The sequence below is a fragment of the Cornus florida genome, unplaced genomic scaffold (genome assembly GCF_030987335.1).
Source record: "Cornus florida cultivar Cherokee Brave unplaced genomic scaffold, ASM3098733v1 CherokeeBrave_3.0.0_Hap2_Chr07, whole genome shotgun sequence".
NCBI lineage: Eukaryota > Viridiplantae > Streptophyta > Magnoliopsida > Cornales > Cornaceae > Cornus > Cornus florida.
Window position 1 is genome coordinate 17025704 of NW_026775577.1, and position 72089 is coordinate 17097792.

The window sequence follows — 72089 nt, forward strand, 5'->3', positions numbered from 1 at the left end:
TGAAAGTCAAATTAAGCTAGTGATTGGTAGCATGAACTCTTAACACTCTTTGCACCTGCATAGTTTTCATTGTAGACTTATAGTATGTTATGGCATGTGAGATCTATCATGTATATGAGATCTGTGAGAAGGAATCTGTACATCAAGACGTGTTTTCTTTTTCATTTATCAATAGTATAATATACAGAACACTAAAATCAAACTTAGTGTCAAAATGTGATTGCATGGATATTTATTCAGGGCTACTTAAGATTTTAATGGACATAAAGCCACCACCCAACTTTTTGGAATCTGCAAGCAGCACTATTGTTAACAGCTGCAATATTCTTAAGAACTATATGTTTCATGATAAACTAATTGGTTACTTGGGTGGTCTTCAAAGTAATCTTTTTAATATATGTGTGTCTAAAATATATATATTGTATACATATAATTAGCCCAAAATGACCTTAATCTTGGTGCATAAATCAATTCAAACTTTTCACTGCATGTTGGTTTACTTCTTTGGCCATGGCATTTTAAGTTGATTTTGTGACCCCAAGTAGCAATTACTCATATGTCACAAATTCTTTTTCAAGGACACTTAGAGGAATTGATTTTGAGTAACCTTGAAATAAATATTTTTGTTTTCTTTTAACCCAAAGTTTTCTTTTATTTATAAAAAGAGATCGATTGATTATGTCATTGAGACTAACATCTATTTATTTTTATTTTTTTTAAATCGACGTTTTTCCACTTAAAAATAAAATAAAACAAATATTGATCCCTTTATTTACATAAAATAAATAATAGAAATAACTAGTTTGTGTTTTTCCATTTTTTCTTATTGAATTGAAGCATTTCCTGCAATTTTTATATATTACTTTTAAAATGTAAAGGTTTAAATCTTGTTGGGCCTGGTTCTATTTATTTTCATACAGTGACAGTTGCTATATATTACTCGTGGAAGGTAGTTTAATGCTTTTGACAATAGCAGGATATTGGAGGCAACAAACAACCTGTTCTACAGGAGGGGGATGGAGAACAATTGTAAATCTTGCTTTTGCTTCCACCAGCCGATTTATACTTTTTCCTTTTTAGAGTTCCACTTCCTATTTTGCTATTTATTACTAGCCAATATAATAATTTTATTTTGACTTTGTCTTCTTCCATTCACTTTCCTGTCACCTATGATGGTGATAACTCAAATCCTGGTGTGATATTTCTGAAATACATTAACGTTAAAAAGAAAGGGAGGAACCTGGGCATATAATTGAGGTTGAAGCAGAGGAAGGAAAGCTTGGAGACACTTTAGTGTGTCAAAGACAGGTTGATAGTGAGGCTGAACAGAAGCAGATTTCAATGAAAAATGAGAAGACTGGTGGAATTATACAGGCAGATGTGGCAGAGAGTAGGAACTTTGACATTGCCAATTGTTTACTCGAAGCATGGTGATGCTGGTGAGTTTGTAGATGTGATTTAATTTCTTTGATTTTTTTGATTTGCTTAGTTTATTTTCTTTTTCCCTTGTTGGCATTACAATTTTAAAATATTTTCTTACAGGATCCATAAACAACCACCAGTTCGTTAGGAACAGAACAACAGCTTGACTCAAAGGTACAATATTTAATATCCAACTCAATCGATCTCATGGATTTAATTTCCATAGGATTATTAATTCTGAACTAACTTATACACATACTTGGACACATGCATGTGCATATACAAGATTAGCCTCGTTGCCTATATTCAAATAGAAGTTATGAATATATTTCTAAGAACGGGGAACCTTCCACTCCTGTATTTGTTGTTGTTTAATTGGGTATTGTGAGTAAGATTCATCTTAACATGTTCATCCTTTTCAATTCAAGCAACTTGTATTTGGAGAATGGGAAGAAAGAGTTCACATTCAGAATTGCAAATTTATCATAATTAAGTGAAAAGCATAAGTTCTGAAAAGTAACCATCTATCCACACTAAATACATAAAGAGATCTGAAAGTGGGAAGTTTTATTATACAAATTTTCTTGTAGTGCTATTTTTGTGGCTCTATGCCCAGTTTGGTGCACATAGAGGAATTCATATGCATAATGACTTGGGAGAGAGTATCATGAGGATGGGTTTAATTCTGCAATCTAGTTTAGTCAAATATATATATATATATTTGATTATACGTTTTTGCATGGTATAACTGCATAACATATGTCAGCATAAGCTGGTTTGTTTCTTTATTGTGATCCCTTTATTTACATAAAATCAATAATAGAAATAATTAGTGTTTGTTTCATAACATACAATTTTTTTTGTTTTCTTCCAAATCTTGATCCCTTTATTTACATAAAATGAATAATAGAAATAATTAGTGTTTGTTCTTCCATTTTTTCTTATTTAATTGGATCATTTCGTGCAATTGCTATATATTACTTGTAAAAGGTAAAAGGTTTAAATCTTGTTGGGCCTGGTTCTATTTCTTTTCCTGCACTGACAGTTGCTATATATTACTTGTAGAAGGTAATTCAATGTTTTTGACAATACATTAGGATTGAGCTTTTGCAGTTTAGGATTTTGATATTCTTTTGATTATATACTACTAAATCGGTGTACAGGAATCCTGTAACAGGATGAATCATGTGAATCATTGAATTTTGCTCTGTTTATTATTTTTATTTACTGCAAAAAAAGAATTAAATATAAAACCGTATTTAAAGTCTTAACAATTTGTTATGCATGTATAGGGTTTGCAAAACAAGTGTTTGTTTGGTGTGTATATATTTATATATATGAAGTGAACTACGTTTAAGAGGACAATGCAGGTACAAGGCATATAATATTACGACTTGTATTTTTAATTTTCATTGGTCAAGCTGTATGATAGTTGAGTACACTCCACTAAGCTTTTGATAAAATTGACAGCGTGATTTCAATAAAAAAATTCTGAATAAAATAAGAGGACAATGTTGATGTTGGCTTATAATAATTAAGTTTGTTCGAGTAAGTTTGACACCATAATTATATGAATGACGACACACTTGCAGCAGTACCCTATTACTGAAAACTTTATACTATAAACTTTTGCTTTGAAATCCTGAATTATATGGTTTTCGTGGCTGGAGTGATGCCTTTGAAGCAGACTTCACTGGTGTATACTAATTAAAACTAATACAATATTTTGCATTTTATATTTCAGATCTCTAAATTATCTTGAGATTTTGTGCTCAAAGTAATATCACTAATCCACAGTTAAAACTAAGGGATGTTTTAATGAAACAGGAGATACATAGGCCTTATGTGATGAATTCTTTAACATGATTTCTTCTGCAGCTATAGTTTTTCATATTTTTTCATTTGAGGGTCCACATCAATATATGGATATTTACACGGCTGCACACTGCTCATGGAGGTAGTATTTTTGTAAGTTTTATTGCCCATGTTATTTTTTAGTTGCTTTTTCCTGCATCTTGTGTGTGAAGATTTTAGTTCACATGACTATAAGCAAAGCTTTATGTATCGTATCAGTTAAAAATAATAATCTAGTTGGTTAGCATAGCATGCATAGATTTTGGATTTGATATAGAATTGCAAAAGTTGGCCTATGAACACCCTTCTTAAGGAGGTGGAGCAGAGGAAATGAGTCGAATTTATTTTAACTCTCAGTATGGGATTTGAACTTTATCTCAGTTTCATGGTTCATGACCTACTAGAGGAACTCAAACTTATTAGAAGCCGGTGATCTGATAGCTCTGAAACATCAATTTTGAAGAAATGCGTGTTGACGCATTTATTAATTATATACTACTAGTCAAAAAAGAAAAATAAAATCAACTTCTGAAATTAAAGAGAGATTCTTGTGGTATGGTAACTGGCACCCAATCGGGCCACTGGTTAAGAAATATGTCCTAAGTTCCTAACCTAATCTTCCATTCAGCCGGTACTAGTAGTAAGGCCAAAGTCTCATCAATGATCGGAAAAAAAATTGAAATGGACTATATATATTGTTGAGCAAAGATTGTAGAGTTTTTTTCTTGTCACTATAAGGATGAATATTGAATGCTTCAAGTCGTCCAGATAGAGATGAATATAAGGGAAGAGAGAGTTTTTTATGCCTTTAACAAAGTAAATAATATTATATTTCACGCCATTACTTTATAATTATTATTTAATTTTTGAAATGTCAAAATTGCTATGCTATTAAGCATTCTCTTATCAGTTTTAAATCTTTTTTATTTTGCTCCACAACAAAATAGTTATCACAATTGCTATGCTTTTTTCTTAAGGTGTTCTATTCAATATTATGCTCTTGTTTTGGCTAAATTTTTCTTGTTTGCAGGATTATGTTTGGCTGGTTGGAGTCTTGCCTTGAATGCTTTGGGGTGGAGTTTTGAGCTCTGTTACGTGGATTCTTCAAAAGAAGTGAAGTATTCGTGTCGGACACGTATCCCTCGAGCATGGGTATGAGATATGTGTCCAATACTTTTAGTCAGACATGTACTTACAAAGCATATTCAATCATTCAATTACATTATATTGTTACTTTAAAATGAGTTAAATGCTTATATTGAATATTGTATAAGATAAAAACACTACTTTACTCTAGAAAATAAAATAATTAATAAAATGAATATTTAGTCGTGTCCATGTGTCCTTCTGTTTGGAGATTTGACACGTTCGACGCATATATACATACCCGTGTTCGACATCCGTACCTGAGTCCATGTAATATAGGTTTTGAGTATGAACTTGGTGGGAAATGCTTTGGTTGCCTGCTATGGGAGTACATTTTTATTTTTTTATTTCTGGGGGAGCTTCTTTTACCTGGTTTATAACCACAACTTTTGTTGCCTGCTATAGGAGAGGTGGTTTTAATTATTGTTGTATTTTATTATTATTGTTATTATTGTTACTGTGAGGATGATTTGTTTGAATTCTTTTTCTTATGATGAGTTGGTACTGTATCATGGTGATATTAAAATTTAATATTGAGTTTGGGTTTAATCTATCTCGTATTCTTCTGCTATTGTGTTGGTTAATTGGTCTTGATATATTGGGTGGGAGACATCAATAATATTCTACAGTTTTTATTTTATTTTTTTATTATTATTTGAGACAAATGAAAGAAGCATTTTCCTTTTTTTACAAAAAAAGAAAAAAAAAAAAAAAACATGAATACCTTTCTATGAGGGTCTGTGGTCATAAAATATTTCTTTTAATTTTTTTTTAAAAATAACTTGTCGAAAATTAATAAGTAAATTATTTTTATTAAATTTTAATATTTTTTTTCTTCATACCAAACACCAAAAAATAAAATAATATGTAAGATTTTTTAAAAATTATTGTTAGCACCGTGCATGTTGCATTTGCATTAAGAGTCATGTGACACAATGGTGTGATTTTTGTGGCTGACCTGGAATTCGGGTCACTACGCGGACCAGAATGTTGCCATTAGAGATATCGTTTTCATTCCGATGCCAGTTTTCTTAAGAGGTTGTTTGGCATCTGTTTTGTTTTGTTGCAGGCTTGTTACAGTAGCCCATTTTAAGTCCAAAATATGTTTGGCTGAGCTTGTTGTGTTTTAAACAGTTGTAAAAACAATTTCAAAAATGGGCCCAAAATATGAAACACCATTTTGGTGTTTTTCGTTGTTTCGGTTCTTGTTTGGGCTACATATTACTGTAGCAGAGGAAACAATTCGCTCATTAAACTGTAGCGGAGCAAACAAGTATAACACATATAAAAGGCAAAATTGGTCATTTTCTAGGGTTTTTTACGTTCAGCTTCTCTTTGGCGATTTTGGGCAACTCGCAAATCATTTTAGCCTCCCTAATCGCCTCCATCTCTATTCTCATTCTCAACTCTGAACTTGCCCTCCCTCTCTCTCTGTGCAACTGCGAACTACAAAATCTACAAGAATCAGAAGTTCAAAACCCATATACTTCGGTTTATTTATTTGTATGCAAGAATCAAAATTTCAGAACCTATTACCTATATCAAAACCCATATTGGCATATCATTTTAGATTGTTCAAAAAATCAAAACCCATATCTTTCAGTTTCCATCGCCCGCTGTTCCAGTTCAGGTTTGCCATTCACAAGCTTCAGTCGCTAGCCCGTAGTCTCTCAACTCTCAAAACCTATATCGGCATATCATTTCAGATTGTTTTTATTTTTTATTTATTATTATTATTTTTTTTCTAAATAAATTAATCAAGGTCTTTAATTCTTGTTTTGCAAACTCTCAAAATCAATTAATTTTTTCTTGTTTTTCTAAATCAATGGTGAAATTTTTTATGATCTTTTTTATATAATTTTTATTTCATTTTATTTTATGAATTTTAGTTATAAATATTTGTGAAGATAATGACTTAAATAGGATCTGCAAACAACTTGTAAATAGGATAATAAAATTGAATAGGTTATTGCAAATTTTGTTACGGCTTTTATAGCCACTTATTATATAGTTATATATGAAAAAATATTGATAATATTTGAATAAATAAATTATAAAATTTAATGATATAAACTCACCATTTCATAAAATGTGACATTGAGTTCAATTTTGAATTATTAATATATATATATATATATATATATATATATATATATATATATATATTTAATGATATAAACTCCATATATAAAATATATATATATATTTGTGTGTTCAAATATCTCCATATATAAAATATATATATATTTTTGACAAAAGTTGGAGTGACCAAACATGTTTTGTTTTCAAAATTTTAAAAAGCATAACCTACTAACCATGTTTTGTATGTTTTTGTTTCTGACATTTCTACAGCAAAACATCATTCCCAAACGTGCTTTCGAATTTTTTCCAAAACACTCCTACAACAAAAACACTATTTATGTTTTAGCCAAAAACAAAACGCATGCCAAATGGGTCCTAAGCGTCTCTCAGTTTGATCTTCAATGGAGTGCCTTTGGTTGGGTCTTCAATGGGAATCCGGCTCCTCTCGGTTAAAAGCTCTCTTATTGTCTTCAATTCCTCTTACGGGGATATGCTGGCCCTCGACCTGGATTTAGCTGGGCAGTGGATCAGTTTGAGATGGGTAACCTAGTGGTGGTGGTAGGAGGTTGAGTGGTGGCGGTATGCAGTGGCACTTGTTGGGGGTGGTTTGGTGGAATTAGTGGCGGTTGTGGTTTGGGGCGGTAAGAGGTGGAAGAGAGAGAACAAGAGAGGACAAGGAGAGAGAAAGAGGAATTAAAAAAAAAACTACAAATAACCCCCTCAAACTATGAAAATATTGCAATTTAGGACAGAGAAGACATATTAGGTCAGTTTCCATGGCCGGAATTTGGTAAAGTCATTTTTGCCCTTTAGTAAAACGTGGTTATTTAACTCTTTAACCATGCTTTTAAAGTTGATTAATTGATGTGGCCCCTTATATTCTGAAGAGCCACTAACAATTCGACACATCACCAACCATATCACCATTAACTGCTTATCTCTTCTATTCATTCTGTTTTTTTCATTTTCTTTTTCCAAATTTTATTTTTTACCGTCGTCTCTTCCATTCATTCATTCGCGTCGTATTGCACTCACGAAACTTTTGGGTCACTGAAGCTCTTCGAGACTTCGATGTATGTCGTTTGAAACTGTGGCTTGCCAGAGTTCATTGCTGAAGTTTCTGGGTCGAAACTCACGGTTGAGGTTCGCTGAAGCTTTTCCAATGGATTGAACATTCATGCTCTTCAGGTTTGGTCGCTTCTCAAGCCCTCTATATGGAGCTCTCAGTTGGGTCTTCAATGGAACTCTAGTTCAGTTCAAACACCTCTCCAGACCATTTTTCTTAATTATCTTGTCTTGGCAGCTTCGGTTCGGAGCTCACCGATCCAATTTCAATGGACACTGCTGCTCAGAGCTCGCCAGAATGGATGGGTCATTGTAGCTCTGCACTTGTTTCCATATTCGGTTGGGCCGGTGGTCATTGAGTTTGAAGCTTTCGGGTCGTCGGTTTGATTTATGCGGTTAATTTAGTCGTTAATGCTCAGAGCTTCTCGCCGGTTGAATTGTTGTACTTAACCTTTTCCGGTTGTCACTGTTCTTTATTCTGGAAAATAAAGAACTGTACAAAGGCAATGCTATATAGGTGTAGATAGCACCTGTCCGGCCATGATGAAGTTTAGAATCAAATAAGAGTAAGGGCAAGAAAAGTACACTAGCTTTCTTTCTTCATCCAGTTCAAGTTCAATGTTTGGTTGCCCCTCATACTTAGATCTTTTACGAGGGAGAGCCTGTGAGAAAGGAGTCACCTCACCAATTTTCTCTAATAATAACACCTTCGTTTTCATTAAGAACCTCTTTTGTGTTGAAAAAAAAAAAAAAAAAAAAAAAAAAAAAACTGATCTTTTGATATTATTTTAATACTCATTCATCCAAATATATGTTTCATCTTCCCAATTTTGTTCCTTCTTTTAGCATCTTGTACAATTTGTTGGTTTGATCTTTGAAGCTCACTAGTTTGGTCTCTGAAGTTTACTGTTCCGTTCAAGGCTAAGAATTTATGGGAGATACAAATAGGGCATGTTTGGCTGGGGGTCTAAAGATTTTAAGAAGGGCAATTAGGTCTTTTAATTTTCATAAGGGCTTTATGGTCATTTAATTTAAATTGGGTAGTCACGTGCCATTTTAACAATCAAAATTCAACCTCTGACTGCCGGAGTGGTAATTTGCAGTTCAGTGGGTTATTTGCAATTTTTATAGTTTAAGGGGGAATATTTACTAATTGGGTCATAGTTTAAGGGAGTTTGTTGTACTTTACCAAAAAAAAAAAAAAAAAAATCGTGAATCACCCCGTTTGAAGACGACGACCTTAAGGGTTTACAAGACAGAACAATAGCGTATTGGGTCTTGTTTAAAAATGAAGATGTGGCAACTCATTTAACCGTTGGATCTAATACTCATAGATGCTCCGGAAGAACTTTTAATTTAAGCCGGATCCATTAGGTCCTTATCTTTAAAATAAAAGTCAATATAATGAAGAAAAAAAAGAGTCATAAAAAATTATACAAAGAATCTCAACAACCATTGTGGACTCCATTAACATTCAATTTGATTTTATTAAAATTTTATAAGTAGAACATCATCATTAACAATTAATCAAATATCTCTACAATTACATAAAAGGATTCAGTTGTACGAATAAGATGGATGAGATGATTAGAAAAAAAACTGAAGAAAGAGAGAAAAGAAGAAGAAGAAGATAACAGAGAAATATTAGACTCTTGGAGTGAAGATAAGAAAGAATAGTAAAAAAACAAAAGAGAGAAACTTATGGTGCGTTTAGTAACGTTTTCGTTTTCTATTTTTGCAGTCTTAAGAAAGTAGAAACATGATTTTTTTTTTTCTTGAGTGAAAATAAAAAACAGAAATTATATTTATTAACACTTGTTGTTACCACAAATTTGAAAACATAAAACAATAATTATGTTTAATAATACAACATATTTGTTACAAAATGTACATAATATTCTTTAAATTTTTTATTTTAAATTTTATTTATCAAAAAAAAAAAAATTTTATATTTTATATTTTTCATTTCTATTTTATTTTTTTCATGGCAAGAATTTTAGAAGTTAGTGATTAGAGGGGAAGGTAGATGACTTGAACACGAACTCTCGGACATAGAAAGCAACCCAACTATTCATGCACGACACTTGCTTCCATTAATATCAGAAAACTATAAATCTTAAAATTTTAATTTAAAATTATAAATCTTAAAATACCCAATACATCATAAATACAAAATTAGATATACCAAGACAAAAACATTCCCACCAATTATGTATATAAATACATGTATATGCATGATGTATACATTTATTATGTGATATATAATATATTTAGCATATGATAATTTATTATGAATAAAAAATATTAAATAATATATCTTATATGTAATAAAATATATATTGTGTTATAATATTGTAAATTAATTATGATTTAATATTTACATATAATATAATATAGATATGATATATAATAATATAAAATATCCACTGCTCAATAATTTAATAACGTTATATTCTATATCAAAAATTATTTTGTCACAAAAAATCATATACATTATTATTTAATATATTATATATTAAAATATATTTTTATCAAATAAAAAATAATATACAATATTTAATTTATTATATATTAAAAATATATATATTTATTAACATTTAGTATGCAACTTAGTATATATTACAAATAATATAAATTTTATTTGAAATGAATAGTGTCTGTGCACTAACATTAGTGAAAACGTTTCTCTGCTACAGCGCCGAAAATATAAGAAACATCATTTTGATGTTTTCTCTTTTCTTTACAAAAATTGAAAACGTTTTCTGTTATAGAAAAACAAAAACATTTTATTGAACGCGATTTTTGTTTTCGTTTTGCCTTTTTAGATGTTGACAACAGAAAACAAGAAATGTTTCTTGTTACTAAACGCAGCCACATAGACATAACGCATCCACATGAATTAGGTCATAAAAATCAGTTTATCTCTTCGGTGCAAGTATCATTTTTCAAAAATAAATAAATAAATAAGAGTCAATGCCTAATTACCATACCAGAGAACAAGTACATATTAGATTTATCCATTTTTTAAGTTATAACCCTGACATTCAATGTGTTACATGATAATTTATTAAAGTTATAGTATCTGGTAAGCAAATTAACATCTCGAAAAAGAAAAAAAAAAAAAGAAAAAAAGAAAAAAACAAATTAGACATATAAATTTTTTGACATAATAAAAATTCACGTACTCACTTCATTAATTAACATATGCTAATTAATTGAAAATTTTATATCACATAAAATATTAGTTGTAAAACAAAAACCGTCATAATCTAATATTCTATCCAAAGGCGGATGTAGGGTGGGCTATAATGGGCTTTAGACCACCTCAAATAAAATAAAATAAAAAATTGTGCTAAATAAAAAAAAAAAAAAAAAATTGTGCTAACTAGCACAATTTATTTATTTATTATTAAAAGTATTAGCTCACCCCAAAATTAGTCTACCCAATCAAACCCAAGTTAACTCAGCCACCATACTAAAATAAAGGTCAAAATGAAATAAGCCCAGGTCAACTCTAACCCAAGGCGACAAAGAAGGTCGCCTACTGCCTCAAAATTTATGGGCCTCAGATGATATGGTGAAAACTCCAAACACGGAATATCATTATCACTCTATCAGAATCAAAATCAGCCAAATCCTGCAATTCCAGTACCAAACCTGCTTTTTGACAGATAGGTTTGACCATTTGATTGGTTGGTTCATTTCAACCTCCTCACTTGCTTCCATCTCTATTCTCGTTCTCAACTCTGAACTTGCCCTCTCTCTCTCACCCATATATTTTAGTTTATCTAGCCGTATGCGAGAATCAAAAGTTCAAAACCCATATCGGCATATCATTTAAGAATTTCTTAAAATGAGATAAATATATTCTTATTCAATTCTGATACATATATATATATATATATATATATATATATATATATATATTTGTTCATGTAAGTTTAAATGGCTAATGAATTATAATATTAAAAAAATAATAAAATAAAATAGAAGAAATATAACCTTTAATTCAATATTTTTTTTTAGTTGGTACTCACTTAAATTTGTCTCTTCTGAGACTAGGATTTTTTACTGCTTTGAGAAATAAATGGCTGATATTGCTAAACTACTGACCCATTGATACCTTTAATTTATTTTTTCATGGTCACAAATTTTTTATTATTTTTATTTTTTTACACAAGAATATTAAGGATAAATGGTTAGAGAGAAAATGATAAGGGACTCTCAAGAACCCTAATACGTCTATTGTAATTTATTGCTAAGTAAAGGCCATTTTAAACAAATAACAAATCCTACTCATGATTTTAACTTCACAAAAACACCATAATGGCATATAAATAGTAGTAACATTTTGGACCAATAAGAATTGAACATTCAAGCCTCACAATCCAACTCATAACCCCAGAGTCAATCCTAGCCGTCCACACTAGTTAAGAAAACACAACAAGACAGATCTTCAACCGTTCAATACTGTTCCTAAAAAGCACACGGATAACCATTTTCAACCGTCGGATTAACTTTCACTCCCCACACCCGCATGCTAAACATATTTTTAGGGTAAATCATTTCGGCCTCCCCAATTGCCTCCATCTCTATTCTCGTTCTCAGTCTGAACTTGCCCCCCCCCCCCTCCCCTCCCCTCTCTCTCTCTGCAACTGCAAACTACAAAATCTACAAGAATCAGAAGTTTAAAACCCATACATTTCAGTTCAGTTTATCTATCTGTCTGCAAGAGTCAAAAGTTCAAAACCCATTTCGGCATATCATTTCAGATTGTTCAAAAATCAAAACTCATATCTTTCAGTTTCCATCGCCCACTGTTCCAGTTTGGGTTCGCCGTTCCCAAGCTTTAGCCGCTGGCCCGCTGTCTCTTAACTCTCAAGCTTGCCCCCCTCTCTCTCTGCAACTGCTAATTAATCAAGGTCTGTAATTCTTGTTTTGCAAACTAAATCCTATTTGGTGAAATTGTTTATGATCTTTTTTAAATAAATTTTGTTTTTTTATAATATAAAGTAACATTGCATTTTGAGGTAATCACGGTAATCTACATTTTATTTCAGCAAAACAAATATATATATATATATATATATATATATATATATATATATATATATATTTATTTATTTCTATAACTTCTAATTTTTTTTTTTTTTTTTTTTTTTTTTTTTTTTTTTTTTTGTCAATTATGTCTACAAGAAAATTTGAATCTGGGCATGAAAAAAGGAAAAAAAAAAAAAGAATCTAAATTGGATTAGAAATTTGCAGAGATTGAATCTGAAACAATTTTTATCAACATGCCAAGCTTTTTGAAGATGGAAATCTTTTCAGAACTAAAAAAATAAAAAATCATAATAAGAACTTTGACAAGCAAAAGTACTTAATATAGGGTAAAGCTCTAAAGTTACTTCTTGAAAATTAAATAACTTACAAAAAGCATGCTTTTGAGTGAATTCCGTAGTGTTGGAAGGGGCTTGCCATGAACTACCTCACACTCTGCTTCCACTAGTAGATTCTCAAATAGGATTAGTAGATTGGTCAAAAGAAGAGATGGGGTGCTGAGTGGTGAATTGTTGAAAAATAAATTGGTAATTTTTTTTATTAATTACCCAAATAGGATTTTCTATGCCTTAATTGGTCAGAAACATTGTTAGTTAACTAAAATTGAATTAAACTATAGTTGATTTTAGTTGATATATTTTGATTTAGCCCACCCCATTGAGAAATCTTGGATGTTTTGTTTCACATAGAAATATAATCTCTGTAATGTATGAAGGAATCTTTTTGCCATATTTTTATTTTCAAATTTTGGTTTTTGATTTTTTTTTGTTATTTGAATGCAGAATATCAAGATATTGGTTTGTTAATTTTGAAGGTTATTCCTAAACTGATGCATTGTACTTTGTTATTGGATTAATTTAACATAAGAGCTGAGGATAATATGTGTTAATCACATCTCTTTCTATGGTTGAGTTGATACATGATACAAATAGTGCTTAGATGGTGGTTTTTCTAATTGTTATGAGCGAGATTGTGAAACTTCTTTCTCACAACTTGAGTGCTTTCTAATTTTTAGGGTAAGCACCATGTCTTAACATTTAGTAAGAACAAAGTTCAAGAAATATGTCTTCTCGGTCATCAGGTAACAAACTCTTACTTTTTAAAAAAAATTTAATTGACATTTTTAACTATTGGTTATGTTTATTTATTCATATTTTACATACTGATTTTTTATTTTTGTTTTTGTTTCTGTTTCTACATACTGATTTTTTGTTTTTGTTTTTGTTTTTGTTTTTGTTTCTACATACATATATATAATATTGTTATGATGTCGAACAATTTATTAATGGGAATTAAAGACTTGAAAGTTTAGTTTTCAATTTCAGAATACTTCGTATATGTTTTACAAGTTTATTAACAATTTTAAATTTTTTTCACATTTGTCCTAATAATATAGGTCTCTTTTCTGAAAAAAGAGAGTTGATTGGTATGGGTGGAATAGGAAAAAAGAAAATAGGTATGTTTTTTTACCTAGCTAATTGAATTATATAAATCCCATCTTAGTAAGTCTCTTTTCATTTTGTCTTAATCAATGACGGTGTATAATTCGTCTTGAAAAAATGGTGTCCATGTTTTTGTCCACAGCCTTGTATTGAACTAGTACGTAAGGGGCTGCATGCCATCACCCAGACCGACGAACTTGCTTTGGGGATGCTGTAACCCCGAGATCGAGATCGTTATCGAGGCTATAAGGGTGTAGTTGACAGACTACACATCAAATTACCCAGCAAGAAATTAACCATCTGAGACTGGCCCAAGTAGCCCAATTCTCCATTCTTTTGGGATCTAGTCCAAGCACATTGGGACTGGAATACACTCCGAACTGCAGGGGAAGTGCTTAGGACAAGCAAGCGGAGGATTGGAGACTGACTTTCATTCTTTGGGATCTATCCAAGTATGACTGGAAAATAGCCGAACTTGACTTGGAATAGTGAAAAAGAAAATAAGTAAATGATTCCATTGCATTTGATATTTTACTAATTTTGAGATGATTGTATTGTAATTAACATTTCCACCTACTTTGGACGAATTGAGTTTACCTTATTTATGAATTTTGGTTTTGAATTGGCACAATTGTCGTTTGGTCCTCGATGGTTTTTCTTCCACACTCTTTGAATTCTACAATGTTGTTGGATCTTGATGTGTTAATTAAGGCTAACATGTTTTAATATCTTGTACTGCCAAAACAAAATAACCATCGAGGACCTAAATTACACAAAATAAAATAGAAAGGAATTTGTTATATACGGAGTAGTATAGGTAACGAAATTTGTTGTCACAAATAAAAAACATTTATGATACAACGAATGGGGCATTTCAATTGTGAGAGAATAACTTGACACTAGTTGGTGTCGTGAATAACTATATGAAATTTACAAAAATTAAAAATAGAAAAAGAAAAGAAGTGCAATTTACAATATTGCAAGGGTCATTGTTTAAGAAAATATTTTTTATTTTCTAGTAATGATAATCTAGTTATTGATAGAAAATAGAGGTATGGTCTACCATCATTCAAGTATAAAGGCAAAACATTGAGAAGTTAACGTATTGATGGAAATCATGAAACTAACGGATTCAAAAAAAAAAAAAAAAAAAAAAATCTAAAACTCAATAACGCATTTATTAAAGAAAGTTGAGGGGGTGCTGCTGCAGAGGTTGAGGTTGAGGGATGAGCAACATGGCGGATTGGGTTTATGCCATTGATGGTCGTAATGAGGGACTCAGTTCGCTCAGTTTCCTCGGTAATTTCCTGCCTCGCTCCCGCCATATAGCTTGTGTACGTTTAGCAAGTTCTCATACTGCTCTGCCGGAAGATATGGCGCGAACACACAATTTTAGATGCATTCTTGCCCAAGATACTTGCACGCAGCACATGGAGCACACAACATCTTTTCTGTTGAAATATAAGAAACAAGGTCAAAGCGTTACACAATAAGGTAAAATAAAAAAAATATCGAGGGGTAGTTTCGTCCGAAAAGAAAGATAATTGGTTTAATGCGCACTCAGTGTAAAGTAATCTTGTCACATGACTCACGTGAGTCGGTTGTGGATTGCGGGACTAGGACGGTCTTCATTGTGCCTGTTGTTTCGAGACTGAAATCTCCAAAGGCAGGCAGAGAGAGGGAGAAGAGAAATACGATTTCGATCCCGCGAAAGCAACAGAAATTTGAAAACTAAAGAAAACAAAAACAGTTAAAGAAAAATCACTGAAAATTTTGATATTATGAAACAATCTTGAACCTCTACTTCACTGTAAAAAAACCCTAGGCTCACCTGCTTCAAACTCTCACCATGGAAATGTGCTTTCGGTGGTACAAATTGAGCACTACGAGATTATGGAGAGAGGGAAGCCGAAGCCCTCTTAATTGAGCACTGTGAGATTATGGAGGGAGGGAAGCCGAAGCCGAAGAGGGGTGGTCTGAGTGACCCTCGGGTCAGCACCATTGATCGGAACATGAAGTGCAAGACTTGTATGGCGACCATAGACGAGTGCCCGGGGCATTTCGGCCACCTAGAGCTTTCAAAGCCCATGTTTCATGTAGGGTTTATGAAGACTGCGCTCAGTATCATGCGTTGCGATTGCTTCAATTGTTCCAAAATACTAGTGGATGAGGTATTGCCTCAGCCTTCTTCATAATTTACTTATACAAAATCTTGATTTTCTCTAATTTTTTAGTCTTGAGGTTGTTAGTATAGTGGAATGCACAAATAGCATTGAAGTGGGTTAAATCCTAGTGTTAAGAAAAAACTAGAACCATTACATTTAACTCTAACAGTAACAATTATAAATTGGGGAAAATTTTTAGTGACACTATTAAAGTATTAAGCTTTATCCAATTCTTAATTGCTATAATTCTTGACTTCTTAATATGAAAAAATAATTGAAATAAATGGCTTTGCATGTATATATGACAATATTCTAGCATTTTCATGTCACTGCATATTTTTTACTATAATTATGGTGGTTCTTAGAAAAGATATGTTATATTAAGAAGTTTCCCTTTACGAAGAAAATTCAAAGTAAATAAAGCAAAATAAACGTCTACATACATACAACATAAACTAATCTATTATTTAGTTTTTGATAGGCAACTTACTGTGTGTACTTTTGTGGTTGAGAATTTCATTTATCAAAACATGTTATAGGTGAGAATGGTGTCGTATTGGGCAAAAGAGAGAGAGAGAGAATGGTGGAACATATATTTATATATATACTGTGTTTGTTTTTATTTTTATATGTATTTTTATTTTGATACTTAAAAATATAGCATTTTCTTAAACTTATTTGGAATCATGCTGTTCCTCCCAAAAAGTAGTCAATTATTAGAGTCATTAATTTTTTTTTAGTGTTAACCATTAGAGGGTTGGCTGTAGTGGCTCTGAGAGTTCACAAAATTGCATATATAAAGAAGTTGAAACATAGTATTTCTCTTTACTCTGATTCAAGCAATTTATTACAAGCCTGTGTTTGTTGAGAATGTTTTGCTGAATTTTGGCTAGTTGCACTCATAATACTTACTCTCTAGAAGTTATGGTATGTATAGCTATAATCAGGTTTCTGTTTATGTGTCTGTATTCTCATCTGACAAGTAATGAAAAATAGTTGAACTATTGCTTTCATATCCAAAATAGATTTGGTAATGATATATTGATTTTAGGGAGCTGTAATTAGACACTTTCATGTTTATGGATTTGGTTTGCTTTTGTTTTTTGATGTCCCCTGCCTCCCCCCTTACAATTTGTTTGATTTTCCAGAAAATTGGCTGCAAGAATTTTTAATTATAACTGATTATAAATCGACACGTGCTATCTGACTAATGTTTTGTAGGAAGTCTTGAAGTTCAAGCAAGCACTGAGAATAAGAAACCTCAAAAGTAAGCTTAAAAAGATTTTGGATGCATGCAGTACTAAAACCAAATGTGAAGGTGGTGATGAAATTGATATCAGACATCAAGATTCTGATGAACCATTGAAAAAGAGTCATGGTGGTTGCAGTGCTCAGCAACCTCACTATTGAGGGTATGAAAATGATTGCAGAATACAAGGTTCAGAAGAAAAATTATTATCAGGAACAATTTCCCGAACCTGTTGAAAGAAAACAACTACTTTCTGCTGAAAAGTTATCTTACAAACATAAACATAGTTCTCCTCATGCTGTCTCTTACCTAATATTTCCTTCTCTGCGCCTCACTTTAGGTTACTTCGTTCATGAAGCTGATTTTCGCTTGTGCTCAGGTTCTTAGCGTTCTGAAGAGAATAGAGATGAAGACTGCCAATTGTTAGGCTTGAACCCTGACTATGCTCGTCCAGATTGGATGATTCTACAAGTTCTTCCAATTCCTCCACCTCCTGTGAGACTCTCTGTGATGATGGACACCTCTTCCAGAAGTGAGGCAAGTCTTTTCTTGTGGCATCTTTATTCTTATTCAGGTCATCTGCCTTGATGTCTATGGTAGTTTGTAATATGTCCTTTCTTCTCATGTGTATATTGGCTTCAACTCTGCGAAATTCTAGTAAGTGGTAGTCTTTTTAACGTCAAGTTGGTTCTAATCACAGATTCTTCTGCTGGTGCAGGATGATCTAACTCATCAATTGGCGATGATCATTAGACACAATGAGAATCTGAAGACAGGAGAGAAATGGGGCACCAGCACACATCTTATTAGAGTTCTCTCAGTTATTGCAATTCTATATAGCTACATATTTTGATAATGAATTACCAGGCAGCCAAGGGTATGATTGCTTATATTTGCTTTTTCAACTTCTTGATGTTTAATCTGACATATCATTGAAGTACCTTTCCACTTTTCAGGCTACACAAAGATCAGGTAGACCTGTCAAATCAATATGCAGTAGGCTTAAGGCAAAGGAAGGTCGGATAAGGGGTAACTTGATGGGCAAACGAGTTGATTTTTCAGCATGGACAGTAATCACGCCAGATCCAAATATAAACATTGATGAACTGGGAGTACCACGGAGTATTGCGTTGAGTCTCACATATCCAGAAACTGTGACTCCGTATAACATTGGAAGGACTCATGTGTTTCTACATTTTCTTATCCTTTACTAGGAGTTTTTCGCTATTTGTCATAACTGGAAACTTTCTTAATAGGTTGAGGGAACTAGTTGTATATGGGGCCCATCCACCACCTGGTAAAACAGGTGCCAAATATATCATAAGGAATTATGGACAAAGGCTTGATCTTCCTTACCTGAAGAAAAGCAGTGATCACCATCTGGGACTCTAGATACAAGGCAACCTTCATAACTTTCGAATACTTAATGATGAGGTATTGAATCCCTGACTCCTGTTTCCTAACTATTTGTCATCATTGGTGCAGGTTGAGCGACACTTGAGTCACTTGACTGATGGAGACTGTATCCCCTTCATAAGATGTCTATTATGGGGCATAAGATCAAAATTATGCCATACTCAACTTTTCGCTTGAAATTGTCTGTTACCTCACCATACAATGCTGATTTTGATGGGGATGAAATGAACATGCATGTTTCCCAGTCATTTGAAACCAGAGCACAAGTATCGGAGCTAATGATTGTTCCTAAGTGCATTGTGTCACCTCAATCAAATAAGCCTGTAATGGGAATCGTCCAGGACTCACTTTTAGAATGCCGTAAAATGACCAAAAGAGATACATTTATTCAAAAGGTAATTGTGACAGTTTATATTTATTTCCTTTGCTTCCTTCTATGACTTCCTCATGAAGCCTGCCTATTTTGGAATGTTTGCAGAATGTTTTTATGAACATTTTGATGTGGTGGGAGGGTTTTGATGGGAAAATACTTGCTCCTGCAATTTTGAAGACACGGCCTATTTGGACTGGGAAACAAGTTTTTAATCTTATTATAACTAAACAGATAAATCTAACAGACTTTCGGCATGGCATTCAGAATCTGGAAAAGGGTCTATAACTCCGGGTATATTCAAGTTTGAATAGAAAAAGGAGAGCTACTTTCTGGCACCCTCTGCAAGAAGACACTTGGCCCATCCAGTGGTAGTCTTATACATGTCTTTTGGTATGCATTTTCTTGACAATATGTTTTCTAATTAGTGTCTAGTGAATGGCTTGTCTTGCTTGGAATTTTTTTGACATTGATTCTATCTTGTTTTTGCCAGCCAAAGTTTTTGAATTTTTGAATAATTTGTTTGTGTTTTTCAAAATCCCCCACTTTTGTCTGATTATCTGAATGAAAATATCAACTTCACACTTGGTTATGCCAAATTTAAAATCACTGTGAACATTAATGAAACTTTGGATGCCAGTGTTGTCAATCACTGATTTATCATACTTTTTGTTCTTAATTGTGTTGTTGTATACAGGGAAGAAGTTGGTCCAGATGCGGCTCGCAAACTTTTGGGACATGCTCAAGGCTTGTTAATTATTCGCTTTTGCATAATGGTTTTAACATTGGGATTGGGGATAGAATTTCTAATGCTGAAACTATGAAACAAATCAATGAAACCATATGTAAATCAAAGAACAAAGTGAAAGAACTTATCAAGGCTGCTCAAGAAAAGCAGTTGGAGTGAGAACCTCGACTAACAATGATGGATTCAGTTGAGAACAGAGTGAATCAGGTTCTTGAATCAAATGCCTTGTCTGGATTATTTTCTGTTTGATGCTCTGTGTTCAAGTCTGATAGGTTCTGCCATATTTTTTTAGGTGTTGAATAGGGCTCATGATGATGCTGGAAGTAGTGCTCAGAAGAGCTTATCAGAAGGCAAGAATCTTAAGATGATGGGTACTGCAGGGTCTAAAGGTCGTTTCATCAACATATCACAGATGACTGCTTGTGTGAGGCAGCAAAATGTTGAGGGTAAGCGAATTCCTTTCGGGTTCATAAGTCAGATTCTTCCCCATTTCACCAAAGATGATTATGGTCTGGAAAGTAGAGGGTTTGTGGAGAACTCGTATCTACGAAGATTGATCCGACAAGAGTTCTTCTTTCATGCTATGGGTGGTAGGGAAGGTCTAATAGATACTGCAGTGAAGAATTCTGAAACTGGGTATATAGTACAAACAGAGGCATCTCGTGAAGGCTATGGATGATATTATGGTCAAATATCATGGGACCGTGAGGAAATCCACAGGGGATGTGATACAGTTTCTCCATGGGGAATATGGTATGGATGCTGTTGGATAGAACCGCAAAAATTGGATTCTTTGACAATGAAGAGATCAGATTCTGATGAGAGCTATAGATATGAGATTGGTGATGAAAATTGGAAACCAAGTTACATGTTTCCAGATTCTGTTGAAGATTTGAAAACATCATGGAACTATGCTATGTGTTTGATGCTGAAGTTCAGAAACTTGAACCTGATAGGTACCAGCTTGGTATGGAGATCACGACCACCGGTGATAACTCTTGGCCATTGCCTGTTAATGTAGGGAGGATAATCTGGAATGTGCAGAAGACTTGCAAGGATGACACTCGGAGGCCCTCTGATTTACACCCATGGAAATCGTGGAAGCTGTTGATAAGCTTCCGGAGAGGCTTAAGATTGTTCCTGGCGATAACTTGATTAGCGTTGAAGCTCAAAAGACAGCAACCCTATTCTTCAACATCATGCTTCGTAGCACGTTGGCCAGTACAAAGGGCGTTGAAGGAGTACAGGCTTACTCAGGAATCATTTGAGTGTGTTGTTGGTGAGGCAGAGTCTCGCTTCTTACAGTCACTAGTAGCACTAGCACCAGGGGAAATGATTGGTTGTATTGCGGCACAGTCTATTAGCGAGCCCGCCTTGCAGATGACTCTTAATCCGTTCCACTATGCTGGTGTTAGTGCCAAGAATGTCACTCTAGGTGGTCAACGGTTGAGCGAGATCATTAATGTAGCTAAGAAAACGAAGATACCCTATCTCTCTCTGTATATCTGAAGCCTGAGGTAAATAAAACGAAGGAAAAGGCCGAGAATGCCCGGTGTGCTTTAGAATACCCTAGTCTTAGGAGTGTTACGCAAGCTACAGAAGTATGGTATGATCTAGACCCTATGAGCACCATAATTGAGGAAGATGTTGACTTTATCAAATCCTATTATGAAATGCCTGATGAAGAGAGTCTCTTAGAAGATCTCTCTGGTTGCTTCGTATAGTGTTGAATCGGGAGATGATGGTAGATAAGAAACTAATCATGGCTGACATTGCTGAGAAAATTAACCATGAATTTGGTGATGATTTAAACCGCATATTCAGTGATGATAGTGCTGAAGAGTTGCATGATGGATTTGCTGAGGATGATGACTTCCTTAAGAAGATTCTAATATGCTGACAGAAATGGCTCTTTGAGGTATCCCAGGTATCAATAAGGTGTTCATAAAAAATAGTAACGTAAACAAGTTTGATGAGAATGAAGGGTTCAAGGCGGAAAATGAGTGGATGCTGGACACAGAAGGCGTCAATCTGTTATCTGTTATGTGTCGTGAAGATGTTGATGCAAGGAGAACAACAAGTAATCACTTGATTGAAGTTACTGAAGCTCTTGGAATAGAGGCAGTGTGCGATGGATGGTGCGGTCACTTGGAAGATTTCTTTCATAATATTAATGATATGTCTAAAATTTACAAAAATTGGAAGTAAACATTAGGGGCTTAAGGGCCTCTTTGGTACGCATTTGTTTTTGTTATAGAGTGTTTTGAATGGTAATTAGAAGTGTGTCTGATAATTTCTATTTCTTGTTAAGATTTTTGAAATTAGAAATACGAAAAGATATTTGGTAAAAAAAGTATTGAAATATAATGGTCAGTTTAAATATGTCATATAAGAGTTTTTTAAACACAAAAAAATAAAAATGAATGTTCACTACTATCATACCAAACGTTACAGTGCAATAAAATGCACGAAATGTTTTGGTACTGCACAAAATAAAACACTTTCTACAAAACACTTTTTTTCTCCACTCCTGATAATTGATAAAAACAAAAATACCAAGATTGCAAGGGTGCTTCCATTGTTAAGAAAATATTTTGTATTTTCTAGTAATGGATATTGATATAAATATAGAGTTATGGTCTAACAAAATTCGATGATCGGTCTGAGGGACTGAGTTGGCTGAGGAATTTCCCGACCTCACTTACACCGTACACCTTGAATACGTTTAGGAAGTTCTCATATTGCTCCGCCGGAAAATATGGCGCCAATACACAATCGTACGGGCATTCTTGCCCCCAGAAACTTGCATGCAGCGCATGGAACACCACTTAATTAATTTTAAAACAATAAAAATCTGATCGCCGACTGAGGAGAAGAAGAGAACCCGTACCTCTCTCTCCTTAATTCGACTGAAACCCCAATTCTCCTTGCCTAGTTAGCTTGCTTTTGGGACTATTGATAGAGGACTATCCTTTCCATTTTTGTCTTTTACGCACCGTGTGTGTGTATTACTCCCTCGGTCACAATTTTTAGGACAATTATTACGAGGAGTAGTATATACCTATGATACCGTAGGGCGATGTTGTAGACAATGCTTAGCTACTAAGTTACCTATTCTCGTGTGATCTAATAATAAAATAATATATTATTTTTAATAATAAAATAATTCATACATTTTTTTACTTTCTCGAATTAACCATTGAATAAATGTATTTAGTATTTTTAGGTATGAATTATTTTATTATTAAATGTAATGTGTTATTTTATTATTGGGCCACATAAGAATGAGTAGCTTCACCCTACTCACCCACCGTGAGTAGATAAGTATTATCTATATATTGTGGGCCAGTTTACCTATTAAAGGGGGTATGGCGCTGACTAATGGTTTGGAGGCCCACACTTGACCCAATCCTCTATTTAAAAAGCTCACAAAGTCACAATAACTCTCTGTAAAAACTGTAGAAATCACAGCCACATTTTATTTACGTGTTTCAAAATGAAAATTCACAACCACTCCTTTTATTTTTTTATTTTTTATTTTTTATTTTTAATATGTAATTTATTTTTATTTTTATTTTTGAAAAAAAATCATGTATGATTTTGTTTTTAATAAACCCAAACCCAACAAGGAAAACATGACTTGATGGATGGTGCTAAACCAATTTATCTCATGCCTTAATTATAACTGCATTCCAAATACCATCTATATTCGACTAATTATTCAAATATGATTATTTGGACTACAAATTAGTTCAAAATTTCAGTTTAAGCCCAATCATTTCCATGTCCTCATATTGTGTCCAATTATAGATCGCTAACTTTCGAAAAATAATATAAAAAATTTATAGACCGCTTTAGAGTCCGCTATTATTAATAGAATTGTCAAAAAAAATTACCATTAATTACTAAAAAAACATGTTAAGACTTAGGTATTTAATGACACTTTATAATAAATACTTTTCTTAGCTAAGGAGAACTCTTGCCTCTCTCTCCTTCGACTCTTTGCAGATACACCCCCCATCAATAATACTATAATACCACCTTTGAATTAGCTACTTTAGATCTGATATGTTGCTTGTGTTGCACAGACAAGTTGGATACAATTTCATTTTTATTTTTTTTGTATTGATGAGCAAAATAGCAATATTATTTGTTTGTGTTGGTTTGTCAAAGGTATGATGATGTCTACTTCATTACCTTTTTCTTTTTTTCTTTTTATGTTACGAATGTAATGTAGCTTTCTTTGAAAATTTGGATTACACTGTCACATAAACTAAATTATTAAAATAATATTAGGGACGAGAAACGGTGATCATGAGATAACAACAGTCTAATATTAGATAATATTATTATAAAGGGGAGTTTTTGTAATTTTAAAAAAATAAATAGAGATTTTAATGTAATATTAAATAATAAGATTAAATTTTACTTTGTACAGTATAATCAAATTTCTTTTTTTAAGAATAAGATTATTAGATTAGAAGTTAGAGGTATGAAAGCTCGAAACCAAGCTCCCAAAAACAAGGGAAATAACCCAACCGACAGGTTGCCAACTCAATCTTTTAAGCAAAGTATTTATCAGCCAACTTCTCATGCTCTATTTTTAAACTTGCAACTAGTTACTTTTTATTGACGTCTATGTGGATTTCCTTTTCAAATCTCTCTGTCCCCATTTCCAAATGAACCGTGAGGCCATTTACTAAAGTTTTATGACATTAATTTTTCTCTACTTTTTCCTAAAAGTCCTGAACAAATTAACATAATCAATGAGAAACTATTGCAGTAAAAAAAAATGTTGACTTGTGTTATTTGGGAACCACAAGTTTTTATGCAGTCACCTATTAAATATACAATTATAAAAGTTAAAGTTGTGTCTGTGCCTTTTTATCACTGAAAATATTTTTTGAAGTCAATAGTACTTGATTTGTCTAATTAGTTATATCACTTCTTTTTTTTTTTTTTTTTTTTCATTAAATTTAAAATAAAATAAAATAAATAAATAACAAAAAGAGTGATGCATGCCAGACAAATGACCTGTCACCAAAATTATAGGCCCATTTTATGTTCTCTCTTGTGGAATCAATAAATTGAGATAGAAGCTTATAGATTAGAAACCCATCGTATTTCATCCTATCAAAGAAGTTGACGGATCATGACTCCTGATTTTCAACAACACATATATACATGTGTTTAGACGTGATCATATAAGTAGTGTACATGTAGCTGATCAATGATGCAAATGTACCTAATTATTTATAACTTATTTAACGTTTGACATTATATTGGCCCGTATAGACTCCTGAATATGAATTTATATTGATTCATTTATTTTCTATAGGCTGACTTTATCAAACTACCCCATTAACCCGTCCTTCTGCTTCTCAACGCCACAGTTGCCCTCATTTTTTCCTGTAAGCAAAATCCTAACCTGAGTGTACATCTCAATTCGATTCTTTCTGTTTGGTTTCCCAGAAAATGCTGGAAAACAAAAAGGGTATCAAATTTCTGAATTTTTTGAGGCTTACAAGGTGAATTGGTTGTTGTAGGTATGGAAGCTGCATATCGGACGGGGAAGAACGGTGTGGGTGTGGCGTGAATGGGGGTTATGAAGCCGGAGCTAGTGATGAAGTCGATTGTGCCGGTTGTTATGGCGAGTGTGTTGGGTATTTATGGTTTGATTATTGCTGTTATCATCCGGATTAACCCTAAGGCCAAATCTTATTTTACCTGTTCGATGTTTATGCTCGGACCATGATATGCCGTAATCTTTTTTCAAGGTCTGATGTAGTTACACGCTCAATCGGTCAATTTTGTCCGAGTCCGTTACACCAATACTGCGACTATAAATCATGATGGTTGGAATAACAATTGAATTGTTGGTGATACTGGTGTTAGGTTGTGTCTAGCTGCACATATTTTCCTTTTCTATCTATTTTCCTTTTTCTTTTTTAGTTATAATCTGTTTGAAATCAAAAGAATGTTGTTTTTTTTTTTTTTTTAAATGAAATTTGAGGGCGATATGGTGCGTACACACTTTTTCATGTTTAAGTAATCAGGTGGACTAATTTCAAATACTCCGAATTCGTTTCAATTTTTTTTTTTCCTTTCTTTGATTTAAGGGACTAATTAGTAAATTGACTACCAGGTGTTATGGTGCGTGCACACTTTTTCATGTTTTAAGTAATCAGGTGGACTAATTTAAAATAGTACGAATTCGTTTCATTTTTTTTTTTTTTTTCTTTCTTTGATTTAAGGGACTAATTAGTAAATTGACTACTAAATTCCCCTACTAAAACCTATTGCGGGAGAAAATACCAACATGATTTATATTAAGAGAAAAAATTTCACCATAGCTTAAAATTAAATTGTCGTTATCGGGTGCTTCAAGATCTGACCAAACCAAAAGTTATTCTTTTTAAAGTTGGGGCTACTTTGCTTACTTAAGATGGTACACTCGGATACTTTCGGACTAGGCACTTGGCATGACATTGAATTAAGGATTAGATTTAACTCTGATACCAACTGTAAAGAGCCAAGTATTTCGCGATTCAACAAAAAAATTTAAGTTATTAAATAGGAGATTAACATTCAACCCATACGTACCAAGTTTCACTTGTAACACGTAGACCTAAATATCATTTTCCATATCTAGTGGTAATTGTTTGACAAAGCTATTGGAGACAGGATGTTCTGCCACAAATCCTCAATCTTTAACTGAAACGAAAAATAACCAAAAACTGTGACAAGTTAGAAAATTAAATTTAAACTCGGCTCGGGTCGGATAATTTTATTACTTTATTTGTCGTATGAAATATTTCAGTATTACAAAAAACTTATTAAGAATGTGTTCACAGTCTACACAAGTAAATATTGGCCCATTTAAAACCTAAGCTCAATAGTCGACTCATTTTCTTGTTAAAAAAAAATAATAATAAAACAAAAAACAGATAGAATCACAAGTCGAAGTACTATGAATTGTTCCGTTCTCTATTATTTTTTCCAATCGCATTTTTTTATTGTTCTATGATGAAGATTTGATAACCTCCAAAATTCAAATTATTAGACATTGGTTCTATTGTGAGGACATTAAAAAAATCACATGATGGGTTGAAGTTATCATTTGGACTTACCTTCAATCTAGCCCACTTTGAAACATGGGCTGATTAGTTAAAGAACCTAATTCCACTACAAAATATGGTGGACCAACCCAAATTACTCAATTGACTAATCAGGCACACTTGAAAACTAGATTAGTAAGTAGTAATAATCATTTTAAATATATATATATACACATCTACGTATACAGGAGTTTAATCCACATTGGATTGGATGAGTGAAGAAATTTATTGAAATAAGGTTCCCAATGGCTGAGAATAATAGGTTTATTTGATAGGACCCATGGTCCTTCAGGTAGGATTTGATTGCATTGGCCAATTGAGGAGAAATGAAATTCATAGATCCCCTTTTCAGAGCTTGTGACCTTTAGGAGTCCCTTCTCTTTCCAAAGATCAGTGGCCAATTCTTTTACCATTCCAAAGGGGAGGTTTTTGTGAACAAAGTACCCAAGGAGGCTGGTTTTAAGGAGGTTCAGTCCAGCGAGTTCAATGTCATGTGGTGGTGAGATGGTGGTTTTGGAGGCTTCTGGGATATGGATAAATTGCAGTGGAGAGCGAGGAGGAGGTGGTTTAGTAACAATGGATGCCCAGGTTGTGTTATTCTTAGTGTTGGTGACTGGTATGGTTGAGGTTGAAATAGTTTTAGGTAATGGTATGGTTGAGTCTGGACTGTTATGGTTGAGAACTGGCAAGGTTAATATTGGGTTGTAATTAGGGACCTGCAGTGTATGGGATGGTAACTGAGTGGCTATGTCAGCAGTGTTTGGTCCACGGGGTAGAGTAGGGTTTGGGGGTGAGGCTAGAGGAGGGTCATGTGGTGTATGGAATGGTTCATGTAGAGTGCTATTTTTGTCATCAATGAACTTGGGTTGTGATCTGCACTTGGGTGTGGTTGAGAAAGCAACTTTTTTGAGGGGTTTAGCTGGATAGGGTGGTGGATGGGGAAATGCTAGTCTGCTAGAGTGTCCTAGATTATGTGGAGATGGTTTTTTGAGTATTGAGACAGGAGGACGAGAGAGAGAAGTGGCGAGATGATTATGGCCATGGTTGGTGGATGGTGGCAAGAATGGAGGTTTGAGGTGGTTGGGTTGGGGATTCCGGTAGGAGGGTCTACTTGTTTTGGAAGCTCTCATGGTGCTGCTGACTGTTCTTCTTGCATAATTTTGAGGTATTCCCAATTGAGTTGATTCTATTTGGTCATATGTTTTTTTCGATAATTATTTTTTAAAAAAAAAATTCGATAATTTATTTGGTCATATGTTTATTGTTTTCTTTTTTTTTTTTTTTAATTTTTAATTTTTTTTTTTTTCTACAAGTTCTTAACATACTGAAATTGCTGAAATTGAATTGTGTAATGCAGCTACTTGCGTACTGCTTATTGGTGGTGCTGACAAATGGATTTATTTATTTATTTTGAGCTTTATGTCATCTTGAATTACCATGATGGTGTTTGTGCAGCAGTTTTCTGTTTCCACCTTCTTATATTGAAAGTTGGCCCAAGAATTTATGCTTTATCCAATTTAGTTTGATTATTCAAATAAAAAAAGTAAATAATGACTGATTAGTCAATGGAAAGGATAAGAACCTGTATTTATCATATGATTAGCCACTGGACCTAGCATTTAAGCTTGTATAAGTAGAAAAAAGAGTTTAGGAGTTCGTAGCAACAATTTTCTTGTCATGTGTAAAAGCCATTGTGTTGTATGATATAAACTTGTTTTAGTTGTGCTATCTCACAATTATAAATTGTTTAAAGAGTTTGAAAATTTTGCAATGTATCTCATTTTGATGATCTAAAAAATTTAATAAATTTAGTATTATCTTTTTCAAATTAATCTAAAAGCAGAATCATGATCATGATGTGTCTACATGACCAGAAGAGCTTCCACTCCCATAAACCACTATCTATCTACCCTTTGACTATTGAGATGTGAAGAATTTAGATGCCGATGTTCTTTCTCATTTCAAATATTAACCATGCCCCAACCAAAATTTTATTTAAATAAAATGGAAACACCAAATATTAGTACTCATAACCAACGTCACCAACCCTATCCTTCTCGCTTCACTTTCTTGTGCTCTTGTGGTTGTTCAGCAGCAGCAGCAGCCGCCACCTGGTTGAACCCGAAAACCAACTGTTTCACTCCATTAAGTTCCTTCTTGAGATCGAGTATCAGAAACTCGTGTCTTGACCTGATATTGGAGATTGCTAACCTGATGTTGGAGATCCCTAATGATCAGGCTCGCACTACCAAAATTCTGATTCGGATTCGGATTTAGCTTTGTATCTCCAAAACGATTGGCTTCGTTAAATTCATTCCTATACAGTAGTAATCTATAGTAGAATTTGAGGAAATTTTCAGATTGGACTGCTGGAGAAAACGAATCATATTTACAACCCTCAATGCATTCATCTCGTTCAAGAAGGAGCTTGCACAAATCACATGGACCACGCTGCATGCTACCACCGTTACCTAGCTTTGTATCTTCGAACTGCATCTTTCTCTTTCTTTCTTTCTTTCTTTTTCCTTTTAAAAGAAAATAAATATCACATCCTATCATTAACCAATAGATACAAGATGGAATTGATGTAAACAATTAATAAGAGACTGATGGAACAAAAAGATTAAATCCATATTTTTGTTAACAAATTTAATTTACAAAAACACACTAAATTAAAAATAATAATAAATCAAATTAATCACACAAATCTTGCTAGAAAAATTCCAAACGTCAAAATCTTTTATATAACTGTTTGTATAATGCACATATATATATATATATATATATATTTGTATATCTATCTATATATATGTGCATATATACATGTTGATATTAGTTGTACACGTAGGCGCGCAAAAAGTTACACAATTGCGGAATTGGCCCGCGTGCATAGGAATGGAAAACCTAACCCATCCCGCCCCAATTGAAAAGCAAAAATAAAAAAAATAAAAAAAAAGGTCAGACAGAGATCTCTGAGAGAAGAAACTGATCTGTTTTTTTCTCAATAACCTCTTTCAGATCTCTTTTTCCCTCAAAAAAAATTGATCTGTTTGTTGCCGATCCACAAACAAAAACAGAAAGAAAATATATAGAGAGAGAGACATAAGAAAATATCTATATAGAGAGAGAGAATAGAGAAGCGCCAGGGAACTGTTAAGAAGAAGAAGAAGAGAGAGAGAGATTACCGGTGAAATCTGCCGCTGATTCAACAAGAAAGTTGGTTTCTTTCGGTATTTGGACTCCTTACAGAACCCCAATTTCGTATCCCTAACTTTGTGTTTGAGTTTTAGGTTTGGTGTGAGATGAGAGCTTCTTATAACCATAAAGATGTCATATCAGCGTTTTACCGCCTTAGCGTGCTACCTATATACCGTCAACCAGTTAAAACAATCAGTTCACATACACTCAAATAAGGAACTGTCCATCATCATCGATATTAACAGCCATATATAACTTAGTTCTTTTTTTGAACAAAGACACTATGAGAATTTCTGATCCAAACAAGCCCTTATAACATTTGAAAAGGCAAAATTGCCCTTCAATGTTTAATTATTTTTATGGTAAAATATCATAATTCATGAGAAGTCAAATTTGCCGTTATATATATATTCACTATTACATCAGTACCATCATATATATATATATATATATATATATATAACCAATCTCAAAGCCTCCTTCATCCAGATCCGCCACCGCCCATCCAGATTCGCCACCGTCACCATCTTGATCCGTCATCTCCTCTGCGTCTTGATCCGCTGTCATCGCTGCCGCCTCATGATTCGCCGCCATCTTGATCCGCCATCGTCGTCACCACTGCGTCTTGATCCACCGCCGTTGCCGCTTCATGATCAACAACAGCCGTCGTCGCTGCTTCATAATCAACAACAGCGATCGCCGCCCTTCTAAACCACAGCCGTCGCCGTCGCTGCCCTTCTCAATAGCCGCCGTCTCTCCGACGCCAACAACAGCCGCCGTCTTTCCGAAGCCAACAACAGCTGTTGCCTCTCCCCAACAACCACAGCCGCCGCCACCACCATCGCACCGACGCCAACAACAGCCATCGCCGCCTCTCCTTTACAACCACAGCCGCTGACATCGCATCGACCCTAACCCACCATCAAACAAAAGCTTGTGATCCAACCGTGATTCCCGACGACGGCGACGGCCAATGGAAGCTTCGACGAAGGCGACCATCATACTAGACAACGTTGACAGCTAGAGAAATTCCCGACAACGACCCGATGCCGAGGCTCCACTACTCCGGCGAACTGATGCTAACCCACCACCAAACAAAAGCTTGTGATCCAACAGTGATTCCCGACGATGACGACGACCAGTGGAAGCTTTGACGAAGGCGACCATCATACCAGACAACGTTGACTGCTAGAGAAATTCCCGACAACGACCCGATGCCGAGGCTCCACTGCTCCGGCGAGAAAAACGATGATGGCGGTGGTGGTTCAACTAATCACAATCTATATGCATATATATATATATGTGTGTGTATGTGTAGGAAGAAGATAGATTACAGTAATTTGGGGGAGTGGATTTGGGAAAGAAGATGGATTACGGGTTATAAATACACAATATATGTTCGTATATTATACAGAGAGATTAGGAGTTGATCTTTGCAACTTTATTTCGAGCACCATGGTGGTGGCGGCGGCGGCGGCTATGGTAGGGCTGTGAAATGGTGGTAGTGGGTGTGAACTGGTATGAGTATAGTTTCTAGGGTATTTTGGTCAATAAAAAATAGTTGTATTGGGTAAATTGGTAATTGAATGTGTCAAAGGACAATAATGTCAATTCACAACCATTGGGATGTCTTTGTTAATTTTATTAAATTTAAGGGGGTGTCTTTGTTCAAAAACGGCTAAGTTGTATATGGTTATCAATATGATAAATATCAGGGGGTGTCGTTGTAATTATCCCTTAAAATTAATATTCATTTCCTTTCTGAAATTTACTTACTCACTTCTTCAACAAACTATCGAATTATATATATACTCACTCTATCCATTTACCAAAATCCAAAATCGCTTTTTGATTGTTAAAATTATTTTATATATTTAAATTGTTTAGTTCTATGAATTTTTACTTTGTAAATTTAGATTTATGGAATATGGGGAATAAGTAATTTCTAATAAATATAAATTAAATTCAGTATAAATTTTTTTTTTTCAAATAATCTCTATAATAAATATAGATTCTATAAATCAAGAGACAAAGAAGAAAAATTACTCAAAATAATATGTCAAAAATTTAAAAAGGAAAGAAAAATGAGAAAATTTTGAAAGGGAAAAAGATTAGAGTTTGATTCAAAAAGGAAAATTTGACTTTTTTTAGAGGAAATTAAACGAATTTAAAGATTAAAAAAGAGAAGAAATACAAAAATTAAGATATAATTTTAGAAAATAAAAATTTTAAGGGGGACATTATATGAATTTTTTTATATATACATGTAAAAATTTATAAATTTAGTATATGTATTATAGCAAGCAAGACCATGCCAGCGTGCCCCTAGACACACTGGCTCCGCTCCTGAGAACAACCAAGTGAAGCAGGAAGCCGCACAACCACAATAGTACCAATAAGCACAACAATGAGTTAGGCATTTTACGTTTTAAGACCCAACTAGGTCATAGTTGTGTGCTTATTATGTTAAGAGTGCTAAATTAAAATACCTATCCTTTTATAATCATTATAATTCTTTTTTTTGAGGTACAGAAGTCTGCTTCTAATGGTATTCAAAAATTTTGCTTCAATTAGAGGCAAGGGGTTTCAATTTTCTTGGATCTGCCAAAGAAAGACTACCAACCATATACTGAAGTTCCTTTCCCTTCGTATTTGACAAACACCAGTCTAGGATTTACACTTTATTGATCTGGTTTTCCCTTATACCGTTTGTTTGTTTGCTTGTTATTATTATTATTATTATTTTTTACTCGTACTTGTAAGTTTATTCGCACATTTCTGTTCTTGTTTGATTCTTGAATAATAATTTTGTATGGCCAATGCAACTGAAGTGAGTGAAATAGACAAGGTATGGTTCGTTCAGATTATTATTATGCTGTCTTGTTCTTAGGCACAATAAGAGTGAATATATCTATTCATATTTGAATGATATTTTTTTCATTGTATTTGATATTTTACATATTTTGAGATGATTGTATTGTAATTAACGTTTTCCCCGACTTTGGACGAATTGAGTTTACATTGTTTATGAATTTTGGTTTAAAATCGACATACTCTTTGCAGTGACAAAATTCTACAATGTTGTATATCTTAAAGAGTTTTGATTTATATTTCTTCCACATACTCTTTGCAGTGACAAAATTCTACAATGTTGTTGGATCTAGATGTTTTAATTAAGGCCAACATGTTTTAATATCTTGTACTGCCAAAAGAAAATAACCATCGGAACTACCCTTACTAGGACCTAAATTACACAAAATAAAATAAAAAGGTATTTGTTAATTGTGACAGTAAATAAATATATAGTATAGATAACGAAAGTTTGTTGTCACAAATAAAAATATTTATAATAAATTACAAATTGATAAATGGGGCCATTTCAAGTGTGACAGATGGTGCCGTCACTTGGAAGATTATTTACAAAATAAAAACAAAAACACCAAGATTGCAAGGGTGCTTCCATTGTTAAGAAATATTTTTGTATTTTCTAGTAATGGATATTGATATAAAAATAGAGTTATGGTATAACAAAATTCAAATATAAAGGCCAAACATTGAGAAGTTAACGTATTGATGGAAATCAGGAAACTAACAAGTTCTTTTTCCTAATTGATGCAAAATAATAAAGCCAACCAAAGTTCAAATGGAAACACTAAAAAAAATGAAATTCAATTTGTGCTCTTGTTGCTGTCTCCATTGCTGAGGGGGTGCTGCTACAGAGTTTGAGGTTGAGGAATGAGCAACATGGTGGTTTCGGTGTTCCGGTGGTACAAATGATAGTATTGCTAGCCAATGCTGCCATTGCGGATCCTATATTTGAACTCGGTCTTGCCGTGCACCTTGTCTATAATAAGCTAGTTCTCATACTGCTCTGCCCGAAAATATGGCGTGAACACACAATCGTAGGTGCATTCTTGCCCAAGATACTTGCACGCAGCGCATGGACATCATGATGTCATTACTCATTCACATGAATCAATAGGATACACTTGCTTATGCATAGACTTGCCCATCAAAATTTTTTTTCGAAATTTCTACGAGTGTATCACACTCACTCACTGGCTTTCTTCATAGAAATAGGAAGCACTCAGTCTTCCTTTCTTGTAATTTATCCAATCTGCGGATTGAATCCGATCCGATCTGTTATTTCATGAATTTAATTCGTGGGCTAACGGATTGGTGGCGAATTTAAAATCTCTCAATCCGCGGATTGGATTAAGATTTATGCCTAATCCGATCCAATCCGTAGCCACCTCTAGTCCATCATGAACACCAAATCCGCAATGTTACACATCGGTCCTAGTTCCGACAACCAGTCAGACCTGCCTTTGCTCTTCATTCAACATATAGAGCAATTGCAGTTCAGCAACAGTAAGTAACTGAATAATAATAAGCATTCCGACACAGTCTAAGGATCACCGAAAATGGTGCAGATCCAGACGATGAAAGAGCCGTTGTTGCGACGTGGTGAAGGAGAGTCAAGAGACAGCACTCGGCAGAGCAGATCGGAAGAACTGAAGAAGAGAGGGGAGGCGGCTGCTTTTCTGATTTCTCATTTGCTATTATTTGAGTTCTTTCATCTTTGATTCTTTGGCTAGGTTAGGATGAAAAAGAAAAAAAAAATTGTCTGAGTAAAGTAACTAAAGTAGTAAAATTGGTCTGGAGGTGACTTTTTGGTGCAACTCCCAGAGTAAAGTAATTGTATTATATATATATATATATTCTACGGATTGTTCATGGATTTGGATTTGATTTTTGACGGGTTAATCTGTGAACTACGAATTCAAATTTTTTGAATCTGCCCTTGATTTGTTGGGTTAGCAATCCGATCCGTACGGATCAGATAGAATTCGCGGATTCGCGAATTTTTGTGCCCAGCCCTATGATGGACAATTCTAATTGTTTCTGGAATTCAGTAGCCATGGCCCGGTTCTCCTGGAGTGCTTTGTAATAGAAATTAGCCCGCCCATTGATGGGGATCCAAGATGGTAGCGTTTGCTAGAAATACAATGTCGTGTGTGATAGATGGTCGGTCTGAGGGACTGAGTTGGCTGAGGAATTTTCCGACCTCACTTACACCGTACACCTTGTGTACGTTTAGGAAGTTCTCATACTGCTCCGCCGGAAAATATGGAGCCAATACACAATACTACGTGCATTCTTGCCTCAGAAATTTACATGCAGCACATGGAGCACCCGCCACCCGACATCTTTTCTCCTTAATTAATTTTAATTCTGTGCAAAAATCTAAGAAAGAAAGTCAAAATGAGTACACAGAATCAAGCACTTATTTCTACCATAAATTAAGAAAGAGAAACGTAATAAAGCAATAAGTAAAATCAGATTAAAAGCAATAAAAGTACCTTTCTCTCCTTGGACTGAAACCCCCAAATTTCCTTGCCTAGTTAGCTTGCTTTTGGGACTATTTATAGAGAACTCCCCTTTCCTTTTTTGTCTTTTACGCATCATCGCGCGTGTGTCATAACGCCTATGGTACCCATATGGCTATATTGTGAACCAGTTACCTATAACCAGACGACACTTATTTTATTTTGACGCACAGGTCCTTAAGATTTTACCAGATATGGTCCTTTGACAAATAATACACTTCACCATTTTATCTTATAAGAACTTGTACTATCAAATCTTTATTTTGATTTGAATTGTTAAGAGAAAATTAAAATAAATAAACAAAAATAAGAAAATCCTACGAACAACCCTGTGGTGTCAAGCATCTTCCGAAACTATTAGAGCACACTTGACAAATAAAAGCAACTTAAAACAAACTTTTTTCCAAAAGAGTCTTCATTATCGTCTCTTTTGAATGCAGTCTTCATTATTGTCATAACTAATTTAAGTACGCAACAGCCTCAAAATGTGTTGGCATTGTTGATTTGATAGCATTATATTGTTATAAAGACGATGTAATATATGATAAGAGGGTGTTACATTTTTTAAACATATATGTTGCACTATTGTATACATGAATGTTCCATAGTTGTTGCATTTCCAATATAGTGTTCTGTATTTTCTATTTAAGTGACGCAAGATTCTATTTAAGTCAAATGTTCTCCTCCCTCCCTTTCTACTGCATTCGGGCCGTCATTTCGTTTGAAAAATGATGGGTTCGTGGACTGATGAGCCGTCACACGATCAATGTGGTGCAATGTTGGCTTTCCGTTAAATTTTGAACATTAGAGCAAAATGTGAGTCTGGTTGGTCATACCAGCTACTATGTAAATGGTGTCATCAATTAATTACATATCTTGTCACATGAGAAAAAAAATACATTTAATCCTATCATTACATGATTTAACCAGTCATATACTATATCATTAGTATTCTAGGAATATTAAAGTTTTTTTTTTTTTTTTTTTTTTAAATGAAAACTGAAATCAATACTATTTCAATTTAATTGCCGAGACCAAAGGTCTTGTAACCCAATGATATCTCCTGTACTTTTCAAAGTGAATAGTGAAGGTTCGGGTATTCAAATAAATAAAGTGGGTATGCGAGTAGTGTGTATGTGAATTTCTTGTCAATGACAAAAAAAAATAAAAAAATAAAAAAATAAAAATTGTTCGGTTGCCGAGGGAGATTTCTTCAATCTCAATTAATTCTAGACTCTAATAAGAATATATATATATTTTTTTTCAATCCAAAACCAAGAATACAACAACAAGAATCACTAGCAAACAACCAAAAAAAGAAAGAAAGCAAATAACAGAAGCAGCAGCCAAGCATCAACTAAGATAACAAGAAGCATCAACTGAAATAATAGTTCGGTTTATTTCGATGTACAATACTATTTTTGAAAAATATTTTTCTTTTTTAGGTAAAATATTCTTTTATTTTTATTTTATTGGTATTTGACAAATGTCTACGTTGAGATTGAGGTCGAGTCAATCGAACGGAGTATGTAAAATAACTTACTGAAAATTGATGAATAAGTTATTTTTGTTAAATTTTAATATTTTTTTTCTTTATAAATATTTTACAACAACCAAATACAAAAAAAAAAATATATATATATATATATATATATATATATATATATATATATATTTTACTTCCAAACAAATGAGCCTCAGGAAAAATAATAATAATAACATGTTGGTAAAACAGAGGAATCCCACACAGCCAGACCCAAAATAATGCATAAGAGCCTGACCAAGCAACCAAACTTGCATTTCCACATACTCATGAACATGCTGCAACTTGAAGGTTTAGACTCTAATAAGATTTAGCCCACACAATTCCGCCTCAATCTAGTGCGGTCAATTCAGTTATCCTATTTAAAATCAGGTTAATTTTGTAATTCAGGACTTTCAATAGCTAATTTTTATGAGTAGAAGCTGATGTAACATCAACGTTACTAATTAATACTGCCAACTACTACGTTTTCAGCCTCAACAAAGACAAGGCTCCAGGTCCAGATGGATTTAATGCCTTCTTCTTCTTCCAGAAAGCATGGAGTGTTATGGGTAGATCAGTCACTAATGCCATTTCTGAGTTTTTTTAGAAATGGGAAGCTAATCTCAGAAGCTAATAGCACCTATATTTCACTTGTTCCAAAGTGCCAGAATCCATCCTCTATGCATGATTACAGGCCAATATCTTGCTGTAATACAGTTTATAAGGGCATTGCTAAGATCCTAGCATCTAAGCTGCAAACCTCCCTCCCTCACATCATTGACCCCTCTCAAGGTGCATTCATTCAAGGGAGAAAAATCACTGACCCCATTCTATTAGCTCATGAGCTTCTTAGGGGGTACCACAAGGACTCTACTACAGCAAAGTGTGCAATCAAGATAGACTTGAGGAAGGCTTTTGATTCTGTGAAATGGGGATACATCACCTTATGCCTCACACTCCTCAACTACCCTACAAAATTCATCTTATTGATTCAGGCCTGTATCTCATCACCATCTTTCACAATATCACTGAATGGGGAGTTTCAGGGTTATTTCAAGGGCAAGAGAGGCCTGAGACAAGGTGACCCTATATCTCCATTTCTTTTTGTTATTGCAATGAACACTCTATCTTTAATCATCAACACATATGTTGGAAGAGCAAAAGCTTTCAAATACCATTGGAGGTGTGGAGAATTGAAGATTACACACCTTTCATATGCTGATGATTTATTGCTCTTATGTCATGGAGATATCACCTCAGTCTCTGTCCTAAAATGTGATTTGGATCACTTCTGCTCAATGTCTGGGCTTGAGGTGAATCTATCCAAAAGCAATGTCTTCCTCTCTGGAATTGGTCAACACACAGAATACAGCATCACCAACCTCCTTGGCATTAGTGTTGGTGCATTACCTGTTAAGTATCTTGGAGTTCCCTTAATCTCCACAAAACTTAAGGCCTCACACTGCAACATCCTGATTGAGAATATCACAAACAGAATTACTCACTGGTCCTCTAGATCATTGTCATATGCAGGAAGGCTCCAATTGATTAAAGCTGTCCTTATTTCTACCCAAATTTATTGGGCCAGCATATTTATCCTTCCAAAGGTTGTCCTCAATGAGCTGAACAAAATCATAAGATCATTTCTTTGGTCTGGACCAGAGATGAAGACCATAAAAGCTAAGGTGAATTGGGGTAAAGTGTGCAAGCCAAAGGAAATGGGTGGTTTGGATATTCCTAATCTAGAGATCTCAAATAAGGCTGGGATCCTAAGATCAATTTGGGACCTTCACAATGATGATAGCAACAGAATTTGGATTAGGTGGTGTAAAGCTTATCTCATTAAGTCAAAGAGTTTTTGGACTCTAAAGATTCCCCAGCCATGCTCATGGAGCTGGAGGAAGATCCTTCAACTGAGAGTTCCTGCAAGGCAAATTATGAAGCATAAGATTGGCAATGGTAGAGGCACATTTTTCTGGTGGGACAATTGGACTCCTGGAGGCCCTTTAAGCATTAGATTCCCAAGCCATATTCTTACGGATGGAGGGTTCAGCATTAATATCAAAGTGGAGAACTTTATTTCCAACTCAACTTGGTCATTCCCACAATGCATTGTATTAGTAATCCTAGAGCTCCTCTCTCTGCCATCACCAAATTCAGTAAGGAATGATAAAATGGTTTGGACAGCTTCATCTTCAGGAACTTACTCCCTCAAGTCCACTTCAGCCTTTTTAATGGGGCAACAGTCAAGAGTCCCTTGGCACAATCTTGTTTGGGAAAGTCCAGTGATCCCTCGTATGAAATTCAACCTATGGCTCGCAGTACAATCTAAGCTTCCCACATTGGATAGCAAATCCATGGCCCAGCATGAGAACACCTATGTCCTCTGTTGTGCTCAACCAAAAACACATGATCATTTGTTTTTTAACTGCTGTTTTGTCTCACCTCTATGGAGATTCATCAAGTAAAGAGCTCACTTCTACTCCTCAATTACAAACTGGATGACCTAATCCATTTTACTAGCAATAAATGGAAGAAGAACACTGCATCTAATTTGATTCACAAGATTTGTTTCTCCTTAATTGTCTACCATACATGGGAGGAACGCAATGAGAGAATTTTTAGAGGGAAGAAAGCTTCACAAAGATTGGTGCTCACCCGCATCTGCAACACCATCACTTCCATCCTGAAATTGGGCTGCTTGCAGAAACTTCATGCTTCAAATAGGATCCTTTGTGAATGGGATCTTTCACCCTCCTCAAGTCGCCCCCCTTCGAGACCTCCAGATTGATTCTCACTGGCAATGGCGCCGGACATTTTCTATCCTCACACCGGAGTGGATTGGGGTCGCTTTTAACGGTTAATTTTCTATTAATTGCAGTTACCAGTGCTAAATTGGATTATAGTTTTTAGTTTGGGCTGCCTTTTGGGCTTGTTTTGCTGCCTTTTGGGCTTGTTCTTGGCCTAAGGTCCTCCTTGTATCCTTAATTTCAATAAATAAATTCAGTTGCTTTATCTTCCAAAAAAAAAAAAAAAACTACTATGTTTTCTTCCGACTATTTCAAAAGATTCAATACTAAAGATGATAATCATAACTCCAACAATCTCCACCCCTCAAGGAGATGATTTCAACATATTTCTTGATTTCTCTCTCTATATATCTGAAATCATTCTGTATTCTATATTCATGTATTCATCTTTCTTGATTTCTCTCTCTTTTTGTCTCTTTAGAAGCCCTACTTTCATCCCTCGGAGCTAAAGACATTTTGTTCGAGGCATTTTGTTCGAGCCTTGTTATTGGCACTATTGTGGATGTGTGTGAGTATGTTTTAACTTTCAAAAACTAACAAAATCCCTTTTGAATTTAGTTTTTTTTTTTTTTTTCCCAGAAATTTTGATTAATTTTACTTTCAGCAAGAAGAACTATTAATTATTGGAGTAGCTCTTAAACAACACTGCCATTTACAATGCCTAACTTCTCTTCTCTTTTTTTCCGGTTTTTTTTTTTTTTTTTTTTTTTTAATTGAATTGTGTACCTTTACCGGAGAGAGAAAAAAAAAAAAAAAAAAAAAAATCCAACCATCCACCATCCATGTGTGATTCTCTAACATGGGACATGATTAAAAATATCAGAAAAATGAATTATTTGAGCAACCCATCCACCATCTTTCTGTGATGGTGTAACCGAGCAACTTAAGAAGGAATTGTGTGTAACGCGTGAAAAATATCATAAAAATGAATTATTTGAACAACTTAAGAAGGAATTGTGTGTCACGTGTGAAAAATATCGAAAAAATGAATTATTTGAGGAATTGTGTGTTATGTGTGAAAAAAAAAATGGGATGAAAAAATTGTAACTGGTTTAGAAAATGAATTAATCACATTTATACACGCATCTATCACCATAATGAATGGTGACGATTGAAATTAATGAACATTAGAGATTGACTCTAGAACTCTCTTATAAAATATCAAAAATATTTATACAATTTTATTAACCTAATAATATTCTACCACATTCTACCATGTTATTCTACCATATTTTACCCTTTATACTTTCCCATTATTGAATATGTGTTATAAGGATATCCTGACATATAAAATTTTAAGTTGACCTATTTCGTAATCAAAATTTGATAATCGAATTATAATTTTGATTATCTTGAATTTTGGTTTTTTGGAGTTGATGAGCAAGTGTCTCTTATTGTTGAATCTATTGAGAACATCATTTAGAACATGCAAGTAAGTGAATGAGCATAGACGGAGCAAGTCGGGGCATGGTGTAATATATATATATATAATATAAAAAAAGAAAAAAATTATTTAAATATGCACATTAAAAAGAAGAATTTTAAGAAGTATAAAAAGAAAAACGCGTGAACTTTGAAAGGAATTACTTATAGTTAAATTTGACTTTTTCTTTTAGGTTCGTTTGGTTAGATAGAAATAAGTAAGAAAAGAAAATAAATGGAAAATGAAAGCAAAGTCAAGTGAATGAAAAGAAAAGTTATTTTTTATTAAATATTTGGTTAGCATGAAAATTTATTCAGGAAAACTGTATGAAAATATTAATTTATTAGTTAGGATAGCATGAAAATAAAAAGAAAGTGATTCTGCATACCAAAATTACATTTATGATTTACAATACTAAAAAAAATAAATAAATTTGTGTTTGATGATGTCTATTTTTATCAAAGTTTTAATAAAATAATGAATTATTAAATTTTAATAATATAATTATTTATATTGTTTAAATTAAAACAATACTTCAAGACTTCTCAGGTAGAAGAACTGCAGAAGGAAAACTAACTATTCATTTAAGAGAAATAAGAAAGCTTTAAAATAAAAATAAATTTTTTTTAAAAATTTGGGCTCATAGACTCATGGGCTTTCAAGTACGCAAAAAGAGCAAAATATATATATTATTCTCTCTATATATAATAGAGGTGTATAATATATCTGATACAATGTATATATTTGGAATCCAAAAATTGCAAGAGAACATGTTTAGAGAGAAGTTGCCTTCTAGAAGTCCACTAAAATTGAAATTGTTAGAGAACTTCCCTCTTTGAAACTTAGTACAAAAAAAAACTCAGTCAGAAAAGGAAAAAAGTTAGTTTTTTACATGATTTAGTTGTTAGATAAAATAAGAACTTCAAATAAAAAGAAATAGTTTTCATGAGAAAATATTATTTTCTTGTGTTTTGTGTGGAAAATTTTTTGGAGAATGGAAACTTTATTTTTCTATTACAATTCTTCCGCGTATAAAAATTTTAAAAAAATTAAAAAAATTGCGATATATAATATTGTAGAGGGTAGGGCAGGGCAAGGGGCACGAGCCCCAAGCCTACACTGGCTTCGTACCCATGAGTGAGAAACACTGATGAGTATGTTTAAAGTCGGGCAAGAATGCAGAGGTTGGAATTAGCAGCCAACAAAGTCCAATCAATTGTATTTACAACTTGAACCGGTTGCATTTCCTGCTTGAAAACAGGACTCGGCCAAAACCCAACCAAATGCACTTTGAAATCCAACTATGAGTGAGAAACACTTGTGAGCATGTTTAATGTTGGGCAGGAATGCAGAGGTTGGAATTAGCACCCAACAAAGTCCAATCGGTTGTCTTTACAACTTAAACCGGTTGCATTTCCTGCTTGAAAACAGGACTCGGCCAAAACCCAACCGAATGCACTTTGAAATCCAAGATCTATTTTTTAGAATGTGCGAAAAATGTGTTTTTGATAACTCTTTAGTTTTCTATTTTTATCCAAACTCGTAAGGTCGTCCTTTTAAGATTTTAAATTTTATTTTTACCTCTATCTCTAACCTTAAAGGAGAGATTGATTGCTTCAATTGGGAAAACAAAAATTTTCATCAGTTACCAAAACATTGAAACTTTTTGAGAGATTTTTTAGAGAATTTGATAATGTAAATATTTTTGAGAGCACACTTAAACACCAGAGTGGTTAAGGTGTTGATCTTCTACTGATCAATTCGAAATCTTCGGAAAAATCTCTTAACGTAACGTAATTAACACTATTAGTGACTAACATACAAATCTAAAAAAAAAATATCAATCTCTAATGTTTTTTTAAAAAGTGACTAATATCAAAACCTATACAAAATGAAGAGATTTAAGTTTTTTTTTTTTTTTAAAAGAAAACTTATAATTAATTATATATAATTTTATTTTATCTGGATCCGATAATAATCGGATTGCATCAACATAATCCATATTCAATTTATTAGACTAACGGGTTATAGGATTTGAATCGTAATTAAATTATTGAATATTTGTTCAAGTCATATCTAATTAATCAGATTGGATTATGATCTATTGACAGCTCTAGTCTAAACTAAACTTTACCCTTACAAGGCAAGTATAGATTTTTTTATTTTTAAAATGTCTCTCTTTTATGGACAAATATTTGATTCTTTAAAAAGAATATACATATGATTCGTTGGTTGATTTGGCATAGCACAATCTATCAATGAAATTAAACCAAATAAATTTGAAATTTAAATGAAATGGTTACGAATCTGTAAATTCACTTTTAATTTTAATAGATACAAGACCTTAATTTATATTTAATTTCTTCTCATAATTTACATTTGGAATAAATATTTAGGCAAAGTACAGAAAACCCCCTTGACTTGTAGTCTTTTCTAATAAACCCTCCTTGTCTAATTTTTTTTTTTTATCAAAGAAACCCCCTCAACAATCCCTGCCCGGGGGGGGGGGGGGGGGGGGGGGGGACTACCCTTTTATTTAAATCCTAATTCTTTCAAATTTTAAAAATTCATATTTCATAAATCGTACATGCAAATATTATAAATAATATATGCACAGAAAGCTTATAAAATAAGAATTCCAGAAATATAAGATTTGTTCAATAAAACATAATAACAAGAGAGAAATAGGTAATCTAAAAATCTACTACAATAATCTTATTTTATTTTATTTTATTTTTTTTAAAAAAAACACTCTGGTTATTTGCAAGAAAATTTTCGGAATTATTCATTTGCATATGAAGCATAACATATAAAAAAAATTAGCCCCAACAGAGACCGAATATTCATTTTGAATTTTTTTTTTTTAAATAGCGAGTTTATAAAAAAATGAAAATACTTTGACGCAAAAATATAATATCTCATGAAACCAATCTCTGTTGGGGCTAAATATTTTATATGTTATGCTCCATATGTAAATGAATAAGTCGGGAAATTTTCTTGCAAATATCTCAAGAATTTTATTTTTAATAAATAAAATAAAATTGTTGGAACATATTTTTAGATTGCCTATTTCTCTCTAGTTATGGAGGTTTGTTACACAAATCTTATATTTCTAGAATCCTTATCTCATAAGATTTTCGTGTATATATTATTTATAATTTTTAAATGTACGATTTGTGAGATATGATTTTTTAAAGTTAGGGAGAATTATGATTTAAATAAAAGGTCATCTTGGTCCAAGTATCCACTCTTTTATCCCCTCAGATAGTTAAAAGGGTTTCTTTGTTAAAAATTTAGATAAGGGGGGTTTCTGTACCTTGCCCTAAATATTTAAATCTATGACTTAAAAAATTATATAATTTTTAATAAGCTTTAATATTTATACATACAGTTACAACTTACAAAGAAAATGAATAATGGATTATGGATTGATATGACTAATTTGAATAAATTACACTTTAATTTTCGGATTAGGATTTGAAAGGAAAAAGAAAAAGTGGAAGCCCACACCTCTAATGCACCACCACTCCAACAAATAACCACCTAGAAACACCACCATCCTCGATCATCCAAGCCTAATACTCCTAGTCTAGCAGTCCAGGGGGGCTGGAGCCTTAGCCGAGTTAGGTAGTTGTCTAAGGCCCCATCCAATAAGAAGGCCCGTTAATTTTTTTATTTCTTTATATATTATAACTTTCCTAAAACAATTATAGTATTTCCTTTAATTATTAAACTTTAACGTATAGAAAAATTTGACAGTTGGCCTAAAAGATTTCTATTCTTTATATTTTTTTTAGGGGCCCCAAAATTTTTTTCTTTATATATTATAACTTAGCTAAATATTTTATTTTATTATATTATTAAACCTCAACAAATACAAAGTGTGCCTAAAATATTTTTATACTTGTATTATTATAATTTTTTTTTTTTTTTTTGGCTCTCTCTCACCCTCATTACATCAGCATATTTACACACACTAAATATTAAATATATATTTAACTGAAAATTGGTGAAACTTTCTATATTTTTCTTAGACTCATATTAACTTTTATTTTCTCTTTTTTTCTTACTTCTTATATATTTTTTCTCCTCTCTCATTATAATTTTTTTTTTTTTTTTTTTTTTTCATCTTCTCCACTGTTACAATTTACAATCTCACAATCTCACTCAATAATGAGATTTTGACTACTCTTATATTCTATTAAAGAATCTATTGGAGAATTATACCAAATTATTCGAAATCAGTTTCTATTGTTCTATAACTTAATATAGTTTTATTAATTTTTGTTATTATAAAAATATATATTTTGTTTATAATTTTTATTTATATTGTTAAATGTGACTATTAGAAAGCACGTGGCCAATTAATTAACAATGGAACTAGAGTTTGGAAAAAAATTTAGTGATAGGTTTAAAAATTACAAAATAAATAATTAGCTTAATACTGACATAAATATATAAATTTAATTAAAAAGTCACTTTATTTTTTTCGCCTTAAGCCTCAAATAACATTGAGTCGCCCCCCTGACTACCACACCTAGCCAACCTTCATTTTCAATCTCCAACAGTGGGTTAGAGAAAATGGGTGGATGTCACCTTATCTTCTCTCTTGAAAGATGGTGTCCTCTCCCTCATGAGTTGGTGTACTTTTCTCAATTTTGGGGTTAGGCGTTGTCCATTCTCTTTGTAATGTTTACGATTTTTTTCAAAATGCATTTCCATAACTTAAAATTTTTCATACATATAACTGCCAACAATTGTAGAGCAAAAGTTTTAGCTCTGATAATTTTAATGCTTATTATTATTATTATGGAGAACAAATTTTCAGACTAGCTATTATTATAATGGAGAACAGAAAATTGCATCAAGATGTCTAGTTCTATTTGTTCCCTTTTAAGTAACCAAGGGTGTCAATTGTAAGGGATAAATTAGATACAGGTCAAGTTTAACATTTGATATAATTCATTTGATATAATGACTCCTTTTAAGATGAAATTCTTAAACAAAAAAAACAGATAGAATTCTTTGTTACAAAACAGGTTCATTATTAAAGAAGTGGAAATGCAATAAACCTATAGTGTTATTTCATTGAACCCTATATATAATTTTGCATTTTATATGTTTCAGTGTATATATATATAAAAGAAACAAAACATAGACATCATATAATATATACAATGATCAATTACATTGATATGCACAGATCACCCCACCACTAGTTGCTTTTTATGGGTCAAGCTAGTAGGGGTGGCCACGGATTGGATCGGATTAGATTATGCATCAATCTTGATCCGATCTGTTTGCAACGGATTGGGAGATTTTGAATCCGCCACCAATCTGTTAGCCAACGGATCGGATCGGATCAGATCCAATCCGCGGACTGAATTTTTCAAAATAGTCTATTTTCACCAATTTCAGATGCACTTACAAAGCTGTATAACATAACATAGATAAAACCAATTTAAATGCATAATAGGTGAGGCGCTTTTCTATATGCTCTTCTTTAATACTTTGAGTTCTTTCATCTTTGGCTAGGTTTAGGTTTTGATTAAATGAAAAGTTTGTTGTCCATTGCTATTGATTGAGTAATAAATATTATAAAACTAATTGTATAATACTTACTAAAAAAAGAAAACACAAAAAGAACGGTATGTTAGGAGTTCATATATATATATATATATATATATATATATTATGGATTCATGGATCGGATCGGATTTTTGATAGCCTAATTCGCCACCAATCCGTGGGACTGGCAATTCGATCCAATCTTTACGGATCGAATTCGCGGATTTTTTGCCCACACCTACAAGCTAGTGCCAAAAAAACACCCCTCAAGTATATTTACAGTGCATATCACACCTCTCTCGTGCAAAAAACACTCCTCAAGTTTCAATTTGGTGCAATCAAGCCTTAGACATTTAAAATCAAACTTGACTAAAGTACCCTTAGTCAACAATTTTATAAAATATATAAAAATACAAAATTTTGTAAAAAGACTAAAAAGGACAATAAACAATGACGGTGACGACCTCGGAGGCCATGGCATTGTTGGGGGAGACGGTGACCGAGGCGACCGTGAACTCAGGGAGTCGGGGGCGGAGGACAAGCCAAATGATGAAGAAGATGAGGACTGAGGCGATGGGTACCGGCCGAAAACTACACTCTGCAAATATCGAGGGAATTCCGGCAACGGCTCCTGCTACCAAAATGTGAAGCATCGTGTCTCAAAGTTTCAAACCTGCCGTCATCGTTTATTATTAGTAACAAATAATTGAGCATGCTTGATGTAATATTGGAACGCAATGCGTTTGATGTTAATGCAATTTTTGAAGCTTGACTAGATTCCATATTTTGAATGAAGGTTTCTTGAAAATTGGCCAACTTTTATGACCAATCATTATCTGTTTATGCTCTATTTGAGTGATCCACGCAATGTGTTTGATGTTAATTCAATTTTTGAAGTTTGGCAGGATTCCATATTTTGAATGAAGATTTGTTGGGAATTGATTAATTTTAAATCTTTGTTTAATAAAAAAACTACAAACAGTTTTATATCTGGTTTCAATAAGAAGAATGTCATCTTTATTTACAGTACTCGGCCTCCGTGTGATCTCTGTAAAAACTTGGAAAAAGATGTGGAAAGGATTCCGTGTTTGACCAATTTTTTAATTTTCATTCATTGCATATTTGGAATTGAACCCGTACGCAAGAATCTGCATGCCATCACCCAATCTAAGAAGGAATTGTGTGTCACGTGTGGAAAAAAATGGGTCATCAAACTACTAATACCCATTAATGTTCATATATAGTAATAAAATTTATGAACTAGCTTGTTCTAGGTAACCCATGTATTTATAGTTCCACTCCCACTACAAGGACACATATCTATTATTTTCTCCTCTTTATTCTACACATGTTTTTTACATGATTTATCTAGATTTTCCTTCCTCTAAAAATTTCTAGAATAGTGCACCAAATTTTGACTACTTGATGTAACTAATATATGCCAATCAAATTAGAATCATAATTAATCCTTTAATTAAATTGGCATATTCGCATCACCACTTCAATTTAACATCCAACACTTCTCAAATTTTATTTTCCATAAAATAGCATTCTTTTGATTTCAAACAGATTATAACTAAAAGAGAAAAAGGAGAATAGATAGAAAAGGGAAATATATGCAGCTAGACACTACCTAACACCAGCATCGCCAACAATTTTAATAGCCATTCCAATTATCATGGATCGTAGTCGCGGTATTGGTATAACGAACTCAGACTAAACTGATTGATTGAGTGTGTAACGATATCGAACCCTTGAAAAAGAGCTACTACATATCAGCGGGGCATAGCCATGTAAAATAGGATTTGGCCTTAGGGTTAACCCGTGTACTGATGATCGATAAGAGCAATAATAAAACCATAAATACGCAACACACCCGCCGTAACAACCGGCACAATGGACTTCGTCACTAGCTCCGGCTTCATAACCCCCATTGACCCCACACCCTCACCGCTCTTCACCGTCCCACATGCAGCTCCCATACCTACAACAACCAATTCAACCTTGTAAGCCTCCAAAAATTCAGAATTTTGATATCCTTTTTGTTTTCCAGCATTTTCTGGGAAACCAAACAGAAAGAATCGAATTGAGAGGTACCCTCGGGTTAGGGTTTTGCTTACAGGAGAAAATGAGGGCAGCTGCGACATTGAGGAAGCCGAAGGACGTGATAATTTGACAAAGTCAACCTATAGAACATAAATGAATCAATATATATAAATTCATATTCATGAGTCAGAAACAATATATAGGTTATAAATAGTTAGGTCCATTTGCAGCAATGGTTAGCTACATGTACACTACCTATGATCACGTCTAAACACATGGATATACGTGTTGTTGAAAATCAGGAGTCATGATCCGTCAACTTCTTCGATAGGATGATATATGATGGGTTTCTAATCTATGAGCTTCTATAAAAGGGGCTTATAATTTTGGTGACACGTCATTTAATTGTCTGGCATGTATCACTCTTTTTTGTTATTTATTTATTTTAATTTATTTTAAATTTAATGAAAAAAAAAAAAAAAGCAATAACTAATTAGACAACTCGAGTATTGACTTCAAAAAATATTTTCAGTGATAAAAAGGCGCAGACAAAACTTTGAGTTTTATAATTGTATATTTAATAGGTGACATGCACAAAAACTTGTGGTTCCCAAATAACAGAAGTCGACATTTGTTTTTTACTGCAAGAGTTTTTCATTGATTGTTCAGGACTTTTAGGATAAACTAGACATAAATTAATGTCATAAAACTTTAGGAAAATTATTATGGTTATACGTACAGTTGGCCTCACGTTCAATTAGAAATGGGGACAGAAAGAGATTTGAAAAGGAAATCCACAGAGACATCAATAAAAAGTAACGAGTGGTGAATGTAATTGATCATTGCATATATTATATGATGTCTATGTTTTGTTTCTTATATATATATATATATATATACACACACTAGATTAAACAACGTGCAATATCTCTAATTTTTTTTATTTTTATATTTTGAATTAATTTTAGGGTAAAGTGCATTAAACCTCCCTAAACTATACTCCAAGTGCAACTAACCCCCCTCAATTACAAATAACCTCCCTCAACTATGGTCTTAGTGCAGTCTTAGGACAGAGAAGGTTATTCCGGTCACCTCCTATCACCGAAAATTAGAAAAGTCCATTTTACCCCCCATCAAGCCACAAAATAGAGATAGAGATAAAGATAGAGATAGAGAGAGAAATTCGTAGAGAGAGAAATGTTGGAAACGGGGGCATTCAAAACATAAACTTTGGATGAGATTTGAAATAAATTCCACTAATAATTGTTTACTGATCTCTAGACAAGCGCGTTTCTCTCCGCAAGGAGATGAACGTGGTATATTTACTTTCTGAAATCCATTTCCAGATGAATGAGAAATTAGCTCCAAAGTGTGGTATTTTGATAAGCCTAAATGGGTATGCAAAATGTGGGAAGTGTTTGTCCCACATGGAAAAAATATTGAAACAAATTGAAATAAGCTAAGTTTAGAATTTGGGCTTGGGCTTGGGCTTGGGCCTAATTGTAAAGTCCAGATTATTATTTTTTGAAATTTTGGATTGGGCCTAATTTTAGGCTGGGTTTATTTAAATGGGTTTCACAAATAAGTGAGTTTTTTGGATGGTTGGTTTTTTGAATTAAAAAAAAAAAAACTACTTTTTAGATTTTCTAAAAGGTTACACCTTTTAAATTAAAAAACCATATTTTAGTTTTTCTAAAGGGTTACACCTTTTAAATTAAAAAACCACTTTTTAGTTTTTTCAAAGGGTTACACCTTTTTCCGAACCATCATAACCCATGGTTGCACCCACTCAAAAAGGCACATTGCAACCTATTGGAATGGATGTGTCTATTGGTGAACAGACACCATTTGAACCATTGCAACCTATTGGAATAGATGTGTCTAGTGGTGAATAGACACCATGTAAACCATTGCAACCTATTGCAATGGTTGTGTCCAATGATGAAAAGACGCACCCCATCCGAAAAGGCATTTCTATTTCTATAAATACCCCCCTTTGGATCATTTGCAAGTCATTCATTTTCATTTTCTTCTATCTCCCTCTCTAGACTGGAACCCAACCCAAGAGGGTTCAAACCATAGGTTAAGTGGTTCGAGCCACTTCGACCCTAATCCAATTTCATCGAGCCATATTAAGATTGGTCCGAACCATTTGGTTCGGATTACACCCAATTCAGCATTTATATAGTATATAGATGCATTTTTGAGTCAGAGAGAGTATTACACGGAGGAGGTTCGCCGTATCCACGAGTTTGTAGTGCTGCTACTGGTGGATGTAGACCGTTGTATCCTGGGAGATAGACGCCACTGAGTCCGTTAGCACCATAGCGGGGCGAATCTGTCTTAAGGACATAGTATTCAATACTAGTCTCGGTCCAGGTTCTTTATTGATTGTTATGATTTTATTAATTTATTTTGCATATTTAATTAAATATAGAGTTGCATATTTAATTAATGATTTCTTAACATATTGTTAATTATCTAATGACATATTAGTATAAGATTTGTTATATCTTAAATATCACATGAAGCATATATTTTTCCAACAATCTTAAGACAGACTCCTTCCTTGCGTAGATTTTATTATATGTTTCTATTTAAGATATAAACAAGTAGATATTATACTAATAGTTGAGATATGATAAAATAATGTTATATACATTATTATATGATAATATGTTAAATATTTATGCATTCAATATTATGTGAAATTGAAGCATGTTATATAAGTAGATTATTGAATTATTCAATATTGGTTAAATTATTTAATTTTGTAATATGATATTATGAAGTATATGACATTACCTTAAACATGTACCAACTAGAGGTGGAACAAAGTACTTCGTTACTTTTATCATTGGTTGCACAAGATACCGTTATGTGTATTTGCCACGAAGCAAAGATGAAACCTTAGAAATGTGACATCATATGAATTATGGAAAGGTTGAAAACCTTTCTATAAATTCTTAAAAGTGTGAGGGTGTTTATTTAAGGTTGCAGATCCTACTCCTATGAAAGGTTAGAGTGGACCTAAAATGTGACAACCTTGTAGGTGAGTGTGTCGTGGACGGGTGCAAAAGGCACTAACAGGCTACCACACTAGGCGAGCTACAAGTGCACAGTCCCTACACATAAAACCTTTGATAGGTTATACTCATAACAGTATTGCATATCATTTCCTTGTGCATAAATCATACAATGAAAATAAAGATGAGCTTAGAGGTAGTAAAAAGGCCATAACGTCTAAATCTTTTATTCCTGATTTTCTAGCATGTTTATTGGAGAACAAGCCACAAAGGTTTAAGGAAGCAAATTCTTCTCTTGATTATTATTATTTCTTATATTAATTATGTGATATAATTAATCATGTGATATAATATGAAACTATATTGTTATGCAAGTTTAATATTATTTTTATAAATGTTTACTTTCATTTGATACTATAATATTGAACTATGTAGTTGAATTACTTAATGTGTATTGTAATTCAAATTTATAACACAATTTATTTAATATGTGATATTATTGAATTTTGTATGAATGGACTAGTCCAACTATGTCAACTCTTCTAATAGTCAAAGGAAAACGATCTATACTAGTGTTTAAGATATGTATAGCTGTAAATGGACTGAATCAGAGAAAATTTTCCAATAACTCGAAAGAATTTAATGGAAAATGTTATGGATACACTAAGCAAGTATGCCAAGACAAGCTAAATCAAGCTAGTTAGCTCTAATATACAATTTAGCTAAAAGCTAAAATGTTATTGAGTTGCAAACTAATTAGCTTAGGTATAAGCTAAAATGATTAATGAGGTGCACAGAACCTAAGAGGAAGATGAAAAACTGTCAGTTGGTTCTAGCTCTTAACTTGATAGTAAAAAACATGAGGGTGATGAGTAGCCATTTTAGCCATAAGCTATTTGAGTTATACATTATATTTGCTCATGTAGGAGGGAATAATACTACTTGTAAAGTAGTAGTTTTTGAAGAATATTCTTCAAAACAAATTACTCTACTACCAAGATAGACCACTTAGACAAATGTGTACTAAAACTCTGAGCTACTAGAATTGCTAGCTAAACAAACTTAACTTCAAGCTAGCGGTAATAACTGAAAAGTGGATACTCATCATAATTTAGTAGTGAGATATGAGAAGAGTGTGTAATAATACTTGAGAAGTGAGTGCTCACTCTGTGGTGATTGTATCCAAAACTTAAATAATAAGATAATTATTTGCTTAAATGATTGAGTTATGTGATGTGTGACACATGAAAGGTTATGACATGTTAATATGACTAACTTAACATGAATAACTCAATTCATAAATACAAGAGATGTAGAAGCAACTATTAATTAAAGCCCATATCTCTAGCATTAATTCATAGTAACGTCAGTGACATCTTATAAAAACAAGTTAGAGATAAAGTGAATACATATGCACTAGAGACTGTTAGACATGCTTGTTGAAAAACGAATATAGAACCTTGGAAAGGTAGATGAGGTGAAATATTTAATATATGGTATTTCAAGAGTTGGAAAACCATAAGAAATATATCATATACAAAATTTCAGGATTATCTCAAAGTTGTGGGGGGATATTGTCCATAGATAAAATTTGCTATGAGTTACCTCACCAAATAAGAAATACTTATAAATGTAGGGTTCTTAATCCTAAGAAATTTTGGAAAGAACCAAAATCATTTATAGTATTATAACAATAGTGCATGTTGTTTCCTATGAGAAAAATATTATGGAACAACTAGAAAAGTTCTTTTTCCAGCGGAAGAGCTGAGTTATTTGTTCTAGTTGAAGAGTAAAGTGTGCAAGCTTATAAGTCCTTAAGTGGATTAAAGCTAGTACCAAGACAATGACATAAATGTGATGTATAAGTCATTGTATGCCTTAAAAAAATTAATGATATACTAATTAGTATATTTGATATGAAAGATTTAACATCTAATAATATAGTATATTCTCAATAGAGTGAGATTGAGATAATACTAGTTATGATAACAAAAGTCTAGCTAACTTTTGTAGATGTAAATCTCAAATATAAATACTAGCCAAAGTATATCATTGGTTGAGATTGCAAGGCATCTTAATAACTGTGTTTAATTGCACATTTTCAATCCAGGATCGGATCACTGAAAAATAATAAATTGGGTAGTTGAGATACACCCTAAATCCAATATTGCATAGATCGAGGTATCTAACTAAATTGGAGGTGTAACAGTGATGCAATCTGGATATGGGATATTAAAGACTTCAAATCCAATAGTGGATATGTCTTTTATATTAAAGGTGTAGTTCTATGTTCTTAATATAACTCAAAGTTAGAAACTTTGAATAAATCAAATAGAAAAGTTAATAGACTTCACCTAGAGGACATTTTGAAGTAAGTTTACACCTGTGCCACTAAAGAAAAAGGATATTGCTAACAATAAGCAATTTTAGGGCACAAAGTATATAGTTGCTCTCACCTAGAGAAATCTCTGCAGAGTGTAATATTTCTAAACACAACCTTGTGGCCACATATAAAATTGAAGGTTGTACTAGAGAGCAATTGTATAGATCATCGAGGGGAATGGGATTAAAAGCCAAAAGCTAACGAGTCACCTTAATGGAAACCCAACCTAGTTGACTGGAGATCCCAAGATCTAGGTTCAAAGGGACAACAAAAATTCTGAGTGACTAACCAGAAGCACTGGGAAGATATAAATCTTCTGCCCATTTCTATGATGAGACAGTGCTACCTACAGCGACGATTAGGATAAGCTACGCTTTTAATGACTCTTATACCTTGAAAATTCAAGTGGGGTATGGTAGGATACTCTTAATAAGAAGTCACCTATATGAGTGTGAAGTGGGGCCGCTTCTATGAAAACTATAAAGGCTAAGTTTTCTGGAGCACTCATTGAATACCAGGACTTGTTCAGGGCCAAAATGAACACAACAATGAGAACCAACTTTGTGAGGAAAGGTACTGTGTGTTTGTTATTGTCTTGGTTTACACAAATGGCTGAACAGTTCAAGACATCGCGTTCACTGGTTAGCTAGTAAATCCGATAACAATACACTAGGGAAGGTTCAAAGCCAAAAGCCACCTATCCTGATGCAGTAACTTTCCGACTATACTCTCTCTAGTGTCTGCATGATCAACTTTTACATTTTACGCAAATTTCCATTCATGTGGGGGATTGTTGGAAACGGGGGCATTCAAAACATAAACTTTGGATGAGATTTGAAATAAATTCCACTAATAATTGTTTACTGATCTCTAGACAAACGCGTTTCTCTCCGCAAGGAGATGAACGTGGTATATTTACTTTCTGAAATCCATTTCCAGATGAATGAGAAATTAGCTCCAAAGTGTGGTATTTTGATAAGCCTAAATGGGTATGCAAAATGTGGGAAGTGTTTGTCCCACATGGAAAAAATATTGAAACAAATTGAAATAAGCTAAGTTTAGAATTTGGGCTTGGGCTTGGGCTTGGGCCTAATTGTAAAGTCCAGATTATTATTTTTTGAAATTTTGGATTGGGCCTAATTTTAGGCTGGGTTTATTTAAATGGGTTTCACAAATAAGTGAGTTTTTTGGATGGTTGGTTTTTTGAATTAAAAAAAAAAAAACTACTTTTTAGATTTTCTAAAAGGTTACACCTTTTAAATTAAAAAACCATATTTTAGTTTTTCTAAAGGGTTACACCTTTTAAATTAAAAAACCACTTTTTAGTTTTTTCAAAGGGTTACACCTTTTTCCGAACCATCATAACCCATGATTGCACCCACTCAAAAAGGCACATTGCAACCTATTGGAATGGATGTGTCTATTGGTGAACAGACACCATTTGAACCATTGCAACCTATTGGAATAGATGTGTCTAGTGGTGAATAGACACCATGTAAACCATTGCAACCTATTGCAATGGTTGTGTCCAATGATGAAAAGACGCACCCCATCCGAAAAGGCATTTCTATTTCTATAAATACCCCCCTTTGGATCATTTGCAAGTCATTCATTTTCATTTTCTTCTATCTCCCTCTCTAGACTGGAACCCAACCCAAGAGGGTTCAAACCATAGGTTAAGTGGTTCGAGCCACTTCGACCTTAATCCAATTTCATCGAGCCATATTAAGATTGGTCCGAACCATTTGGTTCGGATTACACCCAATTCAGCATTTATATAGTATATAGATGCATTTTTGAGTCAGAGAGAGTATTACACGGAGGAGGTTCGCCGTATCCACGAGTTTGTAGTGCTGCTACTGGTGGATGTAGACCGTTGTATCCTGGGAGATAGACGCCACTGAGTCCGTTAGCACCATAGCGGGGCGAATCTGTCTTAAGGACATAGTATTCAATACTAGTCTCGGTCCAGGTTCTTTATTGATTGTTATGATTTTATTAATTTATTTTGCATATTTAATTAAATATAGAGTTGCATATTTAATTAATGATTTCTTAACATATTGTTAATTATCTAATGACATATTAGTATAAGATTTGTTATATCTTAAATATCACATGAAGCATATATTTTTCCAACAAGAAAAAAGGGACCAAAGAAAGAGAAAAAAGGGACACCGACGGTAGCACCGGAGGAGGAGAGGCATCGGGCTTGTTGGGTTCAAGAACAAAATATATGTATGAGGAGGAGGCAATGGTGGTGGCGGGGAGTGGGCAGTGGGTTTGTGAATTAGAATGAAAAGTTTGAGTTTCCAAGGCGATGGAGAGAAAAGGTCGTGGAAAATGTTGGTGGCGGTGATGGTGGTTGTGGTAGTGGGTTTGTGGTTTCAATTGGGTTTGATGGCGTGTGGTGAGGTTCGGTATGAATTATTTCCAAGGGTAATCGGGCTATGCGAACATCATCTTCTTTATTTCCGATCTGAGATTAACGATGGTGGAGGGTTTGTGGTTTCAATTGGGTTTGACGACTTGTGGTGTATGGTTCGACCGAGCATGTCGTCAATCGATAAGAAGACCGAGCATGTCGTCGGTTGATGCCCTCGCCTGTCTGTTACCGCCGCTGCACCACCTGCTGTCCATCACAACCGATATCATCCGAAGCCAAAACCGCCGAGCCCGTCTTCACCGTCTCCACCGTCCGAAGCCTTCTTGCTCGCCGTAAGTTAGGCCGTCATTCAATCCCGCCAAGCTCGTCGCCGCGAGTCATTCAAGACCGAGTCAGCTGAGCCCTCCACCGGCTGAGTCGCTGCCGTCTCTACCATTCAGTCCACCTATCTTTTAATTTGAAGCTTTTGTGGTCACAAGATCTCCTATTCTTGCACCCAAAACTTGAATGCCCTTTAATTAGACTCAATTAGAGTAATCAGGAAAGGGAATTTCACCATTGCTCAATGTCTCAGTTCTCTCATTTTACCAGGGCTCGGCCGTGAGGAAGAAATGCTGCGGTGGAGAGGAGTGGCCGGCAAGGATGAATCCAAGCTTCTTGAACAGTAAATGGGTTTTGATTTTTTGATTTTGATTCTTTATTGTTGTTCTGTAAATCCAAACAGATCAATGGAGGAAAAAGATGATGAGTGAAATAGTTAGGGCTTGATAAGGGTTGTATAGTCATTTACATAAATTTGGCCTCTCATGTGCAAGGATATTGATCGGCCAGTTGTCGGATTGGGTAAAGTGCAATTAACTAAATAGTTTAAGGGGGTTTTTTGTTCATTTTGAAATTCAGGGGGGTTTTTTGCTCATTGAAGTATAGTTTAGGGGGGTTTAATGCACTTTACCCTTAATTTTATGTAAAGTGTATACTTTAACTTTAAAAATATTATTAAATACGAGTAACTTTTTTATATTTCCAATCGTCCTTTTGAGACTATGCCTTCATAAAAGGCCTTATCAACAATCTCGGCACCACGAGAAGTCAAGGCTTACAATAGATCCAACGACTTTGAGATTGGCCTAAGTTGAAAATGGTTGGGCGGACCTTAACTTTAATTTAAGATGATACCCTATTCTATTCTATTTTAGGCATTAATATGAAAAAATTGTATGTTAGAGAGAATTCTAGAAAAGAAGAGTTCTGCAAATATCACATATCACCCTATGATTTTAACTTGGAAACAAATTATTTTGCCCCACCAGAAATAAAAAATTAAAAAGATATCCATATGAAGTTTAATAAAATAACAATGAATTTGGTTTATTTCAATGAATAAACCAAAATACTTTGTACACGTGTATTTTGATAAATGTATATACTTTTTACAATTATAAAAGCGTAAAGTAATTAATTTCTAATCATTTTAATTGATCATAACATCTACCAAAATTCTATTTACACGCATATTGTTTAAAATACAGACCAATAAATTAAATTTTAGAGACCACCCGTTATTTTTTGGTTTTGAAACAATTGAAATTTGTCTTAAATAGGTGAATATGGAAGAGAGTAGTAGATTTTTCTAAGAATAAATAGTCATAAGAGAGTAAAAATCCTTGATGAAGGGGAATAGATAGAGTTTAAAATTTAAAATTTTTAGGGTAAGAAGTTTACGAAAATTATAATATATTAACATTTTATGATATTGAATTTCAATGCATCTACTATCAAACTACATAAACACAATTGTTAAAACAAGTGTTTAAATTGAAAAAGGTTTCTAACTTATAAATCTCCATATGTAAAATAACTAAAATTACAATCTAAGCAAGTACTCAAACACTAAATGAACTATGTAGATAGAGAAAAGTGACTTTTAAAAATTCAATTACTTTCGTGATGAGTCATCTCTTTTGGAAATTAAAAAATAGAATTTTGGATGAGTCTAATTTTAAGCATTAGAGATTTTATAAATCATGAATACAAGGATCATTTAATAATGATGTTGTGTATCAAATACCGCAAATGTAATAATTTAATCTAGGAAATTTTGAGAAGTTTAGTGAAAGTACAATTGTAAAGGAATATAATTCATCAGTTAGTAGGATCAAATTTGGTGGTCAAGAACATATAATTTTTTTTAGATTAATTCAAAAAGCATTACCAAAGTGTGGCACTGCATTCACAAACACTGAAACATACCTTTCAAAAAAATAGGATTTAGGATCTATCAAATTTGGTGGTCAAGAACATATATAATTTTTTAGATTAATTCAAAAAACATTACCAAAGTGTGGTGCTACATTCACAAGCACTTAAACATACCTTACCAAAAATAGGATTTAGGATTTTGAGAGTTGATTTGATGCACACAAACCAAAGATGTGTTCCCTCTAAAATGGTTTGAAGTTGTTCTTATGGGTAGATTTTTTTTGCTATAGAGAGATAAAAAGTGCAATAGAAATGTAAGAAATTAAGATAAGACTGAGGTTGGCAATTTGAATGTATTGCATTCTACCCGTTTTATATATAGTTGAAACGATATTTTAATTTCTCGTACAGTTTGAAAAAGAATTTGCGTTAAACGGTTGGGATTATGGGCATGCTAGAGGAATTGTGGAAATCGAGAGACTTTTTTAGATTTGAAACTCTTTTAAATTGTTTTGGAGTGATGCAACGCTATTATAATATAACTGTGATATGTAACGAAAAGTTACGTAAACTAATTAAGACATCTGTTTTAATAAAACATGAAAAGTCACCTTGAAAACTTAGAAGGTGTAACGGTTAGGAATAAAAAGATTTTACAATAATCTTAGTAAAAACGTAAATTGAAACCTCACAAATCACGTAATAATATATTTTTAATTAAATTAAGTGTTTTAAAATGTATATAAAAATTATAAATTGAATACACTTTTATAGGGTATATAGATATATATATATATATATATATATATATACTGACACATATAAAATGCAAAATTATATATAGGGTTTAATGAAATAACACTATGGGTTTATTGCATTTCCTCTTCTTTAATAATTCTACATGTTTTTCTTGTTTAAGAATTTCATTTTAAAAAGAGTCATTAAATCAAATGAATAATATCAAAAGTTAGACTTGACCTGTATCTAATTTATCATTTACAATTGACACCCTTGGTTACTTAAAAGGGCACAAATAGAACCAGACATCTTGATTTACTTTTTAAGAACATGCAATTTCCTGTTCTCCATTATAACAATAGTCTGAAAATTTGTTCTCCATAATAATAATAATAATCATTAAAATTATCAGAGCTAAAAATAAAATAAGATTGTTAGAATATATTTTTAGATTGTCTATTTCTCTCTTGTTATGAAGGTTTATTGTACAAATTTTATATTTCTAAAATTCTTATTTCATAAGCTTTCTGTGCATATATTATCTATATTTTTTAAATGTACTGATTGTGACATATAAAATTTTGAGGTTCAGGCAAATTATAATTTAAATAAAAGGACATTTCGGTCTAAGTTTTGTCTCTTTTACCCCCCTCAAATGGTTAAGGGGAATTTTTTGATAAAAAAATAGACAAGGAAGATTTATTAGAAAATCCTACAAGTCAAGTAGGATTTTATGTAATTTGCCCTTGAATTTAACATAAAGTTTCTGTGCTAAATTTTGCAGAACCCAATGTTTAAAAATGGGTTAGTTAGGGCTATTATTGGAATTTAGCAGTCAAAGCTCTTCTCCAAGTGAAACTTATTTCTCTTCAGTTGACTAAAACTTTTGAAGCTGCCAGTTGTTTATAACAGTAGAATACCACCTTTACAAAATAAGGAAGAAAAATAATCACACAAAAATACAAGAATTTAGGTGGCTCAGCATAATTGTTTTGCTTGCATCCACAGATTGCACCGGAATATTCAACATCAATCTCAAAATATCTCGTGTATATCTCTCTACAATATGTCTCCCACATACGCTCACATAGGGTTGATACAAAACCTAATATTTTTTTACGAAATAACTTGCTCCCCAAGTCTAGAACTTTTTGGAAGCAAATCTCCAATTTAGGAAATAAATTTCAGACTTTTTATTTACAGGTCTTCAATGGGACTTACTTAGTTCTCGATTGAAAGAAATCTAAGTTCGAGTGAAATTTTTCATGCTCTCGGGATCTAAAAAATATACTATGTCAATTGAATTAGAAACTTGAATCGATCAATCGAAATTTCAATCGGGACAACAGTGCTCTTATCAAAACTTGTGATTTAAGCTCCACAACCTTAACATACTTGGATATATTGTTGTGTTGCACAGACAAGATGACTCATTGGTTATAGATACAATTTTTATTTTATTTATTATTTTTATTTTTTTGCATTGATGAGCAATATTGTTGTTTGTGTTGGTTTGTCAAAATGTATGATTTATACTTCATAACCTTCTTCTTCTTTTTATTTTTTGATGTTACGATATAGTAATGTAGCTTTCCTTGAAAATTTGAATTACACTTGTCACATAACTGAATTATCAAATGATTTTCATTTGTTGGCCATATTGTTGAAGTCATTTGCTTGCTTCCAGCTGGAAAGTTGCTTCATGTCCTTATAATGGCCCCTGTATTTATTTATTTATTTTATTTTATTTTATTTTTTTTCTGCCTCTGTTATCGATTTAAAAGAGAAGGAATTTTGATATTTTAAAACATATGGTGAATTTTATTAAAATTAATTCGGATCTCACACTCAAATGGTGCAAAGACGCGGGAAACAAAATACAACCACCAAAAAATTTAACACACTCAAATGCTACATCTTGTTCCAACTTAAGAACCTTCTTCACATCAATGAACAAAACAAGATGAACTAAAACACTTAATTTGGATTTTGGTCATGTTTAATCTTAACTAACCAGTAATTAAAATTTCTTTCATATTCATCCTCTAAATGAATTGTCTTCGGAAACCTTACATTGTATGTTCCAAATAAGAATAAGAATATTTAAAACATGCATAGCTCTAGAGCTTAAGGCTCAGTTTGGTAGAGTGGAAATGGGAGGAAAGGGAAGGGAAGGTGATGGAGGGTGATTAAAAAATTGTGTTTGGGCAAAATTGGTAGAAGGAAAGGAAAGGAGAGGGAAAGGTTTGGAGGATTAACACAAGGCTGATTTCTTAACCTCCAAAAAATGGGCGAAAACGGAAGGAAAGGGAAGGAGAGGCTTGGTGAGTGATTTCTTATGCCAAATTTACCCTTGATTACACACAAAACCCATACGTACAAGTTAGCAGTTGCAGAGAGAGAGGGGGGCAAGCTTGAGAGTTGAGAGAAAGAGGGCCAGCTGAAGCTTACGAACGGCTAACCCGAATTGGAAGGGCGATGGAAACTGAAAGATCGATATGGCTGAAATTGGGTTTTGATTTTTTGAACAATCTGAAATGATGCCGATATGGGTTTTGTAGTTTTGATTCTTGCAGACAAATATATAAACTGAAAGAAATGGGTTTTGAACTTCTGATTCCTGTATTTGCAGTTGCAGAGAGAGAGAAAAAAAAAGGGCAAGTTCAGAGTTAGTAGTTAGGACGAGAATAGAGATGGAGGCAGGGAGGCTAAAATGATTTGCCCTAAAAATATTATATGTATATTACATACGTTTTGTTATAGGGTTTTTTTTTGGCAAATATTACATACTTAAATTTATAAATTTTTTTTTTTTTAAAAATTAAAAGGGTAGAATAGTAAATTTACTAAAATACTTCTCTTTCCTTTCTTTTCCCAAACATAATCATTATCCTTTCATTTCTTTTCCTTTATTAACCAACCAAACACGACAGGGGGTTAAAATTGTCCTTCCCTTCCCTTCCCTTCACTTTTCCTTATAACTAATGTTATCCTCCCCCTTCAAACTCACTGTACCAAACATAGCCTAAAGGACTCAGGTAGAGAAGATGCCTTAAATTACCAGACTTACTATTTTAGTTTAAAAATTAGAATTATCATTGATCTTGCATTAGGAAGCATCAAATCGGTGCTTGGATTTAGGATTGGAGAAACAAATTTGTACTAAATATCCTCTAATTTAAAATCTAAGCCGCCAACTCGGTACTCCCAATCAAGAAGATTTTTGAGTAAAAAGATTACAAGAGCATAAAGAGTAGTAACAATAAAGCTATTGAAGGATTTTTCAAATGGATTCATGTGCAGTTTTCGTCCATTATGTCCTAAGCTTATAAACTTGTGTAACCCTTTACCTTTGTGCTGGGTATCATTATCACATACATGTCAAATAAGTCCCAAAGGATACATTTAAGCACTTATTACATATTCCAAATAGAAACTACAAGTTTTGACATAATCGACCAAAGATAAGGCAAAAATCATATTAGAAGTCCATAAATGGAAATACTCCAATCTCCTCAAACCACAAACATGCTCAAGGATGTTGTACATCCCTAAAGCATGATTTCCTTTCCATTCTATGTGGACTTGCGTCGCTCACTGTTCCTCTTCTTCGCCAACTGTTTTCTTATCAGATTTATGCCCATGAACCCTATTTTGCAATCCAGCCTTTTCAAACCCAAATTCGACCACCAACTACGTGTTTAAATTATGGGCAATTCAAAATGGATTCAAAAATCAAGTTATTGAGTAAAATTTGTGTTCCTTTGCAAGTTCGTGCAACCAAATCGAATTTGACAACAAGTTCCTTTTTAACCATCTATGCAACTTATGTGTATATACAGAATACGGGTTTTCTTGAGAGTTAGAACTTGATCATAGTAATCGACATATAATTATATGCACATGTATAATGTGCTCATATACCTATAGATATATTCATCCAGTTACTCATTTATCAATACCTCAACCTATACTTGCATTGATTATGCTTTCTATATTTAACCCACCAAATTTTATAACAAGCTTAGTCCTCATTCATTAGACAATTTCCAGCCAATCACGCACTATAATTACATCTTGTTAAGCAGTCAATTATTATTCATGAGGCTTGCTTAAAAACACTGATAATTGAAGTCATTAGTTTCCTGTAAATTACATGTCACTTTAATCTACTAAAACAATTTTAAATTAATTAAATTAATCTAACAAATTCAAATAAACTAACTTACTATTATATACCAAATTCTTAATTAGAGTAGGGCCACTCATATACTACTATAGTATAAAATTCACAAGATTTAATCATTTGACCCTCAACTATTTTAAAAATCAATTTTAAACTTTTGTGGGTAGGTATTACACATACGATTTACTACCAAACACAACAGTCATTCCAAAGTTGAAGTCTATCAAATACCACAAATTATCATTAAATCAATCAAAGAACATTAAAATAAAAATAAATTGGTATTTAGTTACTGAATTTATTTTACCTTGGTCTATTATAGTAACTTTTTTACGCCTACACATCTAGACAACCGTATCCGTATCCGTAATTCCCAAATTCACCTTTGCTTCAAAGGTTTCCACAGGATTGTCATCCTTATCCTTATCCTTGGCCTCAAAGGTAATATAAAACATGAAACCAGCAATAGGCTGCGAGTTTGCCTTCACAACCTTCACAAATTCGTAATTTGCATCCTACAAGAAATTTTACACTATAGAAGAAGGGTTAAAAAAGAATTGAAAATTTATTACACAAAATGATAAACAAAAGGCAAAAATAAAACTACATTCGTATCTGCTGTTGTAATTATCAACTGCTAAATTCGAACATCTGTTAAGCTGTTTAAATGATCAGTGATCCTGAACTCCACGCTAGGCTTGAGAAATGGAATAATGATACCCAGCGCAAAGGTTTGGGGAAATTCAGGAACTTCAAACCCCTATAATGTACATATAATTTAGTCATGCAATAGATTATTGACATTCAATACACACATATATATATACACAGATTAGTTATTGAGGGCTTTATTTTGATGTTCCAGTATAATAGGCTATAGAAACTTAAGGTGTAATCACAGTTCAGAGAAAACAAAAACAAAGAAGTTCAAATGGCAATAGATTATTGACACATTATTCATATAGATCCATATAAAAAATCTCCACTGTGTTATCTCCTCAAATCAAGTACTGAGAAAACCTCACCATACACATCAAATTTTCCTAATAAAAGTAAATTAGCAAAGCAGTAATCATTCCAAATTTGATGTCTATGAAACTCAACAAAATGTTATGAAATCAAATCAAAGAAAATTAAAACAAATTGCTATTCAGGACATATATATATATATATATATATATATATAGATAGAGAGAGATAGAGAGAGAGAGAGAGGGAGACGAACAATTGATGGCATTAGCTTGAAAATCGAAGGGACACTTGCATCGCAGATTCCAACAGCTTTATAGTACTCCAGATACCCTTTCTTGGTCATCCCGCGATGCCCATCTCCATACCCAACAGAATCACTTTTGCTATCACTGCCTATATCAGGGACAACGTCGTCTTCAATGTCAGAGACTTTGGATTTCTGCTTTTCCTCTTCATCGTCATAGTACAATTTATGGTAATGAGGTATTGCTTTCTTCAGTAATGTATCAGATTCTTCAAAAGAGTTCGAACCACTGCTAGAACCAAAAGAATCCATGTTCGCAGCAGTAGCGATTTTGTTGAAAAAAAGAAAGAACCCTATCCCTATCCCTAACCCTAACCCAAAGTTAAAAACTAACACCATCTGATTATTATATGGGCAAAAGTGCAAAATACCCTGAAGTGAAAAAGTAAGCAACTTAGTCATAGTAGTTCTGAAATGGAGCATATTGCCCTTTGCAGACTATTACTCTTTCTGGTGAGCAAGTGATGTACTTGATTGATTACTTTATTGGAATACCAAAACTGCCCTCCATGATGACCATTATGCCCTTCAATCTTATTTATAAATCTTTGGCCTCTCCCCATCCCAAATCAAACCCATTTCAACCCCATTTCTTCCCTTTGCTCTCTCTCTCTCTCTACCCTCGCTCTCTCTGGTCAATATATATAATATTTTATATAGTGTATGACATGTGCTCTATTAGGTCAGTATTTATAATATTTTATATAGTGTATGACATGTGCATGCTATTATCATATATCTATTTTTTTTTTCTCTCTCTGCTATTGTTGTAGGAATATGGAGCCCTCAATGACATTAAGAAACTCCGTTAATGCATCAGATCATGGTAGATTATACAATAATTTGCATTGCAATTGTAGATTGAAATCACCTTTAAGAACAGCAACACATGAAAATCTACGGCGCAAATTTTATGGATGTGGAAGTTATCTTATGAGATGTTGTGGATTTTTTAGATGGATTGATCCCCAACACAATGAAGTTCAAAGAGAACTTTATTGGAACTGTATGGAGAGAGAGATGGCAATGCAGACCATTTCAACTTTGAGAGCTCAAGTTGCTATGAGAAATACTGAGTTGGAATGTGATATCCCTCGATTCTAGAGTCATGGATAATCAAGTCCAAGCATAGATCCGAGGGATACCAGACAATTAATATGTAAATAAGCAGGAATATAAAAAAATTAAGAAATAAATTAAAGGCTGAAAAGAATTCTAATTATTAAATCCTCAAAAGTTATAATATAATCCAAACTTTCCAAAACCTTCAATACGTACAACTCAGGAATCCATCAAAAGGACCCCTAATAAAATCCCAAAATATAGTAAAGTCCAGAAATAAAATTCAAAACTAAAACATGAAAGGAAATTCTACGTAGTCGGAGGAGTGAGTGACTGTCTCTACTATAGTCCATGCAGAGACCCGATACGCAGATACATCCTAGATATCTCAACAATAACTAAAGTAGTCCATATATGTATAAATACACACTATAGGACGCTCACTAGCCCATAGGTCTGTCTCAGTCTGAGTAAAGATAACATGAAAATCGCACATAACGTGGACATGTGTACCTAGACCTACCAAGGAACAACAATTATGTCCAGTTATCCATCCTAGGCAATATACGCACCCTAACCATGATCCTGAGACTCAAGCTTATATCACAGTACCATAATCATATATATATATATAAAGTCCCTTTAAAACAAGGTATGTCATTCAACTGTTTATTGGCTTTACATATATCTAAGTAGGACTTAACTTTTATAGTTAATCCATTTCTTATTTCAGAATAGGTAGGATTTAGTACTTTGAATTAATCCGTCCCTAGTATGCCACCGTCTCATACCGGTGCATACAATTCACAAATCAAATAATTGATGTAGTAAATGATAAATTTAATCATCAATTTAAGTAAGACTTAACTTTTATAGTTAATCCATTTCTTATTTCAGAATAGGTAGGACTTAGTATTTTGAACTAATTCATCCTTAATTTGCCACCGTCCAATACCGGTGCATATAATCCACCAAACAGTCTAATAATTGATGCAATATATATTAAATTAAAACATTAATTAATCTAATCTAAGCATAATTATTTTCAGATAATCAACTACGCTTATAACATTGCTGAAACATGATTAATACTATTAATATGCATAGAAGATTTGCTAAATATCGGTAAGCAATTATATTAACCATTCAATACTCAACATGCAGGCTTTTTATTTAACTTTATATTGTTCCATTCCTCGGCATATTAATTTAATCATACTTTCCAGAAGTTTTCTATGTCCCTAGCAGTTATTTAAATCCTTTAAAGAAACTTAATCAACTTAGGAAAACACCAAATGGCTAAATAGAACCTTAAAAACCAACTTCAACACATTCCAGCGCAAGAGCAAGCTCTCAACCTTCGAGAACCAACTCTTACCTCATAGGAGCCGGATCCCCACAAGTGGGAGCCAGCTCTATAAGGCTGCGAGCCGGCTCCCTCCCTCAGAGAGCCGGCTCTCTCTCCCTGAGAGCCGTATCCTTCCTCCTATTCATCTTTTTCACCTCCGGCAATGTTCAGAACCCTCTGTATTGCTTTTATTAAGATTTTTAGGGTTCAATCTAAGTCCCAAAGGTTCCAAAAACTCATCGGATTTTAGTACAAATTGCTAACAAGAATTTAAAACATAATCGGTTACAGTTTATGCAATAAAATAATTTCAGTTAAGCAAAACATAAAATAGTTTACAGTCTAAATTAATATGCATAAAACATCCGTTTTAAAGTCTGATTTAATCCCTGGAGACTATATAGCATGCACAGAACACAGGTCTAAGGGAAGGAGTTAGAATAGGAACTTGCTTTAGGTTTCAATTTTAAAACTGTGAACCGCCGTCTCTGAGTTTTCCGACAATTTCTTAGCTGCCGTTAATCACCTCTGTTGCTCCTGGTTCAAACCACAAGCAATCATCTTCATCCTTGTTCTGATCTTTAATCTATGGCCGAAACCCTAATTCTCCCTCTCAGTTCTTTCTTAAACCCCTCAGTTCTCTCTTTCTGCCTTCACTGTTCGTGAATAGGGTTCTAAAACCCTTTGCAGATACATAACTTATATATATATATATAGGCTTCTATGAAAACCTAATTCTAATTCCAACCTAATTATAAGTCGGCTAACTTAATCTACGAAAATTCATAAAAAAATTAACATATAAAAACTAATGACATGAATTTAAATATTTAATCACCACAAACACTTATTTAAAAATGTCACATATAATAATGAAAGCAGATAATCAAATTAAATAATTAAACAAATAAGAAATTAATGCAATTCAATAAATAAACAATTAAACAAAAAAACAAATAATTTAAATAATCAAATAAAAATACAATAAAACAATTAATTAAAATACTGAGACTATCCTTTTAAAATTAGGGGTATTACATTCTTGCCCCCTAATAAAAGGAATTCCGTCCTCGGAATTCGCTTTTACCTTCTTCCATTATTTTAGGAAACTGCGAGCGAATAACATCCTCCCATTCCCAAGTAGACTCAGCCTCATTATGGTGCCTCCACTGGACACGAACTAAAAGGATAACCTTATTGCAAAGAATTTGATCCCGACGGTCGATAATACAACACGGTGGCTCCAAATATGTTGCATCTGGCTGCAACTTAATCTCCCCAACATCGATATGCTGGTAGCGATCCTCGTCTCGCAGAAATTTTCGCAACATGGACACATGGAATACATTGTGCACACGATCCAAATGATTCAGAAGTGCTAACCGATATGCCATAGCTCCAACTCGATCCGTAATCACGAATGGACCGACAAATTACGGTGACAACTTCCCTTTCTTCCCAAAGCGCATTGTTTCCTTCATAAGAGACACTTTGAGGAGAACTTGATCCCCAACCTGAAACTCCAATGCACGAATACGACGATCAGCATGACTCTTCTGCCTACTTTGGGCAGTATGCATGCGATCCCAAATAAGAGCGATCTTTTCAAAAGTATCCTTAATAAACTCAGGACCCAAAAATCTACTATCTCTGACCTCCATCCAACAAACAGGAGGTCGACATAGTTGGCCATACAATGCCTCAAACGGTGCCATTCCAATAGTCTTGGAAACTATTATTATAGGCGAACTCTACAAGTGGCAAATAATCCTCCCAGTGGTCCTTAAAGTCAAGAACACACGAACGAAACATATCCTCCATAATCTAATTAACCCTTTCGGTCTATCCATCAGTCTGAGGATGATAAGCAGTACTAAAATGCAACTTTGTACCCAAAGCCTTCTGAAAACTCTTCCAAAATCTTGACACAAAGCTCAAATCCCTGTCCAATATAATAGATGACTGAATGTCATGTAACTTCACAATCTCTGTAATGTAAAATCTTGCCAACTGCTCCAAAGTGAAGTCAGTGCGAATAGGCAAAAAATGAGCTAATTCAGTCAACCTATCAACTATGACCCAAATGGAATTGTGATCCTTGTATGAATTAGGCAATCCCTCCACAAAATCCATAAAAATGCTCTCCCATTTCCACTCCGGTATAGGTAGTGGTTGTAGAACTCCTGGCAGCTTCTGATGATCAATCTTGACCATCTGACAAGTACTACAATGAGAGACAAAAATAACAATATCCTTTTTCATACCTGCCCACCAAAACTGTCGCTTCATATCCTAATACATCTTATCTCCTCCTGGATGAACAGAAAACTCAGAATGATAAGTCTCAGTCATCATATCCTTCCTCAAATCGTCAATAGAAGGTACCACTAAACATCCCTTGTACCTCAAACCTTCATCAGTCCCAACATAGTAAAATAGAACCTCCTCAGAAACTATCTCTGTAACTTTGTCAATGCTTTACTGATCCGTGAGTTGTGCCTTCAGAACGTTGTGAATGATAGAAGGTGTAACTACCATGCATGCCATAAAAGTATCAAACAACTCATTAACTGTCTTCAAAGCATTCCATTCAATGGTGAATAAAGCAGAAAGACTCGCATAAGGTCGGCGACTGAGTGCATCTGCCACCATATTCGTTTTCCATGGATGGTACTGTATTGAGAAATGATAGTCTTTCATAAACTCCAACCATCAGCGTTTTCTCATATTCAGCTCCCGCTGAGTGAACAAATACCATAGACTCTTGTGATCCCTAAATAATCTGAAGGATTCTCCCAACAGATAATTCCTCCAAATACATAAGGCAAAGACCACAGCTGTTAATTTCAAATCATATGTTGGATAATTAAGCTCATGAGGCTTAAGTTTACGAGATCCATACGAAATTGGTCGTTCCTCCTGTATCAAAACACACCCAAGACCTTGCAATGAATCATCTGTGTAGACAAGATACTCTACCCCGCTCTGCGGAGTAGACAGAACTGGTGTAAAAGTCAACTTACTCTTTAGCTCCTCAAAAGCTTCTTGACAGGATTCATCCCATACGAACCGTACATTCTTCTTAGTCAAATGAGTGAGTGGTCCCGCTATCTTCGAGAACCCCTGAATGAACCTATGATAATATCCTGCCAATCCGAGGAAACTCTGAATCTCGATAGGTGAAGTAGGTTGTCCCCACTCGACCACTACTGAAACTTTGGCTGGATCTACTACTATTCCCCTTTCTGACACTACGTGACCCAGAAACTCCACTTCCCGCTGCCAAAATTCACACTTCTCGAACTTGGCATACAACTAATGTTCACAAAGCGTCTACAACACTATGCGAAGATGTCTAGCATAATCGTCCTCCGACTTGGAATAAATCAAAATATCATCAATGAAGACGATAACAACTTGATCTAAGTAAGTCCTGAAGACTCTGTTCATTAGATCTATGAAGACTGCTGGTGCATTAGTTAATCCAAAAGGCATAACACAAAACTCATAAGAACCATATCTAGTGAGAAACGATATCCTAGGAACATCCTTCTCTTTAACCCGAAGTTGATGATATCCCGAACGTAGATCAATTTTAGAGAAGTATGTAGCTCCCTTCAACTGATCAAAAAGATCATCAATTCTGGACAAAGGGTACTTATTATGAATAGTAACTTTATTCAACTCCCTGTAATCTATACACAGGCGAAGTAAACCATCCTTCTTCTTCACAAAAAGAACTGGTGCTCCCTAGGGTGAAGTACTCCTACGTATAAAACCCTAGTTGAGTAATTGCTGAATTTGATCCTTCAGCTCTTGCATCTCAACTGGTGCCATCCTGTATGGTGCTTTAGTAATAGGCGTAGTACCTGGAGCTAAGTCAATCACAAAGTCTATTTCTCAACTAGAAGACAACCCTGGAATCTCTTGAAAAACATTCGGAAACTCCTGTACAATTGGTATGTTGTCCAATGACACAGTAATCTCCTCCTTCGTTTCCTCCTCCACATAGAACAAATAAGTACTAGCAACCTCGTTAGAACGTGGCATAGCGACGACGTACGTATCCTGACCAGGTATGGTAAAAACAACAGACCCATTATAACAATTAACTTGGGCATGGTAGTGAAATAACCAATCCATCCCAAGTATCATATCATAAGTGTGCATGTCCAGGATCAATAGATTGGCTAAAAATCTGAGTCTACCAATATCTAGTGTCACATGCCCATCCTATCATGTAAAATGGCAGTATTGCCTAAAGGTGTAGAAATACCCTGAGGTCTATTGCATACTCGAGTTGTCATCCTAGATAAAATAACAAAAGATTTAGATACAAATGAGTGTGTAGCACCCGTATCAAATAAAACATGACTATGTGAACCATGAA

The 72089-nt window shown here is 33.6% G+C and overlaps 1 protein-coding gene and 1 pseudogene across 1 annotated transcript; one reads left to right on the forward strand and one right to left on the reverse strand.

Moving 5' to 3' along the window:
* Positions 1-17654: 17654 nt before the first annotated feature.
* Positions 17655-22252, forward strand: LOC132316327 (DNA-directed RNA polymerase II subunit RPB1-like; annotated as a pseudogene).
* A 3118-nt stretch (positions 22253-25370) lies between these two features.
* LOC132316328 (extensin-like) lies at positions 25371-28265 on the reverse strand. Its single transcript, XM_059814822.1, has 2 exons — positions 27443-28265; positions 25371-25495 (listed from the first exon to the last, which is right to left on the reverse strand). Exons 1-2 carry the CDS (start codon positions 28263-28265, stop codon positions 25371-25373), a joined length of 948 nt encoding a protein of 315 aa, XP_059670805.1.
* Positions 28266-72089: the final 43824 nt, after the last annotated feature.

Coding starts and splice junctions, on each gene's coding strand:
- LOC132316328 (XM_059814822.1), bottom strand. CDS start 28,265: ATGAGAGCTTCCAAAACAAGTAGACCCTCCTACCGGAATCCCCAACCC. Junction 25,496..27,442: donor TTTCTCCTCAATTGGCCAAT/GCAATCAAATCC, acceptor TTTGTTTTCCAG/CATTTTCTGGGAAACCAAAC.